Source organism: Ascaphus truei, chromosome 9, assembly GCF_040206685.1.
Source record: "Ascaphus truei isolate aAscTru1 chromosome 9, aAscTru1.hap1, whole genome shotgun sequence".
NCBI lineage: Eukaryota > Metazoa > Chordata > Amphibia > Anura > Ascaphidae > Ascaphus > Ascaphus truei.
The window spans coordinates 65,802,621-65,874,709 of record NC_134491.1 but is presented as its reverse complement, the minus strand read 5'-3'; the positions used below and the strand labels follow the sequence as shown (position 1 = coordinate 65,874,709).

Genomic DNA, 72,089 nt, shown 5'->3' with positions numbered 1-72,089 from the left:
TTTCTATCTTATTATCCACTTCAGCGGTCTATAACCATCTCGTAATTGTGCTGCGCTCACCCCTATGTACCTTGTTCTCTTCACTCCGTTGACAGAGTTAGATAAACAGATAATCCTCCTGCATTGCCTGGGAGACCACTTTGAGCGGATTAATCGTAGAAGGGCTTTTATAGAATTGTATCGTCAAGTGATCTGTGCAGAAACCACCACGCTGAGAGGCATTCTGTAAATACTTATGAACTTAGACTGAGAGGCTCTTGGGTCCTCATCGACTCGGCTGCAGTGCACGCACTGACTGCTTTTTGGCTTGTCTCTTTGTTTCTGCCTTTCTTTTCCAAGCTTGTTGCTATATCTTTTTCTAAGGTGCTTAGGTAGGATAGTAACATTGCAAAGCAATTCTATACAGGCCTTACATCAAAGACATTAAATAAGAAACAAGAGGGACACATTGTTCTGAGAAACATGAGGGTGAGTGGTTGTGCTTTGGTGCTTGTGGGTGGTAGAGTGACGGAGAAACTTCATCAATGAAGGCGTTACTGAAAGAGTTGTAGATGCATGGAACAACTTGGGGACAAATATTCAAATTAAACGTAGGGAAAGAAATTCAAGGACATTTTGGCATAAACCGTGATTGGAAGTAAATAAAATACATTATTATTTCGAATGTAGAAAATTGGGCATAGTAGGCTAACCAAATGGCAGTTATCGGATGTCTATTTCTGTTTTGTAATAATGATGTTGATAAAGTTTTTTTTTTTAATGTAGCAAATCTATTTCAGAAGCATTCGCCCTGCAGCATATTTTTGTAACTTTTGATCTGGATGTTAAATTTAAACTCCATCAGGGTCCGAGGTTACGATCAGTGATTCTACAGTCCAACTTCATTCTGCTAAAGCCACGGGAAGAGTTAAAACTAGAAGTCGAACGTTAAAGGAGGGGGGCTTCTGAGAAACGTGGATTCCTGTTTAACCCTTTAGCGTCACAGATCTGTTGTCCCCTGCAATCATTTATACAGCGGATATAGATGTGTGAAATATTTGCATACATTTGTGAAAATGGTACATTTTGAACAGCCTCAATTAGCCGTCATGTTGCGAAATTGGCAAAGGTAACCAAGAATCAGCAAGCACCGATATCTTGGTTTAAGTGTTACATTTAGTTTTTTTTGTGTGGGTGGGGACTTTCACAAATGTTGCTACTTTTCCTAGAATTTTGTGGCACGAGCTTTTGCAGCATGTGAGTTTTGCAACATTGATAGTAAATAAAACTTGAAAAGTGCAGCACATGTTCTCTTATGTTGGGAAATAAAAACAAAAAAATACGAAGAAAGCTTTTCACGGCCTCGAATATCCTTGACCATTCTAACAATTGTTTTGTCTTTGTGCAAATATCTTAACCCCTTCATTGCCAGAGGTGCAAATTCTGATGATTTACTTATAATATTGTGCCAGCTTTGGTATCTCTTTCCCAAAGCACTCACTGGCACAAGTTGATCAAAGCACTTTGGAATCAATGTTTCAAAGTGAGATGACTCAATTTGCACCTGTCTGGAGCAATGCTTCATTTTGCAACACTTCATACATATGTATTTGTTCTGTCCCAGACAATGCATTCTACTGGAAGGAAACCACTTTCCTTGGAACTCACAACCCCAAACCTGTGAATGGATGGGCCAAGTATCCGTACATAATGATAAACATATTTTTTTCTATCATATTAGATACACAAATGAAATTGCATTCTTTTTTCTTTGAAAGAAAACATACCAAATCCCAAGCGTGAGTAGTTTAAGAGTAAGACCCAGAAAGCCCTGAATCATGAATTCCTCTGGATAACTAGAACAGCAGGTAAGCAATATTCTTCTTATGCCAGATAAATATAAACCACAAGTACAGTTTCTGACCGTGAAATAGTTACAGTGATTAATCGACGTGTGGTAGGCTGTTATTTTCACTCCAGCATCCTCAGGGGCCCATGTGGTGTGCAATCTACTGTAATGCTTTTTAAAGTTGAATGGGTTCCAGCGTTCGTGTGGGGTTATAAATGGAAGAGCTCCCTTACATACATCATGTCGAGGGCTGGTTTCTTTCACTTGTCTAAGCTGATACAGAAAAGTCATCTTCAAGTCAGTGTAATATTCTCAGCATTCTGTGGGTTGCTGAAAACCCACTTGACTTCCAGAACTGGTCATTCTTATCCCTAGGAGGCCATCTGCATTACATTTCTCATGGTATCATCATAAGCGGCAGGTAGCAAGGCTTGGTATAGATTAAAAAGACTCTAACCATCCCTATTTCAGTGTGACTTCAAAAATGTAGGTGAAATTACATCTTTTTTCTACTTTCTCCTAGACAAAAGTTCTCTTGAGTGACTGGAATGTAAGGTTTTACTCTCAGGTCTTTAACTAAACTTTGTAGGAGTTGCTTGAAAGTCCATGCGGTCTACCAGCCTCTTGAAACTTTTTTTTTGGTTAAATACCATTACTGCCAGTGGGGCCCACATTGCGACACACAAGTAATGCATTGCTTTGACATCCAAGAGGTAAACTAGCTGACAGGAGTCATGGAGGGCAGGACAATTCTAACTATCCACCTTCTGTATAATCCTGATGAAGGATCTCAGGGTGGTTGTATTGAAATAAACACAGTCCGACGATGAGACAGTGGAGACCAAAACGGTTTGGGTGACATTTCGTGGTCGGAATTTAAAAAAATTCGCAAATCCAACCATTTTTATTGCAAAGAGCTTTCCATCAATTTATGACATAACCAGGAAGCAAAAAAGTTACAGGAGGTGAGAAACAATGACAGACAAACTGACACTGGTGTGAATTGTATATAAAGATTGTTATTAGTAATCTGAGTGTAACTGATGACACTAAGCATACACAGCATCAGCATCGGGTTAAATTCTACAGACGTAAATGTAGGTTTCCATTGCTGAACCTTTTTTTTTTTAGTATCAAAGAGGTAAACTAGCTGACATGAGTTGTGGAGTGCAGGAAAAGTCTAGCCATTCACCGTCTCGGTGTAGGATACTATACCTTTTAGCGACACAGCATGCTGGTTCTCACAGATTACATTGTGCACACGTTTTGGAGACCTCATACATCCCGTTTCAGTACAAATGAAAAAGAGGCTTGTGTCTGAACTACAGACATAAATGCAAATACTCCCGTTTATCCACAAAATCAGCACTTGCCACCCTATGGGGGTTAGAAGTCTCCCGGCTGCAAAAAGGGGCAAACATACTGATGAAACATTATGAAGGAAAAACACTCTGTTGGGAATTCCTTGGTTTGATCAATCTGGTGGTGTGGTTTTGCAGCTGGGAGATGTCAATACAAATAAATGGCCCTGTAACCGTATAATGATTTTGTGAGTAGAGATGTGTCTCTGCTCTATAGAGCTTACAATATGTGTTGTTGTTGTAGTAGTAGGATATAGACCAAAGCATTAGGCATGTGAGCATGATTTAAACTTACCATGGTTATTTGGGAAAGCAAGGACAGTGATTCTGTAGATGGAGTACATTTAATTGGTATAGCAGGGGTAAATAAAGAAGATAAATAACATGTATTTGTGCCATTGCATTCCTGTGGGAATGTTAAATAAGGACACACTTTGTTAAACCGCACATTTGTTATCTACACAATGCAAGTGTCATGATGTAGTTTCCCTTTTTTTACTCCCATCTTCATGTGTTGAAGAAATATATGCACGCGGTCATCTTAAGATAGAAATATGCAGTCTAGTGAAGCAGGTTTAGGATAGCTATCCCCATTATTATTATTCTTGTGTTTTGGTAATCTCAGTGCTGTCTATCCGCTTTGCTTTCTGAGGGATCAGCGTTGCAGCACATTGCACTCTACAAGTTGTCCACACACACACACACACACACACTATAGGATAATCCTGACTTCAGGAGGGGGGTCCTAAACATTTGCACAGTTCTCTCGAACCCTAGCACAGTGTTTTTCAACCAAGGCATTCCTAAAGGGTTCCCTGCCATTTTCAGGTCATTTGAAAATTGTACCCAATACAGAAGAATTTCCAATGCATCTGATCTCAGACGCGCTATTAGAGAGGGTTGGGGTTCCTTACAATGCATCTGGTCTCAGACGCGCTATTACAGAGGGTTGGGGTTCCTTACAATGCATCTGATCTCAGACGCGCTATTAGGGAGGGTTGGGGTTCCTTACAATGCATCTGATCTCAGACGTGCTATTAGAGAGTGTTAGGGCCCCTCATACTTTCACAATATAATTATAGGGTTCCTTAACCAAAACAAAAGGTTGGAAACCACAGCCCTAGCACCTCCTCTAGCTATGGATGTAATGTCATTTAGCAAACCTAGATCCATAAACGGGTGAAAAGTTGAAGATTTTGTAGGGCCCATTCATTACAAATGATAAATTCTGTGTTACATGAATCTTCAGTTACTTTGCTTTTGCACGGTTGGGTTTCCTCGGCTTTGCTTACAGAGCAGTTAGTGTCTGGTACCTATTTATATAAGGACTTGGAACTGTATTCTGAAGAAAAAAATCTGTATTGGAGTAATGCTTCTGTCTGGGCTTGGCATGAGAAATCGCGCACCAACAACGTTTATTGCTGGAAGGTCCTGAGTGAATAATAAGTTGATACGTCAGTGGCTTTGTCAACTTTTTGAAGATTAGGTTTATTGAAACTTGGGGTTTCTGACGCTTTCCACCAATCTAATCTCAATGAGAAATATGGGAAAGAGCTTTTGCTCTTTATAAAAATACTTTATCAAATAAATGTACCTTTAACGGTGAAAACCTCTCTAGCTAAGAAATTTGCAATCAATGGCGCTTGAAGACACTAGAAGAAGAAACCTATAAGGTTTGGAAAGCTCTGTTACTATAATACCATCAATGAAGATGTTTGTCCGCTACAAGGTAGCACAACTTACAATGAGTCTGCTCATCTAATGTCAAAGTTAATGAACAGGCTTCTTGCATTTGGCACAGATTAGCACTAAAAAAAGTGACAATTATAAACACCCTGTGTAAACCACGTTTAAAAACTTACATTCAACATAGATGTTGAACATCACACTGTCAGGGTTCTGCTCGCCACAAACCAGGGTCGGACCGCGAGGCTGAGGTGGGGTTGTAAAAGCACCGACCTGAGACCGCGCAGACTGATCCGGATTGCGCAGTTCGTTGTCGTACATCGCAGGATCAGGATAAGAGAAGACAGCGTCGTCGTTGTACAAGCCAGGGTCAGGGCTGGAGATATCAGGATAAACATTGTTCAAGCAAGAGTTTGGCAACATGTAGTCAGGAGAACCCCGCTTCAGCTTAGGAGCGCGGGGTTGGGCTCTGCGCGAGCGACGACCATGGCCCATGGTGCTGGTCACAGGAGATGGTAAGCAGACCAGCGTAGCACACCGCTTAGCTGCACGGGTGAACCAGTGCTACAGCGCAAGAGTCCTGAGCGGCCTGGGGAATCCTCTGTAACAGCGCAGGAACCAGGACACGGCCTCTCTAGATTAGGGAAAGAGTAGGCCCCAGGAACCAGGAAGCTATAGAAAGACAGGGAAACCACCGCTGCAGTGCAGGAATCCAAGAAGCTGAAGGACGTAGGGACGAAACCTCCGCTTCTGTGCAGGAATCCAGGAGGCTGAAGGACGCAGGGACGAAACCTCTGCTTCAGCACAGGAGAACCGGAAGCTGAAGGACGCAGGACGGAACCTCCGTATCAGCATAGGAGAACAAGCGGCTTGCAGGAAGCTGAAAGACGCAGGGCGGAACCTGGTATCAGCATAGGAGAACAAGCGGCTTGAAGGAAGCTGAAGGACGCAGGGCGGAACCTGGTATCAGCATAGGAGAACAAACGGCTTGAAGGAAGCTGAAGGACGCAGAGCGGAACCTGGTATCAGCATAGGAGATCAAGCGAGGGCTTGTGGCAAAACAGTAGACATCCAGTAGGACTATGCTCGGCAAGGAGCATTATGGGAAGACAGTACTTAAAGGCCAGTGGGCCAATCCCCGGAGGGGGGTGTGAAGGCACTGCTCCAATGAGTGAATGCAAGTCTAGGTTGCAGTGATAGGCTGCAATAGATACCAGAGGGAGTGTGTATTGCTTTGGTGAGTGAATCCAGGCTGCAGCAAACATCAGGAGAGGTGCTCCAGGACTGCACAGGTCTGCAAGGTAAGGCAACCAGTAAACTGCGGAGAGGATTCCTTACGGTACCCCCCCCCTTCACGCGAGACCTCCGGGCGAACAGGAGAACACCTAGAGTTGGGGGACCGGGAATTGTTGCTGAACCGTCTAGGATTGGGTTTAGAGTCGTGGTCCAGAGACTCGTGGTTAGTCCTTAGTGTACCCCCACCCCCCGGTGAGAACTGCGGCCAGACAGAACCATCCATGGGTCTTGGGGACATTGAGTTGTTCCTAAAATTCTTTAGGTGGAAAGGGCATCCGTAAAGGAGCAGTTCTTTGGTGAGTACAGTTCTAGGATATGAGATTGATGGAAGAAACATCTTTGGTACATGGCTCGCCTTGCAAAATGTCTTGGAAATCCAGGGCTGTGAAGAACCAGAGAGTTCCAGAGCAGAAACGGCAGAAGAACCCCCAGTGAAAGCCCAGTCTTTAATAAAGGAACCGGAATCTAGGATCAGCGGACCTGATAGTTGATCGAATACACCAGGAGGAACTTTGTAACAGAAAAAGTCTTGGCTGACCACTGCATGTTGGAATTTGCGAGGAATTTTTCCTCTAGAAGGCTCCCAGGTAATGGTTAGTAAGGGTATAGGCTGGTTGGAAGCATCTCCCGGTATTGGTATGGAAGGTGACAAGGCAAGCAGTAAACCAGGCATAGGGACCGAAATCTTGGGATACGTACAGAGTATTTCCAACTGAGAGGAAATAACAGGGGCAACCGAAAATTCCGAGGGACAAAACCATGGTTTAGCAGGAGCAGAGAAGCAACCAACAGTAGCGCTCTCCAATACTGGGAAATCTTCATTGGAAGATAGTATTGTCAGTGAATCAGGAATAGACCTTGGGATTTTCATGTCAGTATCTTGAGAAAAAGGCAGAGCCAGGGTAGTGGTGGGAGGGAAGCTAACATCAGAAGCTGAAGTCTGTACCTCAGTGACAGGGCCCTGAGAATCAACAAGCAGCAAGTATGAACTATGAAAACTCTTAATGACAGGCACCTTAGGAGTACAAGGAGTCTTTTCCGAAACTGCAATGGCCCTAACCACAGGGGTACCTAACCTGACAAAAACATGAATTGGTGTGTTTTCTAGTGCAAAATCTCTGATCACAGGACTCCTAACCGATAGTGAGGGTGTCTGGGTTTGATTAGAGAAAAAAATCAGATCTATTGATAAGTGACTTAGAAACAATTACTGAGGTTCTAGATTTGCTGGACATGTGAGAAAAAATACCCATTAAGACAGGAGTTTTCATTTCTTCCCAGAGTAACCCCATGTTTGCTGGGGCATATTTAGACACAGTACTGAGGGACTGGGTTTCAGCAAAGGCAGGACAGCTAAATAGCTCAGATTTAAACCCCAGGACTTGTAATATATGCATGGTGACCTCAGACAGTACTAAGGAAGTGACCACAGATATGCTGATCCCTGGAGAATTAGCCTGGACAGAGAAATCAGGGGGACCCCCAATCGGAATACTCCTTGTAGGAAGAGCTTCAGAATCAGAAGGAGAATCATTACCTCTCAGAGTCTCAAAACTAGTAAGACACAATTCAGCGAAAAGGGAAACAGTGTGCAAGCTTTTTACTAATCTATATGAAAAAGCGTCACTTTTGGGAGAAAACCGTGCGTCAGCAAACATTCCTGGGAACATAATATGAACCCCAGGAGGGACATACAGACTACTGTATGCTTTTAACCCTAAGCTTAAAGAGGAGGAGAACTCAGACAGTACCCGGGGGTTAATTAAAACTGTACTGGTCTCTGAAGTAGGTATTTGGTAAGGAATGTCTGGGAAACCAGAAATTACTGCAGACTCCCTAATATAGGAACTATGCGCTGAAACAGGGATCACCGCTATGTGGGCGACAGGCTGGTTCAGTGAAATACCCGGGAGAAGGGACTCTGCGACCAAGCTTAGGGAAAAACCTGACTCCTGACTACTTTTATCAGGAACCAAAACTTTAGCCGAAGTCTCCGGAGGCGAAACTGCGGAAACTTGAGCTGAAGCAGGGGATTTATAGCAAAGAATATCTAAGGACTCCGTACGGTTATGGGAATCCCTCAATGCAACCTCTGCTGTCTGACTTGTGGACTCATTCTCTGAGGCTAAAACGAAGGCATTAACTTGGAGGCAGCAAGAATTTACAGGGGTTAATGCAGACAGTGCCAGAGAGTAAAACACAGGAAAACTTTTCTCTGTACTAGGAGAGACAAGGAATCTCTCCTCTGGAGCTAGGGGCTTAACCATGGCTGGCAGAGAACAGGGATTTACCAAAGGAAACTCAGAGAGCTGCCCCACAGGGGTTAATACAGAAATGACCCTGGGAACAGAACTTAGGGATTCTTTCTCTGACGGGGAAAGCGCACGGGACTGCCTAGCAGAGGTTAAAGCTGGAAAACCCTCAAGAGCAGGAGTGACAGATTCGGAGTTAGAAATAGGGGAACAAAGGGACTTATTCTCTGATAGTAGAACCTTAGTGTTGGCTAGTTAAACATATGTATTCTCCAGGGGAACCTCACAGGACTGCTTGGCAGGGGTTAAAGCTGGAAAACCATCAAGACCTAGAGAAAGGACTTCTGAGCTAGAAATAGGAGAACTAATGAACTTATTCTCTGATACAAGAACATTAGTGCTGGGTAGAGCAACATATGTATCCTCCAGGGAGACCTCACAGGACTGATCGGCAGGGGTTAACGAAAACCTATCATTGGTGTCAGGGAACCCGGCCATACACTCAGGGCAAGGATCCGTGGTAGACCAGGGATACAGCCAAGCGGCAGCGAAGCTGGCGAGGGGAGGATCCTGTTCCTTTATGCAAATGTCCAATGTCATGGAAAGGATATGGAGTGTTTTTTGGGCATCTGCCAACATGAGGAGAGGGTCCTCTTTGGCTATATAAATGTCCAAAGACAAGGCCAGGGAAGAGAGTTCCTTTTGGGCGTCGTCCAGTTCCAAAGGGTACACATTCTCCCAGGTTAAAGGGTAACCAGGAAAGCAAATACAAGCGGCCAGTGATTGTTTTAAGTCCTGGAGGCGGTAAACCTTCATCATGAGATCATTACGGCATTTATTTTGCAAAGGGGTTAAACCTACAAACACAATCAGATCTCCAATCAGGGGTATTATCTCACATAGAAACTGGTATTCAGACTGGGACTGGTCTACAGGCCGGGACAGACTTTCAGATAGAAACTTACCAACCCTCACCACAGGGCGGTCCGAGTTTGTGGGGCCGAGCATACTGTCAGGGTTCTGCTCGCCACAAACCAGGGTCGGACCGCGAGGCTGAGGTGGGGTTGTAAAAGCACCGACCTGAGACCGCGCAGACTGATCCGGATTGCGCAGTTCGTTGTCGTACATCGCAGGATCAGGATAAGAGAAGACAGCGTCGTCGTTGTACAAGCCAGGGTCAGGGCTGGAGATATCAGGATAAACATTGTTCAAGCAAGAGTTTGGCAACATGTAGTCAGGAGAACCCCGCTTCAGCTTAGGAGCGCGGGGTTGGGCTCTGCGCGAGCGACGACCATGGCCCATGGTGCTGGTCACAGGAGATGGTAAGCAGACCAGCGTAGCACACCGCTTAGCTGCACGGGTGAACCAGTGCTACAGCGCAAGAGTCCTGAGCGGCCTGGGGAATCCTCTGTAACAGCGCAGGAACCAGGACACGGCCTCTCTAGATTAGGGAAAGAGTAGGCCCCAGGAACCAGGAAGCTATAGAAAGACAGGGAAACCACCGCTGCAGTGCAGGAATCCAAGAAGCTGAAGGACGTAGGGACGAAACCTCCGCTTCTGTGCAGGAATCCAGGAGGCTGAAGGACGCAGGGACGAAACCTCTGCTTCAGCACAGGAGAACAGGAAGCTGAAGGACGCAGGACGGAACCTCCGTATCAGCATAGGAGAACAAGCGGCTTGCAGGAAGCTGAAAGACGCAGGGCGGAACCTGGTATCAGCATAGGAGAACAGGAAGCTGAAGGACGCAGGACGGAACCTGGTATCAGCATAGGAGAACAAGCGGCTTGAAGGAAGCTGAAGGACGCAGGGCGGAACCTGGTATCAGCATAGGAGATCAAGCGAGGGCTTGTGGCAAAACAGTAGACATCCAGTAGGACTATGCTCGGCAAGGAGCATTATGGGAAGACAGTACTTAAAGGCCAGCGGGCCAATCCCCGGAGGGGGGTGTGAAGGCACTGCTCCAATGAGTGAATGCAAGTCTAGGTTGCAGTGATAGGCTGCACAGCTGCAATAGATACCAGAGGGAGTGTGTATTGCTTTGGTGAGTGAATCCAGGCTGCAGCAAACATCAGGAGAGGTGCTCCAGGACTGCACAGGTCTACAAGGTAAGGCAACCAGTAAACTGCGGAGCGGATTCCTTACACACACCACCCTTAAAGTCAGCAAATCATGTTGTTTTGTTTTTAATTGATGGATATAAAAAAATTAATCGGGTGTAACTACATTACCACTAATACTACCAACTACACTATCTGGCTGGCCAGTGTCCGTGTCCGGGATGTCTGTCTACTGTGGGGCCCACATGCCAATACCCCCCCCCCCTTCCGTTGTACCCATGTCTTGGGCGGCACCAGAAATAGGGCCCAACTTCCACTTCTGTCCGCATAGCCCCAGCTTCCCACTGACGCGGGCTCGGAAGACCCAGTCCCTCAAGGTAAAATACTTAGAGGGAAGCGGGGAATTGAGTGTGAGGAGAGAAAGTGTTAGAGAGGAGGGGAGAATTGAGTGTTGAGGGGAAAGTAAGAGAGCTAGAGAGGAGGAGGGGGGGGGGGGGGAATTGAGCGAGGAGGTGGGGGTGGGGCTTGTAAAAAAATGTGCAGGTGTTAGTTATGCTGCTGTAAAAAAAAAAGTCACAATTGTTGTGTAAAGAGAAGATTGTATCTCTTGAACATTGCAACTTTTCCTTATAACTTCAATAAATGTACCAGGATTTTGAAACTAGATTATGTACAAATTTTTTTGTTGCCTATTAAAGCTGCAGTTCAGGCAATATCCTGCATGTGTGTTTTTTTTAATAAATCAGTTCTGTAGTAAGAAAAAATACTTCTAGCATTTTCTGTTTTAAAAACAACAACTTTGAAAGACCAATTTTCTTGTATTCTATTTTAACAAGCATGCTTGTTCCTATAGCAACGATTTACATTCCCCATATTTAAAGATGTCGCCAAACTTTGCCGATCAATAGACGGAGAACGAATTGACCGGCAGCTATGCAGTTCTTTAGGTAATTAGAGATTGCCCACATGAAACTATTAAAGTAAAAAAATAAATTAAAAAAAAAAAACTGAACTGCAGCTTTAATATAAAGTTCTGTTCTATTAGTCGGTATAATAATATATTTTGATCACAATTGAGACATCTTCCAGCAGTTATCTGTTTCGAAAATCTATGGCTATAAAATAACATTTAGTAGATAATGCCCTGCTAAAATAATATTTGTCGCAAACATGGGTAATATAAATTTCCTTAAATCAACTTCAGTCCAGTGCTAATCGGTGCAACTTTCAAATTGCTGAAGCATTCTCCCTTCACTTACTGCAGAAATAAGTCTAACTACAATATTCTTTAAAGCAACAATCCCTCCCAGAAGCCTATATAAATTTAACTCATAAAATGTTAGTATGTTAGTATCTTGCCCCCTAAACATGTTTGGCTTTTGTTTTATTGTTTGATTTTGTGTTAAAAATCTGAATTTTTTAAATATCTAAATCTCTATGGTTAACATGGTAAGTTGTAGCTTGGACTGGCTCTGGGGAGAGCTGCATTGTAACCTCCCAGACATTTAACATTTGAAGTACTTGTATCTCCTAAACAGAGCATCATATTAAAAAAAGAAAAATAGTATTGGAAAGGGCAAGAAAAGGTCTATTAAAGTGAAGAAATTAAATGCAAACATTGCAGAAGTAGCTATATGACACTTTGCTTTTACTTTCGTGGACTATTTCAATGAAGTTTACATGTGAACTAATACACACTTTTGTGGATATTGTATCTATTGGTCCAAATTTGGAAACCCGGCTAAGCAGAACAATTAACATGCTATGTTTTAATCCCTTTGCTGCCATCAAAGGGGTTCAAATATTGGACTAAACTATGATGCGTTTACAGTTTATTCTGTATATAGTGTTTATGTGTTGACTCGGAGGATTTAAAACTGTAGTGGGAACGAAGCGTGGTTTTGGAATCCCACTGAGATGCTGATTTGAGAAGGTTTTAAATTAGCAGGATTAGAATGTCCCATTGTTGCACTGTCCCTAGTGTCACAACATGCTGTAAAATCCCTGTGTCACACTGGGCAAACTCTACTACCTAGAAATATTGCTGTTATTGTGTGCAGTCCTAAACTGGAAAATTACAAAAGCTGCAAGTAGTTGTATGTTTTAAAACGAACACCCTGGGGGTCACTTTCATCTCTTCAAAGCATTTGGGGATTAACCCATCCAATTCTATAGGCTTCCCCGTACCAGCGGCCTCATAGGCTGCATTGAATTCTCTTGCAGCTATGGCACCTCTTCAATATAATCTGAAGTTGCTTCCCTGTTCTGGAGAAGTGATCAGCACTATTTAAATCAGTGGGATGTGCCCACTAGATACATGATTAAGAGGTACACCATTCTAAAGTGCACAACTAATAAGACAAATTAATTTTCGTATAATAAAATTGCAGATGTCAGCAGTGGCGTAACTACCGTCCGGGAGGCCCGGGGACCCCGCAGATACAGCAGATGAGGGATCAAGTGCAGTAGATGGCAGTCATTAGTAGGAGTGACTGTGGGTGTGGGACAGTAGCCATGAGTCTAGGCTTTTGGAGCGCTTCATTTAAGAGGTGAGTTTTAAGGTTGGTCTTAAAGGTGGGGACAGAAGGTGCTTGGCTTATGCTGAGGGCGAGGGAGTTCCCCAGGTAAGGGGCAGTGAGGGAAAAAAGGTTTCAGGCGAGAGAGAGCATTAGAGGTGAAAGGGTAGGAAAAGAGACAGCAGTGGGTAGAGCGCAGGAGATGAGAAGGGGCCTATATACACCTATAATAAAAAATTGAAGAAAAAAAAGAACGGGACTAAGTTCTTCTTCAGCACAAGAAGCAGCCTCCCAATATATTTAATAGCACCCAGGGGTGAGGGCACAGAAGTGTGCTTTGACATATTGACTATTTTTTTTAATACAGATATAGCCCAAGTGAACTTTCCCCACGACTCCAGTGTGCGGGGCCCAAGATAACCTTAGGCTGCGCCGTTGTCGGCGCTTATAGAGCACGCGATGGCGATGGAGTGACAGTGCTACCAAAAATCTGGTAGTCACTGATATTTTATTTGTTTGGCGACGGTCTCCCCTTGTTGCCAATCAGGAGCTTCTCCGTCCCTCTGCCCTCCCCCTTTTCTTACGTCAATGGCCTTGTAGCCAGCGACGTCGCCTAAACTTTAAATGCAACTTTCTCAATCGTGACGTCATTGGTCGCGTCGCCGGAACTATAAACGCGGCCTTACAAGCAAGCCGTTCTGGCAAATTGATTTTTCTGTTGCCGTGGCGAGAAGGAAAGTTAGCAGTTTGGCTACATCTATACATGTTCTGCTTGCGGAAACGCCTAATAAATGAAGCTGTGTCAGATCAACCAAGTTGCTTTTTGTACCTCAAACCTGGTTAATTTACTAAATGGAAGAAAATGTGGTACAAAATGCATATCGATGCAATCCATTATAATATGTGCGTTGTGTAATGCCTGACTCCACCTACTGATAAATTAAGTAATGTCCTTGCCAGCTCTATTTTATTTTTCTAACCTGAATCATGGGGTCACCTGACCTCTGGAGATCCCATAGTTCATGAACCATGAGAGCAGTGGACACAAAAGTCTTGCAGGGTCAGGCTTGCTGCAGTGGCCAATGGAAAGTTACAACGTCATATGGTCACGTTTTTTTCTCTCAAAGAAACGACATAAAATGTCTATTTTACTGGGGACATGACCAAAACACGTAGGACTATGGATCAGTTCCATGGGACCCCGCTTCAGGGGACATTTAAAATAAAGCATTTTGGGGTGATAGGATTTGTGCTTTAAGTTTGAACCCCTAACTATACAATATATAATTAAAAGCAGTAATTGTATATTCTGTACGGATTCAATTGATAACAAAGTACATCAATAATTAAGTGCCTTAACTTGCAAATATATGACACTTATATTAAACTGCGATAAATGACACTCTACATTGAAGTATGTGACGAAGATAGGTGTTTACTTGCAGAAACCAAATCACACCACAAAATCTCTCACCACAAAATGGAATTTAATGAAGTGCTAATTTTGGATCAGTCTTCACTGAAAGCCTATCAAGTGTCCATGCTACACATTGGTGAGGCAGACTCCAGATCAGGGAGGGATGACGTGACGCTGAAAAAATACGGGCCATGTTTTTGTATCACTGGCAATAACCCGTTTACTGCCAACTTTCAAGGCTTTGCAGTCTCCTCCGCAGAGCTAAACGGCTAACCTTCCCTTTTCCAATCTTTCCCAGAATTTCTGCAAAGTCAGAATACATCCAGAGCTCTCCGCCTCTTTATTTCACCTCATCCCGTTTTCTGCTCTTGTTTCTATATGTGACTGCTGTGTTTCCTAAGGATGACTCACCAGCTACAATCTTCTCCAGCGCCAGAGATGCCTGCAACAGATTGCGGTTGAAGGCTGCCCCCCCCCCCGGCACTCAAGGAGTTAAACTCCATGACTGGAGCTCTATATTTGCCTCATGTTTAGAATTAATGGGCTTGTAGACCTCATCTAAAATATCCTCCCTCCCTGAGGTCTCCCACAGGTTACACAAATATTAGTTCTAGCATCCCAATAAATCTGCCCCCCAGGCACACAGACCTGCAGCTTCCTATATCTGGAAGCAGGGGGCTTGCCGTTTAGATAAACCTTGCTATGTGGAGGAAGCAGTGAGTGTGTAGCTTTGCTCTGTGGTGTCATTTTTTTTTTAAGTGGGTGTCAAATAAATGATTGCCAACTCTTGCTTAAAGGGACAGTCCCACACAGCAGGTATAAGAAATGTTTTGTAAGTGGGATGCCATTGTTTGTTTGCACCAAGAAAGATAAACTAGGTTTAAGGGGTTGAGTCCCAAATAAAATCCCATTTAAGATAAAAAAAAATTACTCTTGGTGATCTATATTAACTATATCAAAATACTGTAAATACAAATATGGGATAAAGTATCTGTCGTCTAAATTTGGGATAGGTTGAACTTGATGGACATCTTTTTTTCATTTTCTATGTAATTGGGTTATTGATGCAGAGACACTGCCTTCTTTCTCATTGTGACTCTGTCTGACCCACTGTGTTCCTCGTTTCGTCACTTTGCCCTCCTGTGTCCTTGCTACTTTCTGTTTCTCCCGTCATGTATGTCCATTCTATCTCTCCGAGCCCCCGAGGCTGCGAAACACTGAGGCATGGGGAAAACACACAGCAGTCATCTCACAGGGGGGATTCTTTCTTAATTGTTTTAGATATTTGCTATTTTCAGCACGGGGGACCCCGAGATAATTACTGGTAAGGGTGCCAGTGCCGTGGGTCTGTTCTAGCTGAACCTATTATCATTCAAGTCTCTTGAGTCCTGCTGGCCAATAGGAAGCTGCAATGTCATCGGTTGAGGCATTCAATGATGGCTGTCACGATCAATATTACAGGTGGGACCCATTTTGGAGTCCCTCAAGCTGCAAATAGCACTGTTCAGTTCCCGGGATTCCCCTGGTTACAAATATGTAAAATATATTTTTTGGGGGGTGTGGGGGGATTTCTGCATTAAAGGAGCAATCTAAGACGGCAATTTTTTTATTTTTTATATAGTATTGAAGCAGGGGGTCTCCGGACCTGAACCCCATTTATTTCAGCTTTGGGGACCCCCTGCTTCCGGAGATACCTCCAAAGTAGGTGCTGGTAGCTGCTCCAAGTGAGCAAGTAGGGCTTTAAAGTTTTTTAAGCTCCTGCGTTACATGAGCCAATAGGAAATCGCACAGATAATGTCACAGCTTCCTATTGGCCCGCAGGACACGAAAACTTTTAACAGCGGATATATTGTGAACCCTGGCAGCCGAGGAGAGCTGCTACCGGCACCTAATTCTGAGGTAAGTATCTGCGGAAGCAGGGGATCCCTGGAGCTGAAATTAACGGGGTTCAGCTCAGGAGACCCATTGCTTCAATTATATAGGATTGGCGTTTTAAAGAAGCAGTTGCTACTTCTTTTTTGTTCCCCCCCCCTTTTTTTTAACGTTTCAGCTCCAGTTACCCCCTAGTTCCCGAGTAATATATACCTGGAAAGGTGCCGCCAGTAGCGTCCAGTCTGGAAACAAAATGGTGGTCTAATTCACCCGTCTAATTCATCCGTGTTACGCAGGCTAATAGGAAGCAACTTTCCATTAGCCTCTGTGCTGCAGGGATTTAAATACTAGGATGTAACAGGCGGCACCTTTCCCGGTAGGTACCTCTGTAACCAGGGGGAGTGGAAAGCAACGTTGTTCAGTTCAGAAGATCCCCTGTTTCCAGCCTCGTAAAAAAAAAGGGGGGGGGGAGCAAGACATTGTTTGCTCCCCTCATTGATTGGCTTTCAGTCTGTGCGCTGTGGAACACTTTCGGTAATAGAAATACCATAATCTGTATCGGGCCTAAACTGATTTTCATCACTTTTTCTCTTTAGAGACCAACAAGAAACTCCATCTAGTGATTAGAAGTAAGATTGGAATATTAACCTGTAGGTTTTTTTTTCTCTCTACCATATTTATTTATTTAAAGTGAAATCATGTATTGTAGTTACATTAAGTTTACTTTGCGCATGGATCTGAATGTTTGTTTTCGCTGCGAAATCCTTGCAAATTTTTTTGTATTCACCATTATTTAGGTAATTACATGTTATTGTGTAATAATATATTAGATATGATATATAAAGCGGTTCCATACTGTTCGTAAATAAGTACGCCCTATTACGTCTATAAAATGACATAGGTCCTTATTTGATATTTCATGGTCTAAATATTGCAGCTGAACTTCCCTATTGATTTTGAATGGAACTGAACTAGGAAGGATCGTCACAGCCAGTGCCGTCTTAACGCATGGGCACGCTGGGCAGTTGCCCGGGCCCCACGAGCATAGGGGCCCCGCGCTAATCTATGCACAGACCAGCATTTAACACTAATTTTCCGATCACCCGCCTCAACATTCAAGTCTCCCGCTAACTCGGTAGAAGGAGAAAAATGACGACTTGTAGCGGAGAGTTGGCAGGGCCCAGTGCACTGCTTTGCCCGGGGGCCTATAACGCTGTTAAGACGGCCCTGGTACATTGAATAGTACCCCATGTATGGCTAGGCTGTTTTTTTTTTACATAGTCATGATGCATTCCTAAATGGTTCTGCACTGGTTGCAATCCACTGCTTCAAGTCTCCATATAAGTGACTGAGAGTTATTCATTAAACTGCACTATTGCAGCCTCATGAATAACACCTGAAGATTAGATGTACTAAACAGCTCTAAACCTTAAGGCCACCTGAATGAGCACTAAAGGGTTACCACAGCTTAGTATACAGTATATGGACCAAAGTGCCTACTGAGTTCTTAACAAAGCTAAAGTCTCTGTAATCCCATTACCTTTGGTTTGTCCTACTTTCTTCCCAAGTTTCCAGTGGGAAAAAGCTGATATTTTGGATATTACCCAACCCTGCAGTTGATGGACAGCAAGGGACAAGAACACCTGTTTGTAATATAGAGTTTATATATGGACTTAAAAAAAATAATAATAATATTAAAAGCAGTATACACAACATACAAGCAAGTTTACAAAAAAAAGAGCTCTGCAGTCATATCCAAGTTTTCTTATTCAGAATCATTTGAGACTCCCCATTTATTAGACATGGGCGGGGCGGAGATGGCGTTTTGTAGTTCACCAACTTCTTTCTCAGTTTATTATCTGGCATGTAGATGTTCATCAAAGAAGATTAAAATACAATATTCCTCACTGCCAATCCAACAGCTGTAGTGACGTTTAATACATTTACAGGTGAAAAGTTCCCCCAACAATTTACTTTCTTTTTTTGCCTCCCGAAAGTGTTGGAAAGACACAAAAGCTAAGCATAAAAATGGCAAAGAGTGCATGGGGAATATTAGTTATTTCCATAAGAAATGTATTCATAGATGAGATTAGCAGAATTCTATAAAGCCCCTTGTTTCGGTTGAAAAGCTTTTGCCTTTTGTCTCTTTAGAATGTCATTAGAAGGAAAGCTTCACAGTTTAATTGTTTATTGCGGGTTCTTGAAACATTTCCTTAGCAAGGTACCACTACCATGTTAATAATCATTTGGAGACCGCCATCATTACATTTAGCTCTGTTCATCTACATATATATATATATATATATATATATATATATATATATATATATATATATATATATATATATATATATATATATATATATATATATATATATATATATATATATATATATATATATATATATATTGTATGTATACCAGTAGCTTGTCTTTTAAAAGCACTTGGCTAGATGAAGTCTCCGTTAGTGAAAGAATAGCCACACATTGCAGGAGAGTGCTGTACGTTTCAGTCTTTGGTGGCCCAGGCACCACGCTTTGAGAGCCACTGGTTTTATTGCAAACTTCTTATTGAGAAAATGCTGGTTCTTTGCTGGCCTGTGTCAGAGTCCGCACTGCATCCTGGAAATGCCGTCCTGTCTTTAGTGCCTTGCAGAATTACTTAAATAAGAAGCCATGCAGTTGAACTACACTTACACCCAGAATCCTGCGGAGCCCGCGGCTTTATGTCCAAAATGGCGGGCATGGCAGGCTCAGGTTTGGTCCAGCCACTCCGCTCTCTTTGGCGCCTTGCACGTGTGAACGTCTACCGTCTCCTCACACTCTTTGCAGCGCACCGCACAGCACCAGTGGAACTTGCACTCGCATTTGGTGGTGCGGGTGACACGGGTGGTGTCGTAGCCCCGCCCGCAGCACATGACCTCGCAGCCATCCGTTCCACGGGAGACCTTGTCACACACCCTCCCGGAGGTGCCTAGCGAACCTGAGAAGAGATCTTTAAGTTACAAGCAGTGACAGGGCAACCTGAGCTCAGCTGTGGGCCACAGAGATATAATCCACAGTGTGGTTACCACGTGCACACACATTTGAACCCTTTAGCTGCCATTGGGGTCTTACCACAACCCTCTATCTTCTGTTGACACCTTTTCCTATGCAGCCCAGCATTTTACAATCTCACCCTGCTACTTTTCTTTGTAGTGTTTGACTAGTTTTTAATGCAGTGACATGCTTTTATAACCAGATAGAAGGGTTAAGTCTCAGTTACTGACACAATTAGACAATAACTACAGATGTAAAACTTTGGCCACGTCTGCGAGTGAGCTGTGATGTGACACCCACAGGACGTTTTCCTCCTGACTGCATGTCACGTCTAAATGCATTACATTCCTTTGATAATGAACTCCTTTTGATCTTTCTCTGTGGCCTTCCCTATCCCCCCTGAGGAACTGTGTGAGTTAAAGGATTAAATACCCATTAAGACCATTCAGCAGCGTTCCCTTGGGGTATGTACAGCAAGTAGGATGATTTGAGAGCATCAGTTGAAGGTGGATTCAGTAATGTAAAACAATTCACTCATGGAGCTGTGCTGCCATCATTAACCCATTTGTTGCCAGAGATGTGTAGTTAATGATTCTTTCATAACTTAAACAGCAGTTCTATTTACTACCATTGCCATTATTATTCACTTTAATTCATATTTTTTCATTTGTTTTTTCTTGGATACTAAGGTAACAGTAATGGTTGGGAATGTTTGGCCAATGTTTCTAGTAGTTGTATTGGTCATAGAGATATGTAGAATTGTTGTTGGCTGTGATATATCTTTTAAACACCAAGAGCAAGAGAGTTCTTCTGTAGATTAATATAGCGCGTTCACAGCTCTGAAAGCCCCAAAGGAAAAGAGAACGCTGAGGTGTGAAAGGTTCTATGCTGGTTACATTTACAAAGAACTCTGTTGTTGCTTCATTAAAAGGTGTCACAGCCAGAAACAATGTAATATAATCTAACAAATACATAAAAAAATGCTTATATAGTGCTGACAATGTACACTGCACTATATGTTTTTGAAGGTGCAATGAGTCTCTACTCTGCAGGGCCTACAATCTAATATTGGTGCCTGAGGAACAAGGCGATAGTCACATGCTCAAGGTCACAAGGAGCTCATACTGGGGTTCCAGACAGTTTCACCCACTTCAAAGGCTGGGACGTTACCAATAAGCTACAGTACTCCTACAGCCCAACAAATAAATCGGTTCCTACAAATTTTGAAAATGAAACTAAAATATAACATGTTAAGGGAAAAGCAAACACAATGTTTAATTCATGGCACAATCTCATGCCGTTCTTGGATCCCAAGAAATCAATTACAGAACAACTGTTTTGATAATGATACTTTAACAATTGATTTTCCTCTGCAATAGATACTGTAACTACTGGATAATGTTAAACACACTGGAGCTTATTCTATATGAAGTCAATAGGGAATTTTAGCCGAAACGGCCTGATCAGGCGCTTCCAATCATATCAACTAAGCCCCACTATACCAGTAATTTTCAATTGTCAACCCATATTCTGTGGAACCATTGGGATCCACAGAAGGTTGCTAATACTTAGGGATTTATAAAGTAAAAAAACATTTGCCGTTACTGATTTAAAAAAAAAAAACTTTTCAACAGACTACTATTTTTAAATTCACCTCCTACTAGAGGGATAGAACTGTTAGTTACATAGCAAGGTTGAGATTCTATAGAGCCCGAAATATTCCAAAATGGCCTTGCAGTTCTGAAAAGGTTGAAAACAACGACACTATGTATTTATGAAAAAATAATGAGTTGTATTTAAGTGATGCTGAGCATTTGAAGCAAAGCCGTTTATGGTAAACGATGGAACAAGAGAGGAAGCGTCTGAGAACGGTATATTTTGGCTGGCAAAAGATCAAAAGAGGTGCTGAGTTTTGCAATAATTATCTTTCTGCAGTCGTATTTAGCCGTAGGCCTTCACAACACTTCACTCAACTGTTATCTGTTCAGAGAAGACAAGTGGGTTTTACCTGCCGGCTTGTCCATCACACAGTAATCAGGAGAGTTCTCAAAGTAGACAAGGTCCTTCTTCTTGGCTTTCCTAAAGTTCTGATTGGACACTGTGTAGCCACTGCCATCTTGATTCATGGTGACCTGGATGGCCCCGTTGTATTTTTTTCTGAGATAGTCTCCTGTTTTTCGGAAGTCTGACATGGCACGCCAACAAGTCCTTAATGTGCACGCCCCGCTGACCCCGTGACACTTGCATTCAAGCTTCATAAAGCGTTTTACTGCCTGTAAGAAAGGAAAGGTGATCAGCAGAGGGTATTAGGATGGGCTAACATGCAACTCCACATAGGGTATAAGACAGAGGTTCCCAAGCACTGATCTGGACATAAGATACAAAGCAGACATTCACAATCTGTATGGTTCTTTGCTGGTTCCTGAGTCAGATTACTTGAATCTCTGCACACATTCCGTGACATATCAGCACAGGATGCTTGGAGTTGTAGTTCTGCCCTTGCTCATTTATTGTTTTTGTCTTTCACATTGTTGTGGTTATTATAATCCTAGTTACATAGTGGATGAGGTTGAGAAAAAAAAAAAAGACATAAGTCCATAGAGTTCAACCCATGTTATTGTTTATTTATGAAATGCCAACATATCCCCCAGCATGGTACTATGAGGCAACAGAATGATATAAATTACATAAACAGACTGAGATACCCAATAAGAGCAAACCGATGTAAAAGGTAACGATTGCCCTGCTTGTGCGGGCTTACAATCGGGATATCCATTTTATTTATTTATTTATAAAATGTTTTACCAGGAAGTAACTCATTGAGAGTTTCGTTTTCAAGTATGTCCAATGTTAAGGAATTTGTTGACACCTTACAAATGAACAATAATAGTGTGTTTGGGCGAAGGTGACTATGGGGCACTGTTATCAGGCTTATCACCATGACAATAGGGTACCAGTCTCAATAAAAAAAAGTGTGTGCCTGCCCTAACATGGAGACATTCTTGAAGATGATCACTTTAGACCTGAAGAATACAATTAGAGAAAGCCATCCTTAGATGTTACTTATTAGATGAGATATAAATGCTATAAAAAAAAGAATCCAGCATATTCCTGTTGCAACTAAAACTGCAATATTGAGAAAAATAATTTGGCAGATTAAAGTCTCCCATAAAAACACCCTGTTTGAGATGTTATCTCACGATATCCATTGAAACCATAACTATTTACTCTGCGTTGTGGACCATCAATTACCCAGCCTGAAAATGTACTTATTAGACAAATTACTTGGAAAGAACCGTCTAGAGATTGCGTCAGCAAATAGCAGTAATAGCTTTATAAAAGGGATAGATGTGTTTATGGAGACTTGGACATCTGGACACATCTGGAGGCAGGGAGTGGGTAATGCGCTATGCTGCACGTTCAGTACTTACCACTGTTGGAGATAGGATATAATACTTGATGGCCTATTTGGTCTAACCCAGTTCTTTTATCAATCGATTTACGAGGCAGCATAAAACCAGCTAAACTGAGGAGTGCTTATTGTCATTGGATATGCAGAGAATTCCTTCTATCTCTTTGCAGTATGAAGGGGTTAAATCTCGCTTCTCACTTTCAGACCATAGTTGAGTGACACTCACCATCCTCCCGCAGTGATTGTTATGCTGGTTCATCAAGGCCCGCGCGTCCTTCACCTTCTTTTCCTTGGCGTCCACAAAATCTTTGGCAAATTCAATCCCAAAGTCAATGTTGTCACTGCAGCCTCCCCAGTCAAACTCTCCTCGCTCATCCCTGGAGCGCCCCCTCTTCTTGGGGTCACAGTTGCAGAATTTAAGCTCCCCCTGGCTGCAGGCTCGGGTAATGGCGTATATCACCCCAGCATAGGAAATCGCATACACAAAGGCTGCTTCTCTGCTACCTGCTGGATGCAAACACAAACTGGCATTAGCATTGGCTATTTCTACAGTATATGCCTTATATATCAGGGTTATAAGACTGACCAATGAGAATACTTCATGAGAAAGCTCCCAGACCCTATTATTTTGCCACTATTAGGTGCTGAATGCACAGAAAGTCCTGGGCTGCAATATTCTGACTGGCTCAATTTGTTGTCAAAGATTCAATGAGTGTCTCCCAAATCTACAGTGTAAGTTTCTCCTTAATAATAATAATAGCATGTTCTTGTATAGGACTACTAGTTTTTGTAGCGCTTTACAGAGACATTTTGCAGGCACAGGTCTCTGCCCTGTGGAGCTTACAATCTATGTTTTTGGTGCCTGAAGCCCAGGGAGATAAAATGACTTGACCAAGGTCACAAGGAGCCAACACCAGGAATTGAACCAGGCTCCCCTGCTTCAAACTCAGTGCCAGTCAGTGACTTTACTCCCTGAGCCGCTCCTTCCTTCCCTTAGAATGTTCCATTCATCTACACTTCATAGTCCATCTTATATTGCGTTTTTCAAACCAACCTATATTCTGTCTCTCGTTTTCCTTGAATTTAGTCCCAGTTATGTAAATGAGTTAGTTCATAGTGGAACTATCACTTTAGGTGACAATAGGGTTTTTGGACTGCGGGATTTCCGAATTTAATAATGCTCAACTACACTTTGCCCTTTCCCTCCTGGAGATACCCTTTTATTGCATAATAAAAAGATATCACTAACCCTAATCCCCAATATGTATAATAATGAATATAGCATCTGTATGTAAGATATTAATTAAAGCAGTGTTTCCCCTCTGTAGAAATTAGCATGTTGCACTGCATATTTATACTTTTGAATTGTAAATACAGTTTCAGTTCACCAAAGCTATCACTTTAGCGAGAATACATCTTATGGATAAGTCTAGTGGTAACATCACTTACCTTTGAAGTGGGCAGACCTTGTTTCAATCCTAGTGTCAGTTCTTTGTGACCTTGGGCAAGTCATTTAACCTTGTGCCACAGGCACACAAAATAAAACTGATAGGTATACAAATTGTATTGGCAGTGTATGTTACATAATCGTTCTAATTAAAATTAAAGTGGTCCCAAAACACAAACATTTGGCATGTTAATGAGATAGGGTACCAATTACTGATAGGCTTTAGCCCAGGGGTAGCCAACTTCAGTCCTCAAGGGTCACCAACAGCTCAGGTTTTAAGGCTATCTCTGCTTCAGCACAGGTAGTGCAGTCGAAGACTAAGCCAATGATTGAGCCACCTGTGCTGAAGCAGGGATATCCTGAAAATCTGACCTGTTGCTAGCCGTTGAGGACTGGAGTTGGCCACCCATGCTCTAGCCCACAGTCATACCCAATAGGAGATTCCTTCCCTACATACAGTATATTGTTTCTCTATTGGTGGTTGGAGAAGACGTTGGTGGCAGCTATTGATGAGCCAAGAGCTTTAGTTATAATGGGCTCGCATCATGCCTTTTATCTCTCCAGTCCATTTAAAGTAGAAGCATTTTTAGTGTTTTGATCATACTCAGTATTGCTGTATAATGAAATGCAGCTGTAAAGCATCCTTCCCCCACCCCCCCTCATATCTCACCCTCATGGGGTGATTCACTTAACTGAGGAGCTTTTATCTCCTATGAATAAAACCTTCAAGAAGCCCAGCTCTCACAAGCCTCATAAATCCAGAGGAAGAAAAAAACAAATTCCAAGCCTCCTGGACATGGTGACTGGTATTTTATTATGATGCTGTTTTAATTTACAGAGGTTTAAAGGGTTGTGAAACAGCTGCAAATGAAAAACACGCAGGGCAGCAACACTAATGCCAGGATTCACTAAGCTACAATAAGGGGCATCAGAGCTTGATCCGGTGTTAACTGCCATTGATGCCATTATATGGCAGTCAACGAGAGATCGCGTTCCGATGCCCCTTATCGCAGCTTAGTGAATCCTCCCCACAGTTTTAAATCTGTCCCCTACCTACTTGTCAAGCCTCAAGACTTTGGATGATGCTTTAGATAGGGTGCGTTTAAGCAGCAAAACTTGAAATAATAATAGCATGTTCTTGTATAGCGCTGCTAGTTTTACATAGCGCTTTACAGAGACATTTTGCAGGCACAGGTCCCTGCCCCGTGGAGCTTAAAATCTATATTTTTGGTGCCTGAGGAACAGGGAGATAAAGTGACTTGCCCAAGGTCACAAGGAGCCGGGAATTGAACCAGGTTCCCCGCTTCAAACTCAGTGCCAGTCAGTGTCTTTACTCACTGAGCCGCTCCTTCTCCCAGGTTCCCCTGCTTCACACTCAGTGCCAGTCAGTGTCGTTACTCACTGAGCCGCTCCTTCTCCCAGGTTCCCCTGCTTCACACTCAGTGCCAGTCAGTGTCGTTACTCACTGAGCCGCTCCTTCTCCCAGGTTCCCCTGCTTCACACTCAGTGCCAGTCAGTGTCTTTACTCACTGAGCCGCACCTTCTCCCAGGCTCCCCTGCTTCACACTCAGTGCCAGTCAGTGTCTTTACTCACTGAGCCGCTCCTTCTCCCAGGTTCCCCTGCTTCACACTCAGTGCCAGTCAGTGTCTTTACTCACTGAGCCGCTCCCTCTCCCATAATCTTACATGTTTAAAAAAAACAAAAATTAATCAGTTCTCTAGAATTAGATAATACTTACTGTATTTTCTATTATTATTATTATTATTATTCAAATCTCAATGACACGTTTAATGAGTTTAAAGCATCCTTTGATTTCTATAGTAGGTTTTAACCCAAGTCTTAATTAAGCAGTGCAAGATCTTTGCAACACTTTCCTGATTGGGATAATTTGTTGTCAAATTTCCCAACAGTTTGTACTGTAAACTGTAACAATAGATAATGTTACATTAGTTATATACAGATACATTGTAGCTGCTGAGTTATGCTGACTGAAGCAGCCATTATGTTAGTCCCACAATCGGGATTTTTACACAGTTATAACAGGTGCACCAAACGATTGCCAGCTTGGGTAAGACCACATGCTTACATATACAAATAATAAAAACATTTAAAAAAAAAGGCAAAATGTGGTATTGCTGCTTTTAAACCATGTTAATGAATATTCTGTAATTTGTGATTGCATCAAGTAAACATTTGCTTCAGCTTTCATACATGGAGAACGTCTGTAACTCAGTCAGCTCAGAGCCAGCTGACTAATTGGCACAAATTAAGTAGGTGAAAATGACAGGACACTATAGCATTGATATACCCACATCATATGAAATCTCCAGCATGGGGAAGATGGCATCACAGCAATTCTAAATATTGCCAAAATCATTTAATCAATTAGTATTAAGAAAGGTAGTTGCAAAATGGCTCAAATAGGTTCAACAAAATGGTACATCAGGTTTACTAAAAGAAAATAAATTAAAAAACAGTGGTTTGTTGTATTTTTATAAATATGCACCAATGTTGCATCTGGAAGACATTGATCAATAACCCCTGTGATGTGAGTTTAATTCTGGAAGAGGCAGCATGACCCCCTTCCCCTCGCCCCTCAAATTAGTATTTGTGGAATTAAAATAATGTGGTTTTCCCTGAAGGTTTATGAGTATTTTATTTTAACAGGAATAAAAAAAACTAATTCCATTTCAAGAGACTGTTTATATTTTATACACTTTCCCCAAAATAAATTGAAACCCCATTACATCTTTTTATCACGCAGACCGTTCCCCCGCCATCCAAATACCTGACGCCCTTCCCAGATCTCTATCCAAATATTTACATATCCAATTACTGTTTAGACATCTCTCTTGGGCGGGAGAACCTGCAACACACTCTGCTTCTCAGTGCTGTAATAATCTTTCACGGCCACTTGATTCATTTATACAACTAGTCAAACGTGTAACAAGATAAGGAGAACATAGCACACAGTCACGCCATGACTGGCAGAGACTATATGTTCAAAAGTGTTTGTTAAATAAGCTATTCATGCAATAGCCTACGTGTGTGTTTAAAAAAAAAAAACCAGTTCTGTAGTATTAGATAATACTTACCACATTTTTTTATTTTACATTTCAAGTCTTAATCCCATTTTTTTTTAACTTAAAATTTTATTGGAAACATAATTTTTAGTATGTGGACATAGATTTACAAATAAAAAGTAAATCACAGATTTACAGCAAGAAGAGAAAAAAACAAAAGAGGTGTGTGTGTGTAGGGGGTGGGGGGGTTGGTACACACCATGGGGTGTGATGAGGGGGGAGAGAGGGGAGGCTTTCTCGGTTGTAAGGTGTCATCTTATTAGCTAGCATTTTCACGATTGGGTGTTCATGTGGAGGCTATGTCTTCGAGAGGCTACTATCTAGAACAGAGTGTAGCCCGTTCTCTTCTGCGGGTGAGCCTGTGTCAGCCGGTCGTTCAATTATGTCATAATTGATGAAGGGTTAATACCCTGGATGTCCGATTGGGCTAGCCACGGTTGCCAATTTTTTTTACATTTTTTTGCCTGAATCAATAAGCTAGTCAATTTTTCCATTTGACATACATACCAAATCCGATTTCTTATTTTAGAAAATTGAGGTACTTCTTGTTTCCATGCCGAGGCTATTTCGCATCTAGTGGTGGTTGGGAAGTGAGTAATGAGGGCGAGATCGGTTCCGGGAATTCCCTGGGCCGGTCTGTTGAGGAGGAATAGCCATGGGTCAAATGGTAAACTAGGCCCAGTATCCTTCTCAGCCAGTTTCGTATCTTCCTCCACAGGGAGGCAACTTTTGGGCAAGTCCACCACATATGTAGCATTGTGGCTTGGGCTCCACACCCTTTAGGGCATAGTGGGGAGTATCCCAGTATAAATTTGGATAGTTTCTGGGGTGTGAGATACCACCTAGTGAGTACTTTGTAAGTGTTTTCCTTCAGTGTGGTGCATATTGAGCTCCAGGCAACCGACCGAAATATTTGATTCCATGTTTCCACATCTAACACCTCCCCAAAGTCCTCCTCCCATTGAGACATAAATGTAACTTTTCTCACTGCTTCGTCATTTGTGAATGTTAGTTCTGTATATAGTTGGGGTATCAGCCCCTGCGTGCTTGTATCTGTCAAGCCGAGTTTCTCAAAGTTGGTTAGGGGACCTGATGGGTGTATCTTATTATAAAATGCTCTTAATTGAAGATATTGAAAAAAAATTGGAGTTTGGGATATCCCTCTCGGCTTTGATTTGGTGAAATAGTTTAATTTTCCCTTCTGCTCCTAGGTCTCTTAGTCTAGAGATTCCTGCTTGGGTCCAGGGTGAGAAATGAGTATTTCCCAGCCCTGGGGTGAATTCTGGGTTGTTTAAAATAGGAGTCATCAGGGAGTTTTTGGATGTTAGTGCAAATTTAAATTTTGTGGCATTCCAGATCTTTAGTGAGTTGCCCATGGTAGGTAGCATGTAAGCCAATTTTTCTTTCGCTTTACCGGGGAGCCAGATTAGTAGATTTAGGTCCACTGGATGACAGACTGGGTTTTCTATTTCTGTCCATTGGTTCTGAGTGCCATTGGATTAATTGGCTGAGTTGGGCTGCTTTGTGGTATGACAGCAAACATGGCAATGCTAGACCTCCAGCAATACTTGATCTTTTCAGAATCTTTTTGCTTATCCTTGGTTTTTTATCATTCGAAATAAACCTGTTAATAAGTCACTGGAGTGAGGATATATATTTCATTATTATTGGTATTGGCAATGTTTGGAAAAGGTACAAGATACGCGGGAGCACATTCATCTTAATACAATGTACTTTCCCAATCCTCTTAATGCCATTTTTAATGAGTTAATATACTGAGCATCCTTTGCTTTCTATAGAAGGTTTAGCACACCTCTCCAGCAGTGCAAGATCTTTGTAACACTTTCCCGCTTGTGATAATGTTTTGCCAATATTTCCAGCAGTTTGAGCTGTGAACTGTAACAATAGATAATGTTATTTTAGTAATTTAAGGATACATTGTAGTTGATGAGTAACACTGACTGAAGGATTGATTTGAAACTGAAAGGTAGCCATTTAGTGAACCCTGGGAAACAGGATTTTGCTTATTGATCACAGGAGAACCAATCGATCAGCAGCCTAGGTAGTATGTTTTCAATAAAGATAATCAAATGCTGCATATATTAAAACAACAAAAAAAAATATATATATATATATATGTTTAAGCTGCTTGGATTGCCTCTTTATTAATATACTTCTATAGCAGGTTATAGCACATGTTCCGAGCAGTGCAAGATATTTGCAACACTTTCCTGTTTGTGATAATTTCTTGCCAATATTCCCAGCAGTTTGAGCTGCAAACTGTACTAATAAACAATCTTACGTTAGTAATATAATAATATATTGTAGCTGCTGAGTTACACTGACTGAAGGATTGATTGAAACTGATGGCTGCCATTTAGTGAACCCTGAGAAACAGGATCTTTGCTGTTCGATTATGGGAGAACTAATCGATCAGCAGCTTAGGTAATTTGTTTTCAATGAAGGTAATCAAAGACTGCATATATAAAAATAAAAACACTTTTTTTTGAAAATTGTTTTTTTTTTAACTGCTGTTTGGATTGCCTCTTTAAAAAGGGTTAGGGTAGATTTTAATTTCAAACCCCCCCTCTTAGCAAGGTGTTTTGCAGCTGCAAAAATATACATACTCATTATAATTTCCATCTTACCATTTGAATGACTCAATAGAAAATCTGCTTGTACGTAATGCTACAAATATCTGCTTAATTCTATTATATCTACAAATCGGGATCTATGTACTAAGCGTTGCAAATGAATTTGTGCATACAATTCACGCACGGAAATCACAAATTATTTCGTACGGGTCCTCCTATGTACTAACCTTCCCCCCTCCCCCTTAATTTGCGCCCTAAGCGTAAAATTGTTATACTTCTGTATATCGGCGCACACAAATAAGATGCGCATGATGCACAGATGTAAATGGTATGTACTAAAAAAATCAAACCGGTAAACCTGTGGCAAAATAGTCTGCCAAGTTGAAGCTGGCGCAAATGCTAAAAAGTATTTTTATATCATATAGCGCAGATTTCAGTTGCTGTTTATCAACCGAAAATGGATTTGCTGCAGCACGTATGCTTCATTATATATGTTACGTATTTTATTCACAGTATGGCTATTATAAATAATATAATACTTATCATTGATATTTAGTAATACTAGATATAAATGTAACCCCTCCCCCCCCTACACAATTCTGTTTTAGTTTACATTGTATCAATTGGGTATTCAACACGAAGCAATGCGTCAAACTTCATTTCAAACAACAAACTATGCGTCAGATGTATGATGTCCCCAACCGAACTTCATACAAGTGATGCACAATTTATGCAGGTTTTAATTACTTTTAAGCACAAAAATAATGATTTTCGTACATACAGTAGGCCCATTGGGTCCACATCTCTCACATAGGTTTCCCATACATCATACATTGTTAAATCAACTGATACCAAAAGTGGTCATGCAGATAAATACATTAAGTATGTCACGTTTTTCATTACCTTCATTTATATGGAATTACCCATAAGGTTTTGGAAGTAGATTAAATAAACCACCACTGACAGCCATTCACATGAAATAAAAAGGTTTCTTGTGGATATTGAGAGATTTCTATCATATTAATGTACCCTGCAAGGCAATCCTGGAGTTATCAGCCATGCACAAACCAGAGGGGCGCGAGATTTTTTGGGGGGGGGGGGGGGGGGCGGGTGGTTGCAGAGGTCCCGCGCTCTTCCCCGAGGCATTTAAATTAAATGGATGAAGGTTTGTTTTATATTTAAGAAAAGTCCTGTCAGTGCCTGTATTCCATTTTGATTATTCAGTTCTCTACCATGTACCCTGACACACACACAAACACATACATACACACACACACACACACACACACACACACACACACACACACACACACACACACACCACCCTTGTCTCAAATCCTTATGTGTTCAAGAAGGTGCATAGCGGCACTTGTGCGGGTAGGTTCAACCGTATTATGAAAGCTTGAAATATATACCCGGCTAAAGTGTGGAAGGTACTTACTTGCCAACATGCAAATGAGGCTGTCATAGTAAATAAAGCCTCAACCACCAAATATGGAGGACTCTGAAAAGCAAAGGCCTTCATTCTCCGCAGAACTGATTGTCCCTTGATCTGACATTAACAGAAGCAGGCCTGAAGGCAAAGGGTGCTAAGGCTAAGTTGCCGGTGGTGACGGCGGTGTGCGCACTGCACACCAGACACTAACCATAATCAGGCAGGCCCCAGTGTGTTCTCGTGTGTTGACTCACGAAGTGCGGTGGTGCGTCAGCCAGCAGGGGAGACAATAAATTTGTCTTTCCGTGCGGCGACGCAGTCACGTAGTGTGCTGGGAGCCAATAGCAGGGCAGATAGTTTGGACCAATGGGAGTGCAGTTAGTGTAGACCAATGGCAGTGTAGCATTTAGTGTTTTCAGTCACTTACGAAGTCCAGAAGATCTCCAGCAATAGATCAGAGAACTTGCCAAAGGAAGTAATAAGGTGGGTCTCCATATGAATCTCAGCAAGACCAAAGTGAGGTTCAACAAATGTGTCAACTACAAAGATCGAAATAAATGGAATAGAGCCAGAAGAAGTGAAAGACTAGGTCTTCCTTAGCAAGCAAGTATCAATAGATGGGAACCTGTCAAATGAAATCAATAGGAGAATGAAGATGGGATGGAGCGTATATGGCAATAACAAGACAATCTTGCAAGGGAACCTTCCACTGTGCCTCAATAGGAAAGTATTTAACTAGTGTATCCTGCCTGTGCTCACGTATGGATGTGACATGTGGACCCTAATTGCAAAGACAATTCAGGAGTTTCAGATAACTCAAAGAAGTATTGAGAGATGTATACAGGGTATTACCCGAAGAGACAGGAAAAAGAATGAATGGCATCTGTACTATCATCACAAGGGGGAAGAAATAAAAATTGGCTGAAGATGATTTAATAAATATATATAAAAAGAGAGGTATGTAGGGGTTATTTGTCAAAGTCTCTTTGCTCCATATCTGGGGCGCATTGCTTTAAATTGTAATTATATATTTGATAAACAGTGGGGGTTGGGGGGTGGTTTGTATCAATGTGTCCTGGAGACTTTGATAAATATGTAAAAATATATATTTAATACAAAATACAGAAATTGAGCGTTCAGTTGAATGGAACACTAAAGAGCAATGAAGGCAGCTGTGTGCGTGCCATTTTCAGTGTGACAACAGCATAAGACGATCTGAGTGTTGCATTTATGAACATTCCATACATGGGGTAAAATAATATGGTTGTACAGCCTCGAGTATTCTGATCAGTTAATATCACAACACGACATAGAATGCACCAATGTTGGGTTCTTTTACATGTTAAATGCAGTGCTGCTTATAGTGGTATTTTTATTGATCGGAACGTACTTCTGAGCATGACTCTCCCAAAAACTGTGTGGTCTCTGTCCAGGGTGCTGCAGTTCCAGCGGTGGTGTCTGAACTGATGCTGGCACTCCCTGATCCACTCCTTGGCCCCCTCGCCAATGGCTTGCATGATGTCTGGGTGCTGCTGGCACAGTTGCCTCTGCTTGTTCACTAGTCCTGGTATGTTATCACAGATCACCCTTGCACCAAGGGCACCAATGTACCTGTGGAAAGAACACACAAATCAAAAGGTGATCACTGCACATAGACACATTCTTAACACACAAATCGCACAAATTGACTGCTTATTTTAATAGCATGAAAACACCAAACCTCGCTCTCTCAAAAGTGAACTAACTGTACTGTCTGTGTAACATACTAGGAGGTCTGTTTAGTAAAGTCTTACAGTTGTAAAACCAGGGCAAAAAACAGCACCATACCACACCAACCAAATGAATCCCAGTAAAAACAAATTGAGCTTTTCCTTGAATAAATATGGTATTATATTTGCATTGGGTTTGTGTGGTTTTGCAGGTGGAAGACTTTAGTAAATAACCACCTGGATACCCAATGCACTTGTATTTGTTGCTACTGCGTGGCATTAGAGTGCAAGCTGTGGGACATGGATTGATTTATACCTGTGTTCTACTTTGCAATGTGTCAATGGCATCAAAAGGGTTACATTTAAGGTGGGTGTAGGACCCCTTTAGATATCCATAAATTCATATATCCAGAGCATGTTAAGGCATGTCCCTGAGAAACAAGATTCCAGAACCAGTCGTCCATGCTATTTCATAACAAATAACATCTAGATATACAACTATGCAGTGCAATTTGGATGTGGGTGGTTAAAAGTACAATTCCAGTTAGCAATATATAATAGTTGCAGTTACATGAAGACTGTAGATTTGTTGTATTTGGTGATACATTTTAATGGACACAAATTAGAGTTCTTCATTGGTGAAATTGTAATGTATTGGTTGCCTCTTCAAGTACACATACATGAGACCTGTGGGGTTTGGGAAGCTCATTACATGTAAAGAATAGGCTACACATGTGTGAGCTGGTTGTATTCCAGTTTGCACATTTTGATATTTGTCCAATTGTGAAATGTTGCCATTTTATTTGAGAAATTTGGAGAAAAAGGCTAAATTGTGCCACTTGTGCCAACTTAAAAAAATAAAAACGAATTGTTAAAAAAAAATAAGGACACGTGACTGATGTGATCGGCACATTTTTCGTGTACCCTTGTATATTTTCGGGGTGAACCATGCTGTTTTTAACACAACTGTCACTGTATATGCAAACTTTTTGAAAATGTTTGCACATCTTTAGAAGAGACCTGTGAGGTTTGGAAAGCTCTGCATGTGTGAAGAAGAGACATGTGAGGCTTGGAAATCTCTGTACATGTGAAGGAGAGACCTGTGAGGTTTGGAAAGCTCTGTACATATGACAAAAAGTTCTGTGGGGTTTGAAAAATGCTATAATTTCACCTATAAAGAACTCCATTGAAAGCTACCCAAGCATAGAACAAATCTACTTCTGGACCAGAACAGCTACTAGAACGCAAAGATAAAAGGATGAATCGTAACACCTTCATTCACAACATTTTGATTTGTTTGGAAAAGTTTGCTCTGCTTTTCTCTGATAGGTAATGTAATGCAAACCCATCAAATGACTTCAATTCACCATACAGTAAACAAGTGAAAATCAAGTGACATTAAAATATGGTCAACTTAGAAGACATTTAAAACCAATACAGTTAAGCAGGTTTCTTTAGCCAGCATGTTAGCAAATATTCCACTCAATGATCCAGATTCACAGGGCTTCTGTATCAGTATTATTATGTTAAATTGGCCTATGTCAGCAAAGCAATGATACTAATTACAGGCATACCCCGGTTTAAGGACACTCACTTTAAGTACACTCGCGAGTAAGTACATATCGCCCATTTGGCAAACGGCAGCTCACGCATGCGCCGGTCAGCATGTCCTGAACAGCAATACCGGCTCCCTACCTGTACCGAAGCTGTGCGCAAGCGGGGAGACTATAGAGCCTGGTACAAATGCGTTATTTACATCAGTTATGCACGTATATGACGACTGCAGTACAGAACATGCATCGATAAGTGGGAAAAAGTTAGTGCTTCACTTTAAGTACATTTTCACTTTACATACATGCTCCGGTCCCATTGCGTACGTTAATGCGGGGTATGCCTGTAGTATTTTGCCCACCTTGCTGACAGAGGGGCTTGCAATGCAAGCCCCAAAAAGCAAGCATCCCAATAACCTGTACTCATTTATTTATTTATAAAATGTTTTACCAGGAAGTAATACAGTGAGAGTTACCTCTCGTTTTCAAGTATGTCCTGTGCATAGAGTTAAAATGACAAATAGTACTTGGTTACAAATACAGTTACGTAAGTGAACTCATGGCTATTGTCCCACAGTCACTCCTACCACCCATTGTGACCAAGCACTGCCATCTCCTGCACTTATTCCCTCACCTGCTGTCTCTCTAAGTCTCCCATCATACCACTTAGATTGTAAGCTCTTCGGGGCAGTGATTTCCTTTACTATTGTTTGATTTTGCTGCGCTTATTGTATTATTATAATTCCCTGTACTGTGTTCTTTATGAAGCACTATATAAATAAAGATATACATACATACATACATACATACATTCAAAGCCACACTGACATCCAGGGGGTTAACTAAACAATGCTCTTCAGTTTTAAAGTGATTAAAGAGAAGATTAAGATTGTATATGTCTTGCAAAGGCCCTTTATTTGTGTGGGGTTAAGTGACAAGAACCAGTATCTCATGTATAACACCCTTATCTGTTATATCTTAATGGGACAGTCCATCCTATGGTGAGGGAGCCAAGGACTGGGACATGTTTAGTAAGTTCAATGGAGCTGTTCTGTCTTTGATTGCACAGTAATAATGAGGCCATCATCAAAACTCACAAAGAAGGCATGACGTCAACTGAACTTCATCAGTTCTCCAGATTATCGACCCTCATAATGTTCGGGGAATGTCACAGGAGCACGGTTTAAAATGTGCTGTGTTTTTGTAGCTGCTCTTTTCAAAATCAGGGAAAGGTCACTTTTGGCAACAAATCTACATCAAAAGATGCACCCAGACCACAGAAGCATTTAAATAGTTACAGGCAGGATATACTTTTTAATCTAACGTATATGTATGCTGCATGTTCAGCGCTCTATACATAACTGCACGGCACAATGTTAGGAAGGGGTTATTGTCCCTGCGCGGCCGAGTGATAATGAGCGCGCCGCCGCCGCGCGGACTCCTGCAGCCCAAGCGATTTGTGAACTTGGTGCAGGAGATCGTAGATGCGTTGCTGGGGAGTGGCAGGCGTGTCACGAAGCTGGTTCGCCCTCATTGGCTGAACCATCTCACGTGCGCTGACGTCATGCGGCAGCTGCCTGAAAATACAAAATTTGTTGTATTTTCAAAACGCGGCCGCGTCAACGCGCCTGTCCGCCTGTAGGCACGCAGGCACGGGGGTGGGTCCCATAAAATAAAACAGCAGAGTGCTTGCCAGGTGCGCACGTGCACGTAGCGACACCGGCACCATAATCTGGGCCTTAGAGGTATCTGTATTTGTTTCCCCCAAGCGTGACCCTTTTGATCTGTGATGTTTTTCATGACCCTGTCAGCAGAGGCGGTACTACCATTGGTGCAGCACCGATGCCCCCCAACCTAGCCAGTCTCGGTACTGTGCTTGTGGCCCCAAAAATATTCTTGCACCGGAGCTCCCCTTTCACTAGTTCCGTCTCTGATTGTCAGGGTGAATGTTTATTGCTGATCATTCTTGATTTAACATTTTCTGCAACAACACAGCCCTATATTTTCCCCTGTTATTGCCATGTTAAAAATCCGGTGAAGATGGAATGGAAAGGACCGGTTTGTGCTCTTCTGGACAAATCAGAAGCCAGAGCAAATAGCACTTAATCTCATCTCACTTCAGATTTTCAGTGTTACAAATGACATTATAAACCAAAGACAATCCCTGAAAAAAAAGAACAGGAGATCTCCATTTTTTAAAATGTTGCTTTATTTTTTTTTCTTCTACAGCTTTACTAGCAAACTAGTGCATTTTTGCCACATTTTGAGCCTATACTTTAAGAAGGGTGTAGTCTACCCTTAAATGTTGAAACAAGATGTGAATGAGTTCTGTCAGCGCAATGGCGAAGAATTTCCAAGGACAGATTCTGGAACCACAGAGGGGTTTTCCATATCTGTCTATAATCCCTGGCCAGGTTTCTTGAATATCTAGGAAGAAATAACCATATTCTTTAACACCGAGCTCCACGTGTCATGAAACCACGACAGCCAACTCTCAGGAGCATCACAAAACGAAGACGTTCCCCCCTTAATGCAAAGTGCAGAAGTGTTGGGAAGACAAAGAAAATAAGGATTGTGCAAAGGGAGAGGTAGATAGTCAAAGTGCACTGAAACTCTAGCCTATGATGTTACCATGCATTAAATAATTTGTAGTGGTTAAATAAGTAACATAAATCCTCCAACATTCAGCAAATAAAAGCATAACTCGTGAGCATGTTCATATGTCTCAGACAGGTCTGCAACCCTGCCTTTCCCCCATTTTCGCATAGCATACAATGCTTCCACTGCAGCTAGGGATTCTGGGATATGACTTGCAAATGAGCACACACTTTTGCTCCGGTAACGTCTCTCCCTTTGAAGTAGGTGACCCTGGTTCGAATCCCACTGTCTGCTTTCTTCCATGTTACTTTATCTTCCTGTGCCTTAGGCACCAAAGTGAGACTTTAAACTCCTCGGGACGGGGACTCAATGTTCCTGCGAAATTCTACATTGTGTACGCAAATCTGATTATGAATCTTATTATCCTTTCCTTTAATGCAAAGAATAACAGGGCTATTTATCAACCCTCCTAGTGCAAAACGTGGGCATAACACATTCATAGATTTATCCAAGAAAACATTCCTATTGAGAACATTATTTATTTTTTCTTTGATACATTTGGGACTGTTTTTTCCCCCACCAGTTTTGATAATGAACTCTCCATATAAAGCAGCAGACATAGCTGCTCTCTCTCTTTTTTTCTTTTTTACCCTAACCTTCGTAACTGATCCGTGATGCTCCTAAATGTTGGGGACCCCCAGTTGCCAAGCAGCGAGCAACAGCTGCGGGGTCAGGCTTTGCTCCAGTGGCCATTACAAAGTTGCAGCATCATTTGGATCTGATGTTGATACTTGCTATTTGTGACCCAAGTACCATTTTTGACTTTTTTGGGGTGTCAAAACCAGAAAATATCTTGGGGATCAGTTGGTCCGCAGAGGTTGGGGATCCACGATCCTTGTAAACGAAAAAAAAGCATTTTGGGGAGGATTGCTGCTTTGAAGCTTCTTTGTGATTTACACAGAATTGGTATTACAAGCTGAAATATCTTCGAGTCCTCGCATACGAGATTTCTGATTCCTCTGTGTTTGGAATGCTGGCAAAGCAACAAGGTCAGATGAGGATGGAAAGTGCACAGAGAGCTCACATCTTGCTAAGAGGGAACTGCTGTGTGAACCTGTGCAGTGTGTCTGTACCAGTCTGAATATCATACAGCTGTGCATGAACAGTGCTGAGTTATAGGTGCAGTCCCTGCTAGAACCAAAGTCACCAATGACATTGTATAAGGTTTTCAAATTATGTGATTGGAGACTTTTTTTTTTACCCCAACATGACACCTACTGTAGATAAATAATTAAATATGTTTGAAGACCTATTTCAAACCACTTTAATGCCTTCTTGGCTAAAATTATGCAGTGGAATACCGAGGTTTGAAAACCAGTGCCAGCCAGGTCTGTGAGATGCTGTTGATTCTCTTTCCTGCAATGTTTCATATAACAGCTGCTGACATGGGGGAAGAGGTGGTAAAACCGCCTTCCTCCACCAGGATTCTCACCCCTCACCCTGCAGTCCTCCCTGTGCTCGCCCTCTCTCTTAACCCCCCTACCTCCCACCCCAATGTAGCCCAATATATCACAAGAACAAATATATGTACATGCAATAGGTATAATGTAGCCCAACATATCACAAGCAAAAAAATAAATATATATATATATATATATACACGCAATATGTATAAGAACAGAAGGGGCTCTGTAATCTCCTGTCTTGTGTTGCAAAGAACAAATTACTTTTTTGACATGTTCAACATTTCGGTCCCCTAAGGACCTTTTTCAAGTCATTTGTTCTTTACAACACAAGGCCTGAGAGTGCGAAGCCCCCTTCTGTTGCTATACTGATATCTTTGTTCTACGCCCCATATATATATATATATATATATATATACATATATATATATATATATATATATATAAATAAAAACACACACACTTTTGTGCATTCTTGTGTGTATACATTTACACACCCCATGTTTATATATATATATGTGCATTATGTGTGTGTGTATAGGGCTGCAGCTTTAAAACTAAACAGAGAAATGAACTCCACCCTGTGCACCTCATGGTATCACAAGGATGCTCGGGGAAATGCCTATCTTTGTCTCAATTTACTACGTGGGTGGTTAAACTCTCCTGTCCTTTGCTTTTGTCCCTGGAGGCACGAAGCAATGTTCAAATGATTCATCCTTTTGTAAAGCTCAATTAAAAATAGGAGCGCTTGGCATTTGAGCCCGGAGCTCAAATGAAAGACTAACGCCACTCCACAGATCTGCAACCATTATACTCATAACATAGAATCGCGAACATCTTGGCCAAAGCTGTAGGAGGTGTGGTTAGGAGCATTTCACAGCCTGTGGCTGGCTTTGTGCCATTAGGCTACAGACATTAGCAACATAACCTCAGACACTGTTAGGACAGTGGATTTTGTTTAACCTCCAGAGTGCCAGAGGAGTTTAACAAGTGTATCGCCGAGGTACAATAGGGAAGCATTTTCCTGTGCAAAAAGAAACCCAAATAAAGTAAGTTGGGAACATGGTCGACTCGTGAAATATGAGCTATTCTCCGCTGCCGCTGAACACTGGGAAGTTTCATGGTCCTGGTTCACACTGAGAAAATTCACGTGCATTTTTGTAGAAGTTCCTGCTACCTTTTGGGGAAATTGGCCCAGCAAAAACGAAACAGTACGAAGTTAGTGTTTGTCGAAATTCACCAAATTAGGGATAAAAAAAGATAGCAGCTTAATAAAGAGTTGGCATTTGGTGAACTTTTTGGGAAAGCTGTAAATGCCCAGATGCCATATCCTGTGTAGAAGATTTCACCTGATGTATTTTAGGTATAAAAGTAATATTCTTTGCGAATGTAATGTACTAAATCATGATATTGCTATTGTTATCATTTTTTATTAGACTCCCTTTATGAAGACCTTATACACCATACGTAGAATTCCTAATATAGTATTTGGGTTGAAAAAAGACATATAGTATGTCCTTCAAGTTCAACTTTGCTAGATTCTAACTGGGTCGATACAGAACATTTTTGAAGCTCGGACGGAGAATTGTTACCAGCAATATCTTAGAGATATATAGCCTTAGGCTGCGCTTATAGTGCCGGCGACAGTGACGTTGCATCAAAACAAATCCATTGCCGCAGTTGCGTGCGCTTATAGGAAGCGCGACGCGACGGGGGGACGGCTTGGTCGCGATCACTGGAAGTCATCACAATGTGATTTTTTCCAGCGACCGCAGCCTGATGTCACCGTCGCCGGCACTATAAGCGTAGCCATATTCTCTAATAAGTTACCGCGTGGAAAGCTCTATTGAAGTGAATGGGGATTTTGGTGTGGCAGCGCTGAACTGGCGCTATCGCACCTTGTAGAATAAGACGACCCATTGTAGAGATGTCCCTCTGCTGGTGGAGCAGCTTAGTAGTACGTACACTGCCTTTGAAGTGGGTTTGAATCCCAGTATCCACTGTGGGCAAGTCACATCAGCTCCCTATGTAGATGTAGCCAGCGATATTACCCTCAATAACTCGGGTCAACACAAGAAATATTTCATGCGTTTAAGAGAACGTACACGTTACCATTGTTTTTCGATGGAGCTGCATTATTTCTTGCATAAAATATCGCATCAGCGTTAACGCGATGCGTCTGTGTCAGAAATCAGAATCAGAGTGTACGGTTTGGCAGGGCAGAGACGTATTACATTTCTATATTCGTTCTGAAAGAATATTCAGGATTTTAGCTCTCCTTGTATTTGTGCCTCTCACCAGACCTGTGCCAACCTGGAGTATGCCGGGTAAGTCAGGGCCGTGGGCAGGACCTGTGCCAACCTGGAGTATGCCTGGTAAGTCAGGGCCGTGGGCAGGACCTGTGCGAACCTGGAGTATGCCTGGTAAGTCAGGGCCGTGGGCAGGACCTGTGCCAACCTGGAGTATGCCGGGTAAGTCAGGGCCGTGGGCAGGACCTGTGCCAACCTGGAGTATGCCGGGTAAGTCAGGGCCGTGGGCAGGACCTGTGCCAACCTGGAGTATGCCGGGTAAGTCAGGGCCGTGGGCAGGACCTGTGCCAACCTGGAGTATGCCGGGTAAGTCAGGGCCGTGGGCAGGACCTGTGCCAACCTGGAGTATGCCGGGTAAGTCAGGGCCGTGGGCAGGACCTGTGCCAACCTGGAGTATGCCGGGTAAGTCAGGGCCATGGGCAGGACCTGTGCCAACCTGGAGTATGCCGGGTAAGTCAGGGCCGTGGGCAGGACCTGTGCGAACCTGGAGTATGCCTGGTAAGTCAGGGCCGTGGGCAGGACCTGTGCCAACCTGGAGTATGCCGGGTAAGTCAGGGCCGTGGGCAGGACCTGTGCCAACCTGGAGTATGCCTGGTAAGTCAGGGCCGTGGGCAGGACCTGTGCCAACCTGGAGTATGCCGGGTAAGTCAGGGCCGTGGGCAGGACCTGTGCCAACCTGGAGTATGCTGGGTAAGTCAGGGCCGTGGGCAGGACCTGTGCCAACCTGGAGTATGCCGGGTAAGTCAGGGCCGTGGGCAGGACCTGTGCCAACCTGGAGTATGCCTGGTAAGTCAGGGCCGTGGGCAGGACCTGTGCCAACCTGGAGTATGCCGGGTAAGTCAGGGCCGTGGGCAGGACCTGTGCCAACCTGGAGTGTGCCGGGTAAGTCAGGGCCGTGGGCAGGACCTGTGCCAACCTGGAGTATGCCGGGTAAGTCAGGGCCGTGGGCAGGACCTGTGCCAACCTGGAGTGTGCCGGGTAAGTCAGGGCCGTGGGCAGCTTTATTTATTGTCACTCTATATCTATTGATCCAGAGACAGACATTTGTTAGCTATACCAGGGGTGCTCAACTCCAGTCCTCAAGCCCCCCCCCACCCATCCCACCAACAGGCCAGGTTTTTAGGATGTCCCTGCTTCAGCACATGGGGCTCAATCAGAGGCTTAGGCTACGGACCCGCTGCCAACGCTGCACGCGCGTCTGTCAGGCTGGTGGCGCGTGCAGCCGAGTCCCCCGGTCAGCAGTGAGCTGCAGGGGGAAAACAGGGGGGGAGTGACGGGGCGCGGCCGTGATGTCACCCGGCAGGTTCTCCCTCTTTTGCTGAACCGCCGGGGGTGCGTGGCCTAGCGCTCCGTCGCAAGTCCTGATCTCAATTCTCTTTAGAGCAGGAGAAACTGTCGGCGCAGCGCGGCAGCCCCACCGCGCAGCGGCCCCGGCACCATTGTGGGGCAGCTCTTGTCCCTGCAGCGTCCGCCACAGCGGGTACTGCAGTAGCCAGCGGGGACCTGGCCTTAGTCTTTGAGCCTCTGATTGAGCCACCTGTGCTGAGGCTGGGATATCCTTTTGGGGGTGTGGGGGGGTTGAGGGCTAGAGTTGAGCACCCCTGAGCTATACCAATGTAAATCAGTACATAAACAGACCAGCAAGAACATGTTCTGTTTGGTTTACCCGACAACTTTGTATCTCTGCCCCTCCCACTTGTCAAATGGTGCTGCGTAGGACAATATCACGCAATGTGCGTGGTGCTGATCTTGGCAGCGACAGACCTGAAGCTGACATGATGAGGTACACCTGCCTGCAGCCTCTGCCGGCTGTTTTAACTTCCCTTCTGCCATGGTATAAATATTATTTATTCCAGGCGAGCTCTGCTGTAAAACATGTTCCAGGAAGCCATTTACTGTACATTTCACCCGTCTCTTAAGCTCCTATAAAGTCATTCCCGAGAGGCCGCTTTAAGTGACTTTAAAAAAAAAAAGAAGAAGAAAGAATAATTTTCTATTTGGATAAACGGCAGTTTGCGACACGAGTGGAAATTACTCACGTCTGCTAAGATCAGAGCGAACGCAATCAGGCTTTTTAACTCGTTTGATGCCACAGGGGGTCAGCGATGCATTGCAGGCTTCTCTGGCCATGAAGGGGTTAAATTATAGACCTTGAGGTCCATGCTCAAGAGAAATAGAGGGGCGTTAGAAAAAGTAATGGAGCAGTCAGCAAAGCTCCAGTCTTACATGTGTATGTGTGTGTGTGTGTACATATAAATGTGTATGTGTTTGTGTGTATATATATATATATATATCACACAGTGCTTGACAAATCACCCAAAAATCTACTTGCTGAACCAAATTTTTTTTCGCCACCAAGCTCTGCCCCTAGTCCTGCTTTTTAAAAAAAGAAATTGAATACATTCCTAGTAAGAACTAATAGCAGAGTGACAGAGAAAATGACAGAGTGACAGTGACAGAGAGAGAGAGAGAGAATGACAGAGAGAGAGAGGGTGACAGAGTGACAGGGTGTGAGAGAGAGAGGGTGAGAGAAAGAGAGAGATGGTGACAGAGAAAGAGAGAGAGACAGAGTGACAGAGAGAGTGATAGAGACAGAGTGACAGAGACAGTGACAGAGAAAGTGACAGACAAAATGATAGAGAGAGGGTGACAGAGAGAGAGAGAGCGAGGGTGACAGAGAGAGAGAGAGAGAGAGAGGGTGACACAGAGAGAGAGAGAGAGAGAGACAGAGAGAGGATGACAGAGAGTGACAGAGAAAGTGACAGAGAGAGGGTGACAGAGAGAGAGAGAGTGACAGAGAGAGTGACAGAGAGAGTGACAGAGAAAGTGAGAGTGACAGAGAGAGAGGGGGTGATAGAGAGAGAGGGGGTGATAGAGAGAGGGAGAGGGTGACAGAGAGGGTGAGAGAGAGGGCGCAGAGAGGGTGACAGAGAGGGTGACAGAGAGCGTGACAGAGAGAGTGACAGAGAGAGAGAGGGTGGCAGAGAGAGGGTGACAGAGAGAGAGCGGGTGACAGAGAGAGATGGTGACAGAGAGAGTGACAGAGAGAGAGGGTGACGGAGAGAGAGAGGGTGAAAGAGAGAGAGGGTGACAGAGAGAGAGCAGGTGACCGAAAGAGTGACAGAGAGAGAGGGCGACAGAGAGAGAGAGAGGGTGACAGAGAGAGAGAGAGAGAGATGGTGACAGAGAGAGAGGGTGACAGAGAGAGCGGGTGACAGAGAGAGAGAGGGTGACAGAGAGTGACAGAGAGAAAGATAGGAGGACAGAGAGAGAGAGGGTGACAGAGAGTGACAGAGAGAAAGATAGGAGGACAGAGAGAGAGAGGGTGACAGAGAGTGACGAGAGAGAGAGAGTGTGGGTGAGGCGGTGGGTGACTGAAACTTGGGTGGGTGGGTGTCTGTTTACACGCACACACACGCGCACACACGCACACACTCACTCTCACACACACTCTCATGGGGGCTTCCAAATGGAAGGGGGGACCATCGCCGGTATGGGCCCCAAACTCTCATACAACACAGCGCAGGGCCCCAAACTCTCATACACAATAGTTTCACGAGGTAATTAGTATGAAAGCAAAGACATTTTATCGGGCCACGTGGAACTGATGGAGCAGGAGAAGCTCAAGCAGCTGCACTGCTCCTTCATACCCCATGGCTTCATTCCTGCCCCCGTAGTTACCTTCCCGCCCCCGCTGCCCCTTCCTACCTTGCTGCATGATCTCCACAATCTGGACCACTTTGTCCATGTGCTTGCGAGCTGCAATCAGTCCCTGCAGCATCAGCATCTTATAATAATTGAACATGTCCCCATTCAGCCCGCCCATCACCTGCACACCGGACAGAGGTACAACACATGGCGTCACGGACACGGTATGGCCCCCGTCATGGTGCGCCCTGAATCACGGTATTGCACCTGAGTATGGGAGGAAGGAAAGGGGGGCAGGGAAGGGAGGCATGGAAAGGAAGGCATGTGGGAATAGGCATGTCCTTGTTATAATCCAAAAGGAGGGACAGGCTTCACGCAGGCTCATATAGAGCCTGGAGGCGCCCCCCCAAAAAATCATGGCAGTGCGCCAGATTGCGCTAGCCCAATCAGGAAGATGGATTTTTTTTCCGGCTCGAGCAGGGAAATGGAAACCGAACCACGTGCGCTGCTTGGCGGATCGCCAGCGGTCAAAATCCGGTGACCGACCGGATTTGTCGATCACTGTATATACATACACATATATATATATCTACATACAGTGTGTGTATGTACCGTATGTCTACCCTGGCTAGTAAGTAACAATGAAATCAAAAGGAGAATATAGATGGGATGGAGCATATTTGGAAGAAACAAGACAATCTTTCAACGGAACCTTCACTGGGCTCATGTATGGCTGTGAAACTTGTACCCGGAATGCAAAACGTATAGATGTGGAACTCGTATCCTGAATGCAAAATGTATGGATGTGAAACTTGTTCCCTGAATGGAAAACATATGTATGTGAAACTTATTCCCTGAATGCAAAGAAGCTTCAGACAACTCAAAGTATGAAGACATTTTCTGGGTATTATCCAAAGAGATTAAAAAAAGAATGAATGTGTTCGAACATCACAAAGGCGAAGAAATTAAAATGATAGCGGGACAGACATATTGCAAGAATTGACTATCATTGGAGAAAAATGGTACTCCACTGGATTCCACGTGGTATCAAAAGACAAAGATGACGATCAAAAGTAAGATGGGAGGATGAAATTAGAAAATGTGTTGGAAAAGAGAGGCTTGCATTCGCAGTACCTGGAAGATCATTGGAACAGCCTTCATCCAGCAGTGGATCAACAAGTGCTGAAGATGATGATTTTATATATATTACAAATTGTGGGTGGGTTTGCCTTTTCCATACTCATGAGCAAATCCTTCTGTATTTTTTGGATGGGTTCCTCCTACATTGCGATTTAGTCAAAACTGCGTTATGTCATAATTCGTCCCTAACCGATGCAAGATTTGAACTGCCACTGTATTCTTTACTGTGTTAAATATTAGCAATAAACGTATCTTTACTGAAAGCAGTAGATAGTCCATATTCCGTGATATTAGCCACTGTTCTTTTCAGAAATGTATAAAATGTTAGAGGAGGTGTTACATGGCTGGGTGCTCCTACTTATTCTTATTATAATGTGTGTTTCATTGCAAGTTTGAAGCAACAAGCTTACTCCTGAAAATGAAACTGCTTCTCGCAGTTCTTCTGTGTAAATGAAGATGGTATCACCCTTCACTTTCGAGAAGGCCAGTAGCCCCCGAGAGATTTCCGGGGTTGCGATCACAGAATTGCTTGTGTAGCCCTTTAAGGACACGAATGGATGACAAGGGTTCTCCTTTACCATTCAGATCACGTTCAGTGCTTCCTGAGAACGGTGAACCCAATCGCAACTGGATATGAGCAAAAATGTGAATGTCCTGCTGTACCGGCTGTTCAGAGAATGTCATGAATGTCACCTACTAATGAAGCATTTCCATAGCATTGTAAAGGACCACATAACCCATTGCATATACACTTCGCCTCCTAACTTTGCCCTATAAAAGTTGCACTTTCATGCACTTCCTTTGTCTGTCTCCCAGTACACAAATTCAATTGTTAGCTCTTCAGGACAGGGACTCCTTCGTCCCAATGTTTTTTTTTCTGTATTGTGCACTTGTTCATATTAGTCTTCCCTGTATTAGGTTTTATATAACATCTCTGTAACGTACTGTGTACGTTGACTATGTACGTAGAGCTGTACGTAGACTTTTGCTGGCAGAATGTTTCCCTGCTCCTTAGAGCTCACAGTCTTATTTTTAGTGCATATGACAAAAAGAGGTGAAGTGATTTACCCAAAGTTGTTAGCTGATTTGAACCTGGTTCACCCACTTTAAAAGCAGTGTTCTTACTACTTAGCTACTCCTTCACCCTCCAAATTGGTTAAAATAGCCATCATCTTCATGGCATCTTCAGGCCTGAAAAGTAGGTTGCCCACGCTTATAACCAACGATAGGAGTCATTCCATTGGTGGCTAGAGGCAGCCACAGATGAAGCTACCAAACATCCAAGTTTATAGAACAACACAAATAGGACAGCATAAAATATAACACCGTATATAAAAGTACACTATGGCATTAGTGTGAAAGGGTACAGACAGACCACATTAGGGAAGTAAGGCCCAGATAGAATAAGACGTAATTGGGCATCAAAAGGGGAAATGAGTGGGAAAGAGCCATGTGAGCAGAGAGGAACCTGCAGTATTTGGAGCAGAGGGTACCTAAAGTCACAACTCTTCTGTCAATTATTAGATGTTTCTAGTGGGAAATGTAACTCTTTTGACAGAACACATTGCTCTGCGATGGGGTTAAAACGGTGCCGTTGTTTTTGTTTTATGCTGTTTGGTAACAGTGGTAATATTCTTTGAAGTGGGAAGATCTGGCTCAGGACACACTGTCAGTTCTTCAGCGAGTCTCTTTAACTCGCTGTACTTCTGGGCATCAAAAAAGAGTGGCAGCTTTTTGGTGCAGAGATCACTGTGGTTGTAAATTCGGTGTTCAGTGCCGTGTTAAAGAAAACGGAAACAAATCTAAATAATGCATCTTTGCTTTGACCTTTCCATTGCTGGAGAGGTGCTGTACTAAAAGGAAACCTAGGGTACTAAAAGGAAACCTGGGGTACTAAAAGGAAACCTGGGGTACTAAAAGGAAACCTGGGGTACTAAAAGGAAACCTGGGGTACTAAAAGGAAACCTGGGGTACTGCTACTTTTTATGTACACAACATTTATTATGCAATGAATCTCTCTTGGCTCATAAATATTGTGTTAATCTTTCTAAAATGCAGACTGGATGTAAGTTGTGATACTTTTTAATGAACCAACATTAGCAGTTCTTCATCGATGAACTTGTAGTGTATAGAACCTCATATGTCTCTTTCTCAAGTGTTCTGAGCCTGTGAGGTTTGGAAAGCCTGTACACTATAGTTTCATTAGTGAAGAGGTTTGAAGCATGGGGGTCTCCGGAGCTGAACCCCATTAATTTCAGCTGCGGGTACCCCCCTGCTTCCTGAGATACAGACCTTTGTAGGGAGTGCCGGGTTTTCTCGGCTAGCACGGATCACGTAATGGCCCTTTTCAAAGCTCCAGCACTCTGCGGACCAATAGGAAGTTGTGACATCATCAGGTTCGGCTTCCTATTGGTCCACGTGACGTGGAAGCTTTAAACATGCCGGAAATACCTGCACCGCCTACAGAGGCACGTATCTCTGGGCACAGGGGGTCTACGGAGCTGAAAATAATGGGGTTCAGCTCCGGAGACCCCCCTGCTTCAATCCTATCTTTTATAAAAGAAAAAATTGCACATAAAATCGTTGCTTGGATTTCTCCTTTAATGTTGATCCGTTAAAAGGCTTCACAAACTCCAACAAATGTGCTTTTCTTCAGGGCTGAGACAGCTACTAGAACGTTGATGTAAAATATAGACTGAAAAGCTTTGCCTCAATGCTTCATTTATTTGTTCTAAATCATGTACAATATCACATTTTTTTTAAGCCATTTCGACCACTGGAAAAATACTGCACCAAAAATACCTCCTACACTGAACTAAATTTGGGATTTATATTCTGGTATCTTTCCATCTTCTATGTCTATTTAAAGGTTGTTTTAACAAATACACAGACCTTTTTTTTAATCCCCCCCACCCCTTATTAAAGTAAATAATATAAAGCGTCTGTTATAAAAAAAAAAGTAAAGTTTATTCTTTTTTTGCAGTCAGACAGGATAAGGATTATAGGATATTATCCTGATGGGATTAGAATAATTCATTCTCCTTATCCTTTACAGCCCAGGCTGCACTGGAATTAGCAAACAATTCTGTATGCACATTTTTGGGTTTTCTTTTGGTGGGGATATTTAACCCAATCCACTGCCTGCTGGCATCAAAGTGGGACTTCACCTAAAAAACACATTCTTTTCATAACCCTTTCGCTGCCAAAAACGCATTGCACTGGATATCTGTGTCCTTGTTGTATTAATATTAATAAAACTTTCATTTCAGATAGCGCTTAATCAGTTCACAATTACAGTGCATGGGACTTTTTACAGACACAAGTCCCTGCCCAGATGAGCTTACAATCTGTTTTTGGTGTCAGAGGCACAGGAAGATAAGGTGACTTGTCCAAGATCACTGGGAGCTGACAACAGGATGTGAACCAGGTTCTGCTGCGTCAAACCCAGTGTTGTGGTTATCAGTCAGCGCCTTTGTGCACTGAGCCACTCCTGCAGGCCAGCACAGTGTTGTGGTTATCAGTCAGCGCCTTTGCGCACTGAGCCACTCCTGCAGGCCAGCACAGTGTTGTGGTTATCAGTCAGCGCCTTTGCGCACTGAGCCACTCCTGCAGGCCAGCACAGTGTTGTGGTTATCAGTCAGCGCCTTTGCGCACTGAGCCACTCCTGCAGGCCAGCATAGTGTTGTGGTTATCAGTCAGCGCCTTTGCGCACTGAGCCACTCCTGCAGGCCAGCATAGTGTTGTGGTTATCAGTCAGCGCCTTTGCGCACTGAGCCACTCCTGCAGGCCAGCACAGTGTGTTCTTTTAAAAATCTTGAATGATTTTCTGTGACATGATGTTTAAAGCATCAGATGCGCAAAATGCGTGAGTTCAAACTATATTATGATGGCCATAGAACACACCCCGATTTGATATGCAGCGAAGGCGTCCTCCCTTTGCTTGGGAAGATTGCACGCTCACTTGTTGTTCAAGGGAAAGACGGGCAAAAAAGAGAACCTTTGGGTTCTGAGAATTCTCTCTGAGAATGCTCGGGGTTCTAATCACTACTCACTTGATTATTAGTTAACAATCTGTAAATCATTTTGCTGCTTGTTGAATATGCCTTGAGTTCACTAATAAAAAATGGATAGAACTGCCATCCAGTGACTGATACAGGCTCCAAGTTATATGCCTTATAAATGTGCGGCCTCTCGTTCTTTGGAAATTAAGTGGCATTTCTGGGCATTAGAATGGGTGAATGTTTGCCAAACGAAGGTCTCCTCTACTTTCCTCTACTCATATCCCATACCAGTTTTTGACTGGGGCATTTAAGGCACACCAGGGAATCTGAGAGCAGGGCCCACTCTGAACCCTCCCCCTCCTCCCCAGACTCTACTTCAGGGATGGCCAACTCCTGTCTTCAAGGGCCACCAACTGGTCAGGTTTAAGGAAATCCCTGCTTCAGCGCAGATGTCTGATCCTTAAAACCTTACCTGTTGGTGGCTCTTGAGGACTGGAGTTGGCCACTCATGCCCAACTTCATTCTTTCTGGCAGCCAATAAAGTTAAAGGAAGGGAGAGGGGGAGGGAGTCTTTCCGGTGCAAACTCTTGCTGAATATAGCGACAGACAAAATGGAGTAGCCACAGAATATCAAACCCCATCCCAAGTCTCATCTCAACATGTTTAGAAACAACAATTTTTTTTTAATACTTACAAGTGTGGGATTTTGATTAAAAAAAATAAAATAAAAGGTTATCCAGCACCCAAATGTAATCCATTAAACATGTTACTGCCATTAATACATTTTGATCCTACAAAGAATTGCCCATGTAATAGGCCTGCAAATGATTTAGTATTTTAATTGGGTCATATTTTATTACCCCTTGTAGCAAGTGAATGAATAAATATTCCACTCAAGTGCATCTGTTTCAAATGTACATAACGTGTGATAGATTTAAAGCTGCAGTTCAGTCTTTTTTTTAATTTAATTTATTTTTTTACTTCAATAGTTTTATGTGTGCAATCTCTAATTACCTAAATGTATAGCTGCAGGTCAATTCGTTCTCCATGTATTGATAGGTCGAAATTTGGTGACATAATTAGTGAAGGGATCTGTTTATATTCTGCTTGTCTGTCAGTGGAAGCTCATGAATATTCATGAGCAAACCTGCATTGACATGTGTTAGAGGGAGGGCAGGGCTGACAGAGGGGTGTGCCAGGGCTTGTGACAGGACATGAAGGGGCAGTGCCTTAGCAAATGGCTGTTAAAATAGAATACAAGAAAATTGGTCTTTCAAAGTTGTTTTTTTAAAAACAGAAAATGCTAAAAGTATTTTTTCATACTACAGAACTAATTTATTAAAAAAAAACACACATGCAGGATATTGCCTGAACTGCAGCTTTAATACAAGTGTGTTAGATGCACCGTTTGGAGTTGGCAGTTTAATTGATCAGCAATAAATGGATTTAAAAAACAAAGACATTACAATTGAAACATAGTCCGAGAGGGTCATTTATCAATATCTCCCAGATGCAAAATTGCTGCAATCAGTAGTCCAAATGTGATGTTACTAAGGTACTCATGACATTGGAGTCAATATAGCCCCCCCTCACCCACCCCGATAAAACACCCCCCCCTCAAACATCCCCTTAAAAGGTCTGGAGATTCAAACAGCCTCAGCTTTTATAAAAACCCTGCCAGAGTGCTCCACACAGAAAGGCCAACGGCGCTCAACTGTGTCTCGCAACCCCCAAGCCAGGTACCACACAGCCATACCCGCTCAGATAATAATCAGCTGCAAGGGTGAGCCCAGCTACCCACTGCCTAGTAAGTCCTGCCCACTTGCCATTAAATGTCACAACTAGGTATCACTGTACCTACAGGGCTGGTCTGGCAAGGTTATAGCCCACCTCACCAACAACAGCCGCTGTGAAGAAGGCAACATGATGCTCCAACTCGCATCTATATATATATATATATATATATATATATATACCTAGACACAATAAAATAAATACACATATCAAGAGAACAGGAAATAAAGTGAGGGGTGGATGGGAAACTAACATAGGGAGCGGAGTGGAATACCTGCTCCTTCCCCTTCCCTGCCCTTAAACTCACCCCCCAGTGCTCCCCCTCCCACCCCAGCCACAAGTAGACCCCCCAACTGCCATACCAGTAGCCTGATGGGGCTAGAGGACAGAGGGGTAAGTAAGGAAGGGGGATTCTTGGCCTGGTGGTTGTGCCTCCCCTCACTAAGCTCAGGGCTACTGAATACCACGTCTATTTTTCAGATAAGTGGTCTTATTTTAAAAAGATTCTCCCCCTTTCTGTGCAACCCCTTTCAAAATGAAGTTCCAATGGAGACTCCCCAATGTTTACCCTGTTGCTGTGCAATGTGTTGCTGGCCCTGGTGGCACTGAAGCAGTTAACAGATGCAAAATGTCTTGAAATGTAGTAGCACCAACACATTTTCAGGTTTTTTGGGGGGGGGGGGGCAGAGGGGGTTGAAAAACAAAGCCTATTCGCCTCTTGATATGTTAACAACAATGTTAATAGATATATTACTCTAAAACCTTTGTGCAGTCAAAACTGCCAGTCTAGTAGCCTGAATTATCTCCCTCAGTGACTCAATACTGAATGATATGTAGAAATAGTTTTGTACTGGAATTCAAATGGGGAAACTGCTTCAGATGTCATTAGATGATGACTCATTGGGAGGAATTCATCAAGCTAACAAGCTTTCCAGCTTTTGTATACATACTCATTCTTCACATGCTTTTGTTAACTTTTTGATTTGTATTATACATCCACTTTGATTTCTCCGTATAACCTGGTTCCTATGCTCCACTCATGGCTGTCTCCTTTCCAATCCTTTTGTCTCTACTGTTCTCTTACGCCTAAAACCTTATTGATTCACAGCCTTCTTCCTATGGAACATCTGTAACCTTCGTATAAGACAAACATCTTCTTCCCAGCCCCTCCAAGTTTAGATGGGCGAACCAGTCCAAATCCGTTTCCTGTAATTTCCCATATTTTTTAGAAAAAAATGTATCCCCCCCCCCACTAAAATCTGTCTGCGGACAGTGCACTAGACATTTGTGTGGATCTTTCCAAATCCGACATTGGATACAATCCGGATGGATTTTTAAGAATACAATCTGTGGATTCCGCAATCCATGGCCGGATTGTTAAAAATCCACACACGGATTAATCCGCAGAGAGAGAGAGATCCCTGCGGACTAATCTGTGTCCGGATTTTTAACAACCCGACCACAGATTTCGGATTGCTCTCTAAAATAAAATAAAAATTCCGAAACTGCGGATTTTCCTTTTTAAGACTGATCTGCGGAAATCCGCGGAACAAAGGAACTGGGTGATCCGAGGTGGATCCAAATCCGCAAAAAAATAAAACACGCCCATCTCTACCTCCAAGGGAAATCTAGAAAGACTCACTTCTGAATGGATATTTTTAAGAGCCTGGACTCATGACTACTTCTCCCCATACTCGGACGCACTTGCTAACCTTTACGGTTAGGCTCTGTGATTTAGCGCACGTCTACCTTTTCTGACTGTCTCTGCCAGCCTCCCAGCATACTACATTCCCTGTCCCACAGTGTGCTTGTAAAATATGTTTGCTGCACCTGTTGTGATACACTATAACTCCCATTGTTCTATTGTTTATTTTATGATGCAATGCATACATGGTTGTTGCAAATTGGGACTCTTTCAGATCTTTCCCATCTTAACCTGATTTCTGATTCTGCTTTCTAATATTAACTTTACAGTGCTTAGGATAATGAAATAATAAAAATAATAATTAAATGCGTTTCTTGTATAGCGCTGTACGTAGAATTTACGGGCACAATGAGTCATGCACCAAAGATTTTCTATATTATAATCTAATTTTGTTGCCTGAAGCACAGGGAAAGAAGGTGACATGCACAATGTCATAAGAAGAGCTGACACGGATTCCCACGGGGTTCTCCCACTTCAGACTCAGTGATATTACTACTCAGCTACTCTTAAGATGCAAATATCTTAATTTCCATTAAAAAATGGATGTCGATGTCCAGGTAATGATTGTTCAAATTCAGACAGGTCACTGCACCATAGCACGGTCTGGTACTAAAGTAGATGCTTCCACTTCTGGGGGATAGGTAGCACTGCAACTTTGGGGTTCCTCCCCCGTGAGAATAAACACAATACAATTGTATGATTTGCACATTTGAAACCAGCTCTAGTGCTGGATACTATTACAATATTACAACCCCACTGCCCAACTGTGGCCTTCTAACATCCCCAAATATCTGACTCATTCTGCGGGGAAGAATCTTTTGGTAAATCTCTTTGTTGCAGTGCAAGCTGGCGTTTGCACGGCGCAGAATTAACATTTAAATTGTGGCGACACGTTTAGAAAAAAGATCTTTTGGAGATTGGAAGTGTATGCAAATCCCCAAATACCACAACTGACCATGTTCAAATTAAGAAAACACCAACAATCTTATTAAACGTATTACAGCAGTCCCAACTGCTCAAATTTGTATTGTATCGATATTTTGACATGATTGTAATTGGGGGTTCATCGGAGCTTCACAGTGTTATTTGCAGATCCAGGGACATCCCGGTTTCTGAGATTCTTAGTTTTTGGTGACATTGCTTGATGCCCCCACTGGTAAATCACTATGGCTGGCAAATTAGGGCAGGCCTCGGGCTTTGTGGGGCCCAAGGCGGCACACTGGTAGCGGGCCCCCCTGTTAAAAAATGGGGGTACTTAACCTAGACCAGCAGCCCTCTGGCAGCATTGCAGCGTCATGACATTGCGGTGTCATGGTACATCACATTACCATGGCAACGAATGTCATATGACACCGGGACAACGCGACGCTGCTGGAGGCGGTCCGCTGTGGACAAGGTAAGAGTGAACACACACCCTCACACCTACATCTCTGCCGGTCCAGGGTCCCCGCGCTTCCTCCTCTCCATCCTGTTGGCGCTGGGATCCAACTTCCGACCGGAGAGGAGAGCAGGAGGACGGGGGTATTGGGCCCAGGGGCATGGTGCCCAAGACGGCCGCCTTGCTCTTCTTGCTCTAAGGCTGGCCCTGGTTCCTGTGGGCCACAAGGAAGCCACAATGTCATCAGTTGCGGCATCCTAATGGTACACTGGCGGTATTGTTGGATTTTACATGACAACGCACCAGGAGCTAAACCTGTTCACAACATGGTTCAACTCCCGTGGGCTTGACGGTTACAATTATGAAAACATGAATTTAAAATGTTGTTGCGACTGCTGATTAATGTAGCTTTTGTGTAAGTCTATGGGGCCTATTCTCATAGCTCCGAATTTATCAGTGCCAAACCGCGCGGGGTTTTCATGTTCAGAAGTAGCGGCATGTGAGAAAAAACCCTATTCTCTATTGCACATAGCATCTTCTAAACCCCATCTATAAATGCCCGGATTGTACTTGCTTTAGAAGCAGAATGACATGAGATGGTGCTAACTCCATTCCCTAACATGAGTTTTGTTCAGCCAAACCCATATTTCAGGCTCTGGATGTAACTCGCAGTACCAATCTCGCCGCCCGGGAGGTGGCGTGAACAAAATGCCAGTTTTTTTTTACCAACTGATAGGATTGGCAGAGCTGGAGTGAAACCACTTCTAGAAAAGCCTTTTAGACACGGATTGGATATGCGAGAAGGGCTTACAGAATCGCAGAGCATGCAATGTGATCGGAAAGGGCTCTTTAGAAGCGGAATGACGCTTTGGAGCTACGAGAATAATTAGGCCCTTCTGACTTCAATTCAGTATGGTAAAAAAATGGGTTAACACACTTCACTGTTATAATAAGGTAACTTCTATTAACGTGAATCAAAATTAATATATTGTTCATTTGTTACACTATATGTACTTGCTCTTGTTTGTAAAGAAAATATATATACCATATATGAGAAATAATTCTTCCCTGTGTTTTTCACTCCTGAAATCGGACACACTGCCCATGGCTTTTCTTGATAGTATTTATCCAGTGATAAGAAGTGTCAAATATTACAATAATTGTACTTGCTTTACACTGTGTTGTTCAATATATTAATCTCTGAATAGAGCAGGGCTTTGTGATGGTATTTAAAGGAAACTTTGTATGTTGTGTCATAACCGTGGGTATTATCACTCCCTATCTCCTACGAATCCTTAGCTAAACTCTACAGAGCGTCACCATGCCTGAAATGTTCATTATGGGCTCTATATATCAAATGACAAATTCCGGTGCAAAACCGTTTGGTGCAACGCGCACTAAAATATGCCTGCGCCATGCAGCATCTATGTATTAAAATAGTGCAATTTTCGGATACGTCTGCGTTGAGGTGAGGGATGGATGGAGCAAGTGGCAGGAGTTAGGGCGGGGTTACATTTGCATATTGGGGCAGGTTTATGTGTTAAGAAACAGCTTGCGTTACTTTTCTTGACGGTTTTCTGCGTTGGTTTTCTCCGTCACCTTAAAGGTGACGTAACTCTTTTTTTTAGTGCAGAATACAAGTGCAGCATGCGCCAAATTCTAAAACAGTAAAAATATACTTCATAAATAGATCGCGTTTCAAATGGACAAAACGTCGATTATTTTTTTTACGCAACCGCGTCAGGGCACACATACCTCTTGATACAGAGAGCCCATAGTCCCCAATCTGTCCCCTAAAAAAAGAGAATACATAGAACTATTTCTCTTTTGGGTCCAGATCCACAAAACCGTTAATACACTTAACGTAACGTTTACCCAACGTATTCATATTAAAGACATATTCAACGTTAAGTCATGTTTTCTCCCGTAAAGTGCATAGCGTCAACAATAATAATAATATTAATAACTTTATTTATATGGCACTTTTCTCCCAATAGGACTCAAAGCACTTCACTGTTACAAAAAGGGGAACATAAGAAAACGTTTAAGTTTATAGAGAAAGATACAATACAGGATGGGACAGAACTGTAGTTGTTAAATGGCGAACAAGTTGTGGTTCATTAATTAAATGCCTGGGTAAACAGGTAGGTCTTGAGCCTGTTTTTATAGATTTCTAGAAAGGGCGCCTCTCGAACTGTACGAGGCAGACTGTTCCAGAGAGTGGGAGCAGCGTGGCCAAAAGCTCGAGCCCCAAAGGATGTCAAGGAAGTCCAGGATGAAGTCAATGGGAGTGTAGGGAACAAGAAGCTCATTCAGCTAGTGGGACCCTGGCCATGAATGTCAACAAGCCAATCTAGAAATAAATTCGCCATTTTACAGGCAGCCAGTGCAGAGAACAGATGTCATATGGCAAGAACGGGTCTGGTTAGTTAACAACCTGTAGGAGAATTCTGCATCAGCTGCAGGTGGCGCAGCTCTTGTTCTGAAAGACCCGGGTTAATAGGCCCATAAGCAGGTAAGCAGGTAGGCCACGGCCTAGGGGCGGCAGGTCTCAGAGGGTGGCAAGGAGGAGAGGGTAGCAGCATAACATGTAGTTTTGAAGCAGAGGGTCTCCGAATCCAAATCACACTAATTTCGGCTCTGGGGACCCCCTGCTTCCTGAGATACTTACCTCCTTAGGGGGTGCTTGTATCTCAGCTCAGGTTTAAAAACCCAGATCACATAGGTCAATAGGAAGCCACCTATGACATCACGGCTTCCTATTGGCCCATGTGATGGGGCATCTAAACCTGAGCAGGAGTTACTGATACCCCTAAGCAGGTAAGTATATCAGAAAGCAGGGGGTCCCTGGAGCTGAAATTAACATGGTACAGCTCAGGGTCCCCATGCTTCCAATCTGGGGGGCGGGGGATTTTGGTGGAACATTTTTTCAGGGGGAAACTTTTTTCTTTGGGAGGTGGTGATGGTGGTGGTGATAGAGGGGTCCCTAATAGTGCTGGGCCTGCCCAGGTAGAGTGCATTACAATGGTCAAAGAAGTGCTTAATCCTGGCTATGTTCTTTAGGTGGAAGAATGAGGCGGACACCTGATTTGAAGGGAGTCTGCCGTGATCAAATATTCATCTTAAGAGCCGTTAGTGATAATTACATACAAATGATTTGCAAACTATACATTACCATAACATCACATATCCACAAAAGTCTGACAGGCCGCGGTCCCAGTCTGCACTGCAGCACGCGCGCCCGGCGGGGGGGAAGGCGCGTGCACAGCGCTTCACCGCGATCTACAGTCTGTAGACAGAGGCAGAGATTGCGACAGGTGTGAGGGGCGTGCCTTGGTGTTTTCAGGGGTGTGGCCATGGCCCTTATTGGCTTAACCGCCGGGGTGGGGGGCGTGGCCACGCCTCAGTCGCAAGTTGCAAATACAATTTTTTTGTATTTGAAAAACCCGTCTGCACATTCCGCGCCAAAGTACCTAGTGGGCCCAGCCCAGCCGCTGTAAAACGCACTGGCGTCGCAGCCTTATAGTTAACATGGGGAATTAAAGAGGCAATTGAAGCAGAGGGTGTCCAGAGCCCCATTAATTTAAACTTCAGGGACCCACTGCTTCCGGAGATACTTACTTCCGAATTAGGTGTCGACAGCAGCTCTCCTCGGCTGCCAGGGTTCACAGTATGTTCGCTGTTCAAAGATTTTGCATCCTGCGGGCCAATAGGAAGCCATGACGTCATTACTGCAGCTTCCTATTGGTTATGTGACACAGCAGCTTTAAACTTTAAAGCCCTGCTTGCTCAGCGGGGAACAGCTAGCGGCACCTACTTCAGAGGTAAGTATCTCCGGAAACAGGGGGTACCCCAAAGCTCAAATGAATGGGGTCCAGCTCCGGAGACTCCCTGCTTCAATACTATAAAAAAAATTGCCGGCTTGGATTACTCCGTTAACATTGCGTTTGTTAGTTCAGAGCTGAACTTGGTGTCACTCACATCCAGACCCTGAAATAGGGCTTCCACATCACCTGCACGGGTGTAACGCCACAGTTAGGCATGAACTAAGTAACATAGCGTTATTCTTCTCTTCCTCTGGTTCAATTCAAGCCTTAATGCAGGGTCTGGGTGGGAACCACGCCAGGACATACTGTACTGAACGTCACGTTATTGGAAGATAACGCAACGTTATGCTTCAAAAACGTGGCATTAAGCCTATGCTAATAATATGTAGATCGGCTGTTGTTTCTGCATATAATTAGCTTTGAGGATACGCGATAATGCGTTAACCACAGGGAAAATTATGTCCGTTATGGTGTAAAGTATTGTCAAGTTATGAACCCTGATTTAACTGAGCTTTGTAGAATCTGGCCGGTGGCCTTTTATTTAATAAGCTGTGAAGCGGCTTCCCACTTTTTCGAAAAGCACTCAGCTTCATTCAAATGAATAGGAGAACATCTTCCCCACTCCAGCACAATGAGGTGAGTGCAGAAGGAATATGGTACTGTAGGTGTGGGAACAGGTTGAAATCACCCAGAGGCTGATCCATGAAGATGCTCAGCGCTGATCTATAAAAGCAATATTTTAACCCTTTGGCATCTGTTTTAATGGCGCATCCAGGTCAAGACGCCTGGAGCCAAGGTGGGAGACCAGCTGCTAAGTGCCTCATTGCTCTACAAATTGATGATGTTGTGGCTATTCCCCACCCCTGTTATTAGGACCCTTAAAGGAGCTATTCCATTTAGAAAAACAAAGTGAAACAACTCGACAATGCAATAAGGCTCCTAAACCCCTTCAGTATGCTTCAGACACAGCTGGCAGTGAAGGGGTCACACAAACGTAATCATTATTTTAGTGAAACTTTCTGTGTCCTGGGAAAAAAATCATTCTTTTTCATGTGAACTCTGCCATTCTCTCTGGTAGTTACATATTGTTCTCTCTCTTGATTAGGCAATTAGCCTTATAATGACTCATTAAGACAAAGGGAATAAGAAGGGGGTGACATTTTTGCGAGTGGAAAAGTAGGTTCTTCAAACAACATATAAAGATTAGACAGTGATCCTATCCACTGATTCCCATGTTACAGGTTAAAAAGTATTTTTTTTTTTTAAAAGGTTGTCAACCACTCAGATCATAGAATATATCAATGTCAGGGATCCCTTTGTTTCTAAGTGGGACTGCCACGTTAAAGCAGTTTCATGCAAATGATTATACTAGCCACGGCAGTGGGAGCCAAATCCAGTCCTCAAGTGCCACCAACCCGGGCAGGTTTTCAGGATATCCCTGGTCTTAGCACAAGTGGCTCAATCAGTGGCCCAGTCGAAGCAGGGATATCCTGAAAACCTGACTTGTTGTTGGCTCTTAAGGATTGCCGTTGGCTACCCGTGCTCTAGGGACAGACTGGCAGGAATCACTGTAGAGGGCATAACGGGTCTGGTGGAAAGTTTACTTACAAAGGGGTGAAATGTGACACTCTTCTTGCCACGCACAATATAGGGAAGACATTTCTGATGACAAATAATACAAATAAAAACCATGTGAATCACGCTGCACATATCTAGAATGTTCACAGAAACGCAGCCACAGACATAACCCGCGGATTCTGTAGCACAGGGCAGGTTAGGCTTTGTGTAAGCTCTTGGCGAACAGTCACGCAGTATTTGGGAATTATATTTTATGACCAGCATGATTAAATATGGGGTTTGTTCATCTACCTATAATAAAATAAAATATACACCAGATCTTAAAGCGGTTTTGCAATATATACACAGGCTGAAACCGGGTCATGTGAATGAAAATAAAATGTAACCTTTCGATTCATTTATTATTATTTTTTTTACTTTATTTTTTATCGTTCGAACAAAAAGTCAAATCAGCCTCTCTGGATCCCTGACCTGACACATGTAGAAAAGATATGATCAGATTATCCCTTTATACTACAAGTTGAACTTATTCAACAGTCACCACATTCATGTACATGTGCTTCTTGAGAGGGTTAAATTAACCCTTTTAGTGACGGGTGACTCAGCTGCGGAATGCCTGTCTGTTATTTAAATGTTCCCTTTTCTCTCTTTAAAAAAAAAAAATGATGTTTTTCTTTCTTGCCTCTTTCTCCATGTATACATACTTCTAGATCCGTGCAAATGAGATAATAAAAGATGTCTTGTGATACCACACTTTTACGTAGACGTAGAGTTAGACTATCTATGTAATCCTGTTTATCAAGACAGACTTTCACAACTGCCGTTTGCTTAATACTGGAACAGCAAACACAAGAATTTCTAGAATAATTCAATGTTGATATTCTGTCCAGCTCCCCCCCCCCCCATCCCATCTCTGAAGTGTGTCAACTCAAGATTACATTTCTGTATCTTAACCTCTTCATGCCTAGTAGAGAGTTGACCAGTGTTCTTCAACAGGAGTTCCTAGGTTCCCATGGATTCCCTGGGTATCCCTAAAGGGTTCCCTGCAATTTTCAGGTAATTTCAGAATTGTACCAAATACAGCAGAGTTTACAGTGCATCTGATCTTCGATGCGCAATGTGCTATTAGAGAGGGTTGGGGTTCCTTACGATGCATCTGATCTCAGACGCACTATTAGAGAGGGTTGGGGTTCCTTACAATGCATCTGATCCCAGACGTGCTATTACAGAGGGTTGGGGTTCCTTACAATGCATCTGATCTCAGAGGCACTATTAGAGAGGGTTGGGGTTCCTTACAATGCATCTGATCTCAGAGGCACTATTAGAGAGGGTTGGGGTTCCTTACAATGCATCTGATCTCAGAGGCACTATTAGAGAGGGTTGGCGTTCCTTACAATGCATCTGATCTCAGACGCGCTATTTGAGAAAGTTGGGGTTCCGCAGAATTTCACACTATAATTATAGGGTTCCTTAACAAACAAAAAGGTTTAAAAACACTGGATTAGACAGAAGTGCATTCTGCGCAACATAAACCATTTTAATGCGATATGTTGAATTTTTTTAACCAGTGGGCTTGAAAAATATTATTGTGATCAGAAAGCGAAATAGATGGGGGGAAGACCTAATTTTTTCAGGAAAATCAAGAAAGGATGTATGCAATTATTTAATAATGTCTCCCGGCTACAAAATGGGCACACAAAGACTGCATCAGATTTATTACCGTCAAATATTCCAATTGAAACCCATAGGATTGTGTTATTTCATCAATCTAGTGCAGTATTTTGTCACCAATTTTGCTCCAGTATTAGAGCGGGAGACTTTATAAATGATCCTCATCATATTTGACTTTGAGTTCTTAGAATGCTACTGTACATGTATCTTTAGACTTTCTTCTGCAAATGGGTCGTAAATGAGTTTCTCGCTTCCGGTTTAATCCCATCTTTCCATAAATTAAAAATCCACACACATCATATAAAAGGAATATCTGCAGCTTCTTTTTCTAATGGATGGTTTCTCTGACTGTAGCAGTTAGTCTGGGCTCTGTTTATTTGTATATAAGTATTGTCGTGTCTATGTTTATCGCTGGATACATACAGTCTGACCAGTAAAGCCAACTACATATTTCTGCAACAGAAGACCTGGTGTTGTTTACTTGCATTGTGGCTGCTGAGCTGGTAAATATTTTCTGATTTTCAGCAAGAAAATGACAAACTTGCCATTTGCTAGTGAAACCCAAAACTGCTGAGCTGCCGATTAAAAAAAAAACCCCTTTATTAAAGGGAATGTAAAAAAATATATTAATAAAACTCCATCAAACTCTAAATAAGGAGCGATATGTGCTCATGTAGCTCCTTTTACATGTAATGTTAATGCGAAAATATCTATATATATGTGTGTGTGTGTATGAGTATGTGTATAATATTATATTTGTGTGTGTAGCAACAAATTCTACAGGCACTACCTGGTCTTAAAAAATAAATATAACGTTTATTCACCTATTAACGTTTCGGACCTGTCCTAGCATCTTTGAAGAATCTTAGGGGGGACAGAGACGTTGATATGTATGTGAATAAACGCTAGCTTTGTTTTTTAAGACCTGTCCATCCCTGTAGATGTTGTTGCTATATATGTGTGTGAGTTTTTATATATATATATATATATATATATATATTTATTTATTTATTTTTTAGTCCAAGTCATACACCTCCATTCTGGCAGAAATGCACATGAGAATCGACTATGTACAGAATGTAGTATGAATATTTTAATGTCTGGACGTAGAGGAATTTGCTAAGCCCCGAAGGGTAATTTTGATTGTCTAGATTTTATCTTCTCTGGACATCAGTAGGTTCACTATACAGATTTCAGTGTATCAGTTTAACTCCTTTGCAGCATGTCTTACATACCTTATTACAAGTCACACATTGTTAAATAATCCAAATAGATCAGTTTTAAAACAAACAGCTGCCTCACCAAATAACTAGGCTACATTATTGTTACTTGCAGACAATATGAACATGCAAAGAGCCTTAGCATGACTAGTAAAAATATTTCCCTGTACACTTTGCTCTGATCTGTTTATACAGTTATTTATTAGAGTGAGGTTATAAGGTGTGATAGACACAGTATTCTTTAAGACTTTAGATTTCACATAGTATAAGGGTCCTACAATAGAACACATACTACCTTTAAAGTAACTACAATTATTTGTAGTTGTATATGGGATCAGGACACCAAAGATCTATTTCAGATACTACCTATTGATAAGAAACCTAGAAAGCCAACATTTGCAAGAGAACCTTTAAAATCCCCCAAAGCTTCTTAATATTCTAAACCTTGTCCCCTAAGGGTATTTAGGATAACATGGATTTAACAGCAAAACATTACAAATCGCATTTCCTTTTGAAAACCAGACAGGGCTTTTAACTCTTTAAATGCCATTATGTCAGAGGGTCCTGAATGGGGGGATTGGGTGTTGTACAGTACTTACCACCAGGAAGAGTCAACTCTTGGGGTCAGAATAAGCAGAATTAAAATAAAAGCAAAGTACATCCTAGAAGTGGCTTGGTTACCCTCAGATGAAGCCACTGTCCTAGGGCAATGTCTTAATCCTGCAGCAGTAGGGGGTTTATGGTGAATCCTTAAAGGTGCTCCAGGGTTGGTTAAACTGAACATGGTATCTCCCAAAAGTGTTTTCCAAAGTGGAGAAAGAACAGCAAATAATCCAAATTATAATGTAGGTAAAGATTTCACTGCATGGGGTACTTTTTTTATTAATACAACCTCAAAGCAATCACCTGCAGCATCTTGTAAAAACAGTTCCTCCAAAACTTCTTGTTTCTCTTCATTTTTCACAAAGTAATACAAATATATATCACTCATATAATCTTTCTTTTAATGGTGTGCTCAGATTTTCCTGTTAGATACTGTGAACATTTATATTTCCACTTGGTGACACAAGATTTTGTACAAATACATTTTAAATCTGAATATTAAAAAAATCCGTTTTAAAAAGGTTGTTTTTGTAAAGTGAGCAAATTTTTTTTTTTTTTTTAAAAAGGGCAATTTATGGGATTTTGTGTTCCAGTATTGTCACAAATAATTCACAGGTAGCATAAATAATTCATAGGAAAATGTAAAAATGGGACTGCTTTCTGTCCCTGGAGATCAAGGGGAGAAACTCAGAGGCTCTTGATGATGTTGAAGAAGTCTTCCTTTTGGAGGTTGTGATGAGCAGTTGAAGAGGTCTTCCTTTTGGAGGTTGTGATGAGCAGTTGAAGAGGTCTTCCTTTTGAAGGTTGTGATGAGCAATTGAAGAGGTCTTCCTTGTGGAGGTTGTGATGAGCAGTTGAAGAGGTCTTCCTTGTGGAGGTTGTGATGAGCAGTTGAAAAAGTCTTCCTTGTGGAGGTTGTGATGAGCAGTTGAAGAGATCTTCCTTGTGGAGGTTGTGATGAGCAGTTGAAGAGGTCTTCCTTTTGGAGGTTGTGATGAGCAGTTGAAGAGGTCTTCCTTTTGGAGGTTGTGATGAGAAGAAGCAGGGATGATGCAGTTGCTTTGCCTTTGGCTCCTGGACTCTCATTGGGCAGGGAGCAGTTTGATGAATTCCTGGATCAGTTGAGAGGTAGCAGATCCTAGGGTTTGTTGGAACTCCCCTTTAGTGTGAAGGAGCCTCTGCATTGGGTGAGGATTGACTGAGGTGTCACCTTTGCAGGAGGAGCAGAATCAGCAGCAGCAGCATACCACCACCTGCTGCTGTTATACAGACACACAGATAGTAGAAGGGAAGAGGAGACAACACTCAGTTATAGACACTGCTCTGAGCTTATGCTGACACTGCCTGCATGGTCCTAGTGCTCACATTCCTCTACTAGCTCATTTATGCAAGCTATTTCCTTTAAGGAATAATGACATTCTGTATGTTGGATGGATTAAAACTAAACAAGCAGTGCCTTAAAACTCAAAACTCATTGTTTTCCCCCGTTTTTTTTTTGTATAGGGCTGAGAGTGTATGCAGTGCTGCACATAACATTTTTGCAGGCACGAGTCCCTGCCCCATAGAGCTTACAATCTATTTTTTTGGTGCCTGAAGCACAGGGAGAAAAAGTGACTTGCCTAAGGTCACAAGGAGCTGCCACCGGGATGTCATGTGAACTGATTCTTCAAAGAGAAAACATTGATCTTGGATATGTCTGTGAACAGTGTCAGGTACATTTAGGGTGGGGTTTACTGCCCATATCTACACCTAATTGTTTCCCCCTTTCCTTCTCGACTTTCAGGACGGGAGGGTTCATGCATAAATATGAAAATGTTATCATTCACATGATGCTTACGAGATTGACAATCAAGAGTCAGTTTTGTTACTAAACCCCTAATATTTTTCCAGTAAATCCCCCCCCCCAAAGCCCCCATAAAAATGTAAAAGAAAGAAAACCAATTGACAAGATTTAATCTATTGAACCTATCACTGTCATTTCTTCACTTTGCATTTACTTAGAAGTGCGCTAATAAAGATGCAAACTCCCAAATAAGTTTTGAGTGGTACATTGTACTGTAAATCACAGTGCTCTTTATAATAAAGTAACGAATAGAAAAGAGGTCCCTATTCTTTTCACTCCTGGTTAACCAAAAAAAAAGAAAAACAGATATACACTGGATAACTGAACTAACTTTTAAGATTGATTAAAAAAAAAAAAAAAGTAAATAATGTTTATTTATTTTTTAAAACAGAGGGATTAATGATTTCATTCAACCTGGGTCCAGGAAAATGTTTAGCTGTTAAGTTGCGTAACTAAACACTTTGTGCTGTAGCATGTTATCGACTGTGACATGTTTTAGATTTAGGTATATACTTCTGCACCAAACAGAATTTTTGGCTCTTTGACGTTAATTTGGATATACACTGGGTAACTGAACTAACTTTTAAGACTCATTAAAAAAATAAAGTATCCAATTGTGCTTTGTTTGTAACATAACCCTGCATAATAAATCATCATTTATAATCTCCCGCTGACTTCTGCTGGGTTCTTCTGTTAGCAGCAGAGCCTGTTTTCACAGCCTGTGAATGTACCAACGTGGTTTTGGATTCCCGTCTTCCCTGCACCAGACCCCCTATCCTTTAGTAGACGAGTGCCAACAACCGCCATCTTTTTGCACTACAGTTATATCAAATTCTTCCACAAAACCATTGGGGATATGACGGGGTTCTCTATTTTTAGACATCTTTTATACTGGGATGAGTTCAAGACAATGCATTTTTAGGGGGTTATTTTCATCTGGCGTCTTTTAGCAGTCATTTCCCCCATTAACTTTTTTTCTGGTTGATGTGAAGCAATATAATGGGGTCTTACTCTGGTAACCAATAGAAAAACTTAAACATCATCGGACAGCTTTTACATGGTGAGATAAAAATTGCTAATATTTTGGGCACTTTGGTGCCCACGGAGATAAACATAATGAGATTCCGCTGTGGGTTACACTCTGGTACACATTATGGGGTGATTTGTCCACCAAGGTCATCCAACAGAGACAGGCAATGCAGAAATCCAATGCGCCACACTCCAGAACCATTTGGTGTGGTTTTCGTTACATCTCCATGAAGCTCATCTCACTCCCACGATCAATGGGATGCATAGACAGAAACACAGAGTGCAGCACTGCTGCATTGAGGCCGACCCATTTTCTCCATACCACAATTATACACCCGCGGGAAAAGGGTGAAGTATGCCTGGAACTTTAGGGGTTGCACAGATCTAAAAGTAGCGCAGTTCAAGTCATGGAGACCCCAGCCAAGAATGATGGAAACCGATGCCAACATATGAGCAGCATGGGTTATAATAATCTCACCTTTCAATAAACATTCATGGATTGGGGCTAAAAAAAATGGCTGTGAAGTCTTACACAGAAAGCAATGGTTTTGCTACTTAATCGATTTACTAAATGTGGTAGCTACAATAGGCCATTAGGGGTTATTGACAAGCATACAGGCATCCCACGCTGGTAAATGTGTAGAATCTAAGACCTGGATTCACTAAGCTTCAATTGGAGGTATCCTGCCTCGATCCCTCGCTAACTGTTATTGATTTGAATGGCAGCCAATGTGGGATGGGGCTCGGATAACCCTGTTGGATCTTGGTGAATCTCCTACGTTCTAAGAAGAAGTTGTTGTTTTTTGGAGTTTGAAAATCTAAACTAGGGTGCTGAATATTGTTCCAAGTTCCTTGCTTTTTCCAATGTGCATCACAAACTTTATGGGAAGGCATTTTACCTTTTACAAAGTCAGTTTTCTGAAATCGAAGAGCGCAGCCAAGAAAAACACCACGATTCCTGCACTGAAGGCAAAAACAGCGCACATTGTTTCAGAAAATGTTTATTTTTTAAAAGCAGAGGGATTAATGATTTCATTCAACCTGTGTCCAGGAAAATGTTTAGCTGTTAAGTTGCGTAACTAAACACTTTGTGCTGTAGCATGTTATCGACTGTGACATGTTTTGGATTTAGGTATATACTTCTGCACCAAACAGAATTGTTGGCTCTTTGACGTTAGTTTGGATATACACTGGATAACTGAACACATGTTGCCATGTCCAAAATCAACGTTCTCAATGTCATAACTTCTTTAAAGCTACTTTTACAAATGCATGCCATTAGTGACTTGGTTTTTACTTAACCTCTGCTGTGCCAGAGAGGGCGTAAAGGCATTCATTATTAGGTTGGGTGAGGAGGCAGTAATGATGAACAGAAGGGTCAAACAAGGTGGCAGTCCTGGCCAGGGTATGTCGTTGGGCATTCAAAAGCCACATTTTGTATAAGAGATATCTTCACGGTCAATTCATATGTAGCAATAATATAACATTCAGTCTGCTGTTTTTAAAATAAAATAAAAATAGGCATATCATATTTTTGTGAAGCATTTCTCTCGCGGCAGCAAGCTGTACCTTTCCGCTTCTGTTTTTAGATTATTTGGGATGGTAAAGGATCATGGGCCACAGTTACTAAGCAGTGCTATTCCATAAGATACCCTCTGGCGCAGGAAGACGCCCAATATGTCTTTCCGTGCCGGAAAAGTGTCATAGCAGGGGTGCGCAAACGTGGGGGGGGGGCAAGATTTTCTGGGGGAGGGGGTGCAATGCGCTTACAGAGGCCCTGTGCTCTTCCCCACAACATTTAAATTAAATGCCGATTGAGTGTGAGAGGCGTCTGTAACTCTCTCTTACCTGCTCTCAGCCGACTTCTGGCAACGCGTCACCGTGACAACGCGGCATCAAATGATGCCGCAGGGTCAAATGGCAACGCCGATGCCGTCATATGACGCCGCCGATGCCGGAGAGAAGATAAGAGTGGGGGGGAGGGGAGGGAAGGGAGCGAGCAGGGGGGGAGAGCAGGCTGGGGGTGCAAAGAAAAAAAGTGTGTGCACCCCAGTCTTATGGCATAGCACTGGTTAGTAAATGCGTGTATATGTGTGAACTATATGATTACTTCGGAGAGGAAAAATAATTAAACACATGGCATATTTGATTCCTCCCTCACATTTACAATGTAGCTAAAACCTGTCGATATTTACGGCGATACATTGCAAAGATATGCCCCTTTCCTCTGTCACTCTACTGCTAAAACGCAGACCCTCATTCTCTCCCGTTTTGACTATTGTAACCTTCTATGGTTCTGCCTTATTTCACTCTCCTAAATCTGTCTCAGCATTCCTCCTGCTGAAATCCTTCTCCTGGCTTCCTATTAAATCCTGTGTTACTTACAAAATTCTCCTCTTTTTTTTAACGCCATACACTCTTCTGCCCCTCCTTACATCTTAGCCTTAATTTCTTGCTATACATCGTCCTGACTCTTGCGTTCTGGTCAAGGATGTCTTCTTTTGACCTCTTTTGTATCTAAAGTTCTCTCCCACCTAAAACCTTTCCCACTCATTGCCCCGCACCTCTGGAGTGCCCTTCCCCTCAATATTCGACTAGCACTCTCCCTCTACACCTTTAAAGCTGCAATTCAAGCAATATCCTACAAGTGTGTGTTTTTTTTTTTAAATAATCAGTTCTGTACTATGAGAAAATATTTGTAGCATTTAAAAAAAAAAAATTAAAGACATTTTTAATCTATTCTAATGTAACAATAATTTTTGTTCCTATAGCAACCATTTACAAAGTCACATCCCCTTCCCCTTCTGAAACAGCATAACCTTTTTGAGCCCAGCCCTCTCTAGCAGTGCACCAATTTAATTTAGTGCCTGCCTGGTCACATGATCTTCCTCCCTGAACCAGAAGAGTACTCAGGATTAATTTAGTGAACACCGAGCCGAATCGTTAGTGATCGATTACCGGAGAACGGATCGATCAACAACTTAGCTAATCACTTGTCAGTGTGTAGATTGTATAGATGCACATATTGAATGAAAAAAAAAACCCACAGCTTGAACTGCAGCTTTAAGGCCTACCTTAAAACACATTTTTTTAATGAAGCATTTTGGTAGCACCCTTGGCTAACCCTATACAATCTCATATGCATTTACCATGACACCTTGCATATGCACCATAACGCCCTCTTACTGTCTCTGTAAATTCTCCCCACTTACCACTTAGATTGTAAGCTCTTCTTAGATTGTAAGACTAATGTTCCTAATTTCTATATAAATATGTCTAGCGCTTATTCCCATTATCTCTCCTATTGTTTTGTCATATGTATTACTGCTGTAAAGCGCTGTGTACATGGATGGTGCTTTATAAAGATGCACATACAAACATTTAAAGAGGTGTTCTCTCTCTTGCACTTTGCACAGACGTGTTATTGGCCTCTCTGACAGCAAAGTGGCAGTGGGTTCCGATTTTATGCAACCCCTTGGAAAGGGTGTTCTGCTTCCACAGATCAGCGAGATGCTGAGTACATCACTACACATGTCTACATTTCCATAACACCAGCGAGGACTCTTTCGGTTTCAGAGAGAGGAGCTGCCAGCTGGGAATTTTACAGGATTTCTCAAAACAGTCTCTATTTTCCAAAGAAAACACTTTTATTTTTGTCAGATCGCTATCTCGAGTCCTCCATCTACGTGTTGATTTCGGAAGGTTTTAACAAGGGAAGGCCAGGTGGTTGTGGTCTGTCTGAACCCACGCACGCACACACACTCACGCACGCGCGCACGCACACACACACACACACACACACACACACACAAAGAATGAAATAAATCCCATTACTTAACATCTTCACTGCCAGAGCACAGCCTCGTGGGCCCCTATTAGAACAATGTGATTAAAGCAGCAACAGGAGTTTCACTTTGAAAGATGTTTGTAGAACAGGATTGAAGCAGGTGGTCGTCGGAGCTAAACTGTGCTAATTTAAGCTCCGGGTCCCCCCTGCTTCCAGAGATACCTCTGTAGGGGCTGCCGGTATCTCTGCAGTCAGAAAAACTGTGTGCCTAACATAATGGTGGCATTAAAATGTCCCATGTCACGTGGGCCAACAGGAAGCTGTGACGTCACCCGATGCGGCTTCTTATTGGCCCGCGTGACCGCGACATTTAAACTGAAAAGAGATACCGGCACCCCCTACGGATGTGTGTATCTCTGGAAGCAAGGGGCCCCCGATGCTGAAATTAAAGGGGTTCAGATCTGGAGATCCCCTGCTTCACTCCTGTAATAAAAAATAAATAATTATAATTATTAAACTTGTATTACTGCTTTAAATACGGTGTGCAATCATTTTAATAAACATCAAAGCCACCCAAGCTGCAACGCATCAGCGAGAAAGCAATGGGGTTATTGTATTGATTATACAAGGTGCCGTTTCCTTGAACTGGTTATGTAGCTGGGGAAACTTTTGCCACTTATACATAGCGCTCGTTGAGTTCTGACGTCTTTCCTTCTGAAAGTATTGAGTAGCAATTCAAAGTATTGCTGCACTCTTCCAGCCCTGGAGGATTCGATGCTGGCTTTCATTAAACTCCTGTGCGGGTTATTGCACCTGATCTGGCCTTAGCTGCCATTCGAGTCCATGGCAGTTAGCGCCAGATTGGGCGTGACACTCGGTTCCAGAGCTTGATGAATCTGCTCTGAAATGGAACTCAGTTTATCCTGGGAGTCAGATTTGACTCCTAGTCAGGCAATCCTGCTTTAAACGGCGCCGCAAAATAATGCATTTATGAATACTAGCCTTTACGGTTGTAGATGGGAAGTAAATCTAAGCAGCAGTTGATTATTTCAGTGAGCAGTTGATAAGTGATACTGTGCTTGATTTGAAGACATTTTAAGTCTGTACAAAAAAAAAAACTCAGCCTCATTTTAGTAAAGTTAATAAAACAAACAGTATGTTATACAGGGAGAAAGTATAAGAGACTTAAAGCAGTAATACTATCCAACCCCCCCCCCACTCTTATTTTTATATGTAAAACATGTGACAATGTAAAACTCGCCAGTCTTACCTAAGCTTGCAATCATTTGGTGCTCCTGTTATAACTCTGTAAAAATGCTTAGGCCGCGTCCATAGTCCGCGCGACGCAAACAAAAGGCCATACCTCAATGAGGACGGCCATAGAGCGTGTGACCGCGCGCGATGGAGCGTCACAACAGGGCGATTTTTTGCGAGACAAATTTTTGGGATTTTGTAGTGACGGCCGGGTCACAGTGCGCAGTTCAGCCAATGAGAACTGCTCACGTGACGTCACGGGCACGCCCCCAACATGCCTACCCGCCGCGTCTCCTCCACATCTCACAGGCCGCGGATCGCCTCTGCAGCAGGCACGCACGACGCCAGGCCTTACATAATGGCTGCTTCAGTCAGTGTAACTCAACAGCTTCAATGTATCCTTATATTGCTAATAACTATTGTTATAGTTTGCAGCTCAAACTACTGGGAACATTTTGCAACAAATTATCTCAAACAGGAAAGTGTTGCAAACATCTTGCACTGCTGGGGACTTGGGTTAAAACCTGCTATATAAATCAAAGTATGCTTTAAAACGGCATTAAAACGAATACTATCTAACACTATACAACTGATTTATTTAAAAAAACAACCCATAACATTTCACATGTTTTGCTGCTTTGAACAAAATGCCTCATACAAACATAACAAAACGGTTCCGGCCTCAC

General features: G+C 42.7%; 1 protein-coding gene across 2 annotated transcripts; it reads right to left on the bottom strand.

Moving 5' to 3' along the window:
- Nucleotides 1-18,677: 18,677 nt before the first annotated feature.
- On the bottom strand, nucleotides 18,678-64,754 carry WNT2B (Wnt family member 2B). Of its 2 annotated transcripts, none has more exons than XM_075615272.1 (5): nucleotides 63,487-64,754; nucleotides 32,687-32,907; nucleotides 22,963-23,243; nucleotides 21,333-21,597; nucleotides 18,678-19,268 (listed from the first exon to the last, which is right to left on the bottom strand). In XM_075615272.1, the coding sequence occupies exons 1-5, from the start codon at nucleotides 63,669-63,671 to the stop codon at nucleotides 19,039-19,041; spliced, it is 1,182 nt and encodes a 393-aa protein (XP_075471387.1). In that variant the 5' UTR covers nucleotides 63,672-64,754; the 3' UTR covers nucleotides 18,678-19,038. The 2 variants fall into 2 exon arrangements, with proteins under 2 accessions (XP_075471387.1, XP_075471388.1); XM_075615273.1 differs by having other exon boundaries at nucleotides 22,963-23,240.
- Between the last annotated feature and the right edge of the window lie 7,335 nt (nucleotides 64,755-72,089).

What these genes read in the sequence shown, in the direction of transcription:
- WNT2B (XM_075615272.1), bottom strand. Translation starts at nt 63,671, where the DNA reads ATGTTCAGTTTAACCAACCCTGGAGCACCTTTAAGGATTCACCATAAA. An exon ending in TGGGAGAGTCATGCTCAGAA is followed by an intron (nt 23,244 to 32,686) that starts GTACGTTCCGAT and finishes GTTTGCATCCAG; the next exon opens with CAGGTAGCAGAGAAGCAGCC. An exon ending in TGTGATGGACAAGCCGGCAG is followed by an intron (nt 19,269 to 21,332) that starts GTAAAACCCACT and finishes ATCTCTTCTCAG; the next exon opens with GTTCGCTAGGCACCTCCGGG.